Below are 72,089 nucleotides of genomic sequence, written 5' to 3'. Positions count from 1 at the left end.
CTTTCTCATATTCCTTTTGCAATTTTATCACTATGCATTTTTTGTAGCTGCAGAGAGGAAAAAATAGGATTTCACTATCAGATATATTTTTTTTATACTTTGAAGAATTAATCTGAAAAAACTAAATGCAAGACATGCAAAAACTGGAATGCATTGCACACACTCTTATTTATAATAGGATTTAGATATTAGAATAAGATATTCACTTGCCACCCTTTGGAAGAAAGCAAAAGATACTGGTAATAGAATATGCTTCTTCAAAGATGGCACCTAAGGTATTTGAAGACATGGGAGAGTTTGATCCCCAAGCAAACACAAGGGGGAACTTTAAAGAAAGAGTATGTGTTTTGTTTAACGATAACACCTTCATCATTAAGCAGTGTTTGAATGGGGCTTTATTGTTTGCCTGAGAAAGAAAAATATTCACAGGACCTTTAGAGCATGACTATATGAAAATTATATATAAAATAAAGCAATTATTGACAACTCATTAAAAACATAGTTACAATGTGTTGCACTCATAACTCATTAAAAATATAAATATAGTTTAAAATACAATATTTTGGTGGAACATACGAAGAAAACAACTATGGTATAAGTTGGCAACACATAATGATATGTAGTTAAAAAACCTCACTGCAAAATGTAGCATATATTTATCACCTGCACTGGCGCGTTTCACAGAGAAAGTCTTCTTCATCAGGAAAAATGAGCATGTTAAGAAGAAGATTCTATTTGAAATAGAAAAAATAAGCAATTAGCTAAGAATGCATAATCCTCAAATATGCAAAATATATTTGAACAACAAATTGGTTTGTTTATTAGTTACTTACAAAAGGCATGGCCCACCTCAAACCCAAGAGGACTAACACAATACAAGGGACAAGAGGTGGAGTGAGGTGGTGAGAGATCCACCTAACTGCAACTGTTAAAGCATTTAAGAGACCTAAAAAGCCATCATTAAATTATACATTGCTGTCCACAGGTAAAATTAGCACAACCATCTATAAAAATCATTCCAAAATAGATGTATGAGAGAGAAGGGTATTACTTGAAAGAAATACCTATACCCTTTGTTAGGATACACATTCACACCCTGCTTATTCCCTCTGACTGCATCACAGCAGAAAAGGAGATCAAGCAGTTAGACGTCTGTCCTCTGCTCTGCAGTCTGCAGCATCCCGAGTTTCCCTTTAGCCATTAATGTTCTCTCAGCATCCTCTGTGTGCAGCTTTTAGTGTTTGTGCTGCAGCCAATGAGAGCATTAGCTAATGGCTGTGATTTTGCTCTGCCGTTGTCTTCTGGCCCTTTAAAGCTACTCCCATGACACCAGTTGCCCGCTCTAGCGTTTAGCTTGTTTAACCTACTCTGTCTGTTTTCTAGACTTGAGATTGCTCCCTGGACCAATATTTGCTTGAGACCCAGACTCTGCTAATCTTAAACCTGGGATACTTTGTTTGGCAGACCCATACTTGAGTATGACCCATGGCTCTATTTCTGGACTCTCTGCATCTCCTGGACTCTCCTGTTCTGCATATCTGTGGATCACCTGGTAACTGAACCTGGACTGTTTGACTTTTATTGTGTCCCCTGTTCTGCATTTGTGGGTTCCTGGTCCTTTGTTGCACCTCCCCAAACACCTTCTTTTGTGCAGTGAAGTCTTGGGGCAACTGTGTGCTGTGATGGTGCAACTTACCTCCTGAGGCTCAGTAGGGGCTTACTATAAGTGAAGAGTGGGGAGTTAGTTTGGAGGACTGGCGTCTGACAACAATTGGGACCAGATCAAGGCCTTACACCCTTTTTTACACAATTTTACGTACTGCCAGCTTTTACCATAGTTGTTTTCTTTGTATGTTCCACCAACATATTGTGTTTTATACTATATTTATATTTTTATTGAGTTGTCAGTAAATTGATTTCTTAAATACTTTTTATATGGTTAAATCTCGAAAGTCCTGTGAATATTTTTCTATCCCAGCCTGTGTTGTACTAGAGTAGTGTTTTTCAACCAGGGTTCCTCCAGAGGTTGATAGGGGTTCCCTGAGCTATGAGCACTTTGTTACCCTCAGGCTAGTTTTACTGATATCAATGATCTTTTTGGCTATCTGTAGGGGTGACATTCTTCCCAAGAGGAATTCTTCCCATTGACCCCCTTACTAAGTGTAAGCTGTAGATATAATATTTGTAGAAGAGGTTAACTGAAGACCTCAGAGTTATTTTAACCTCCCTGATGGTAATCCCGAATGTGGCTGGGGGTTAATTTTCATTACAAAATGAAACACGGTAACCCCGAGCCACATTCGGGGTTGAATTGGGGGCTTACCTGGTCCCCACGGCCCAGCATCTGTGTCCCCTTGACAATGCCTGGCAAATGTGTCCCCTGGCCTCGCATCCCTAGCATGTGAATATTAGGGACGCGAGGCCATGGGATGCACGGCATGTGACATGTGTGCGTGCAGGTGGTATATGCTGGGGACGGGACCGGCAGTTAGTTTAAAATAGGAAGTATTTTTAAATATCACTTTATTAAAAATATCATTAAAAATATTAAAATAATCATACCGCCAAAGAGGTTAAGGGGTTACCCTATGTTAAAAGTTAAAAAACACTGTACAGGTAGTCCCCTGGTTAAGTACACCCGACATAAGGACGACTCCTAGATACGAAAGGGGCTTCCCTGCTTGTTCTGTGCAGGAAGAGACTTGATAGGGGGGAGGAGGGCGGTTTGCATGACTTGTAGAAGAAATTTTTTGCTAAACACAGCTGAGGTTGTGGGTGATCTTAGGGGGGTGANTGATTAACTCAGTGAGGATTTTATACAGTAACTGACACCATGCTGCCTAATAATATGTTGAGACAAACATCTGTCCTAATTGCATTTATTAAAATAATATACGTGTTCCGACTTACAAATTCAACTTAAGAACAAACCTACAGTCCCTATCTCGTATGTAACTCGGGGACTACCTGTACTAGAGACCTGGAATTTTTCACACATTTGTTTGTTCCACTATGGTTCACAAACCTTCACAAATGAAAGCATTGATCTCCAGGGCAAGTTATTTATTTTTTATATTTTTCTTTCAAATTCTTATAACAGATTCAATATAAGTTCATAATGCATATATTATGATTGTCTGTTATAAATTCCACCTTTATCTCTCATTTCCCTGTTCCACATTTCACATTGTGACATTTTGATTTCCCAGAATCCTAATGGTTTCAGTTTCTATGAGACATGTTCCTATAAATTGCTTGCCCTCTGTGAACTATCAACATTTGTACAAAATCTGAAGCTGTCTGAAACAATTTGCTCATCTCTCATTATTACAATTGAAGATTTTGTCTGCTACTAATACCGGGCAAAAATGCATTTGCAGTTCTTTCACTATAGAAAGTTCAAAGGATTGTAAACTGAAAAGGCCATATAGCATGTAACAAATGTATATCCACAGTCTTCCAGTGTAAGTGTGGATTCACTTGTTATAGATGGCATGTTCTTGACAGTAGTTACAGGTTTATTAGGAAGACATGATAATCCTTTTCATAGATAGGTGCTGAGGTTTTCTTGTCTCTGTTAGTATTCATGTGTTTGTTGCTTAATCTGCATGTATTACATGTTTTCCATTTTAATTCAAGCATTTAGCATAAGATGTTCCTTTTCTCCTAGGGATTATTTTCTTTTGATTATCTCCAATTGGCAGTCACAAAACTGAAATAAAGGCATGGAATTGGGAAATTCACATTTTATATTTCAAAGTAAGACTTTTAGGTAGATTCAAGAGAAATGTATGGAAATGCACAGTCTTTTACATTATTTTAGATATATTTTTTATAGAAAACTGTTTGATGTTAAAAAACAAATTTGTCATTGTGGATTTATGGGAATATATAGTAGTGTTGTATTTATTTTATTATTTTATTTAGAAAGTTGCATTCCTAATCATTTGTATTAGACTTTACCCTAACCAAGTAAAGGTCTATGCTCTTTTTCACGTGTTTTTCAGCTTACACTTACCTCCGGGTTTCTCGCAAAAATTTCCTCAAACTGCAGATGGTTTCATGAAATTTCAGCGAACCGATTTTGTTAAACCTTTGGAAGATCTAGGAAATTTTAGCGGGGGGTTCGCCAGGGATCACACTCTCTTCTCAATGCCTCGGCCTCATTCATTGAGAAGATGTGTGATCCGCAGCACCAGAGGTTAATTAACTTGGTGCCGGGGATATTCTCAATGATCACGGTCGCATTCATTGAGAAGGTGTGTGTGTTTACTTAATTAACCTCTAGTGCAGCGAATCGCGCACAAAAGAAAAATTTTAAATTTGACCTTGATCGACGAATTTACATCGGCCTAAAATTTGGTAAGCGAGAACGGTCGAATTTGCCACGAGATCTAGTTTTAAAAACATGCTCATCCCTACATACCACCTGTTAAAATTGTTTACAGAGCTCAGTAGCTCAGGCTGATACTTGGAAACACAAATGAATGTGTTAGAGTAAAGACTCCTCTCTATCTTTTCCCCTCCATCCTAACTCAGGTCTTAATCAGAGACAAAAATGGGTAAATTACTTTAAAATTTAAACTGTTCACTTACCAATAATTAGCAGATTGAAAGTGATTATTCACTTAGATTAGTGAATGTGGTGATAAATCACCACCATAAAAATATCCAATTATGTGCGGTGAAAAATAAAACAACAAGATTTTTCCCTGTACGTTTGTATAGTTGATGTCAGCATAGCGAAAAATTCTTTGAAAGAAAAAAATTCCCTTTTTAAGTGAACAACCTAGATTCCTTTAGTAAATCAATTCCAGGATGTCCTAAAGGAGACAGCATGTTTTGGTCTTTCTCTCTCTCCCTCTTAACCAGGGCTGGTTGTAATGGCTAACCAACACTGCCGCCAGTGGCTAGTCTACGAATTTCAATAATAAAACAATGGCAAAAATATGGAAATACAGCCGTGTGAAATGTGAAAAGTAAAACAAAATAATCCTAACATTCTTAACAACAATCAATTTTTATTCTTAACATAAACATTCAACTCCATTCAAACTTCTTTTAAACCTTCTGTCATGATTTCTTTGTATAGGAGTGACCAAACAAATTACTTAGTGGATATGGCTAGTTCCTATAAGGCCATTGATCTTTTTTATTGTAATTCATACCACTGCAGTACATGCTATCTTTCCATACTTGTGTTTGCTTTTGTCCTCTTTGAACCAATGGTACTCTGTCGTTTGGTGATGGACCAAAGTCACCTACCTGCCCCAACTTGTGATTTGACAGTAAAGAAGCAGCCACAACTCTTTCCATCTTCATTCTCAGGACATGTAAATGGAGTGAACATGATTGCCCCCATACTCTTTTAGCCTAATGCTGCTTTTCAAAAGTTTATAGAAGAAAAATACTTTACTGTATATATTGGTGTTTGTATATATCTGGCTGGAATTAGTCTTTATTAAAGATGCTAATTTATCACTATTGACATTATTTTATAAACATTTACACCATAATACTAAATTATGGGGAATGATTGCAAAACTAAACTGGCTAGGAATGACAGGCCTTTGTTGCAGCATTTTGATTGATTAAAGTCTGAATTTTTTCATATAAGTAGTTATTGCCACCTGCAGAAATTCCCACTTGCCCATGCTGTGAACCTTCCATTATAAGATATAAGACAGCGGTAGCAGTGTTTGGTTCATTTCACTCTGTCAGAAAATAGACATGTCATTCCACAATCGAAAGAGAAGCCAATGGTAGCTCAATATGTCACAAACTTGTCTTAAAAGGAATTGTGTAACAACTGAGAAAAGGGAGCAGGGGCATGGGGTTAAATCGAAAGCCACGTTTATGGCGCACATAAAGAATGACGTAACTGCTGCAATTAGCTGCTGAGTGTAGATCTTTTTATTCTTAATTACTAATTAAATTTGGAAAATTCATTAGCATCTAGTGAGCTGCACACGCACCAGGCATTTTGTCATTATTACTGTTTTGTTTAAAATCAACACACAGTAAATTTTAATGTCAATTTACTAGCAAGTTTATAATGCTTGCAGTAATAATATTTTGTTACCAGTTCTGATGAACACCAATTATCACAATATTTACTAAAGGGTTCATTAAAAGAAAAGTTGGTATGACTGCACTGTGATGCCCCATAAAGTTCTTTTTCTCGAAAGAATAGAGATATCTCAATGAATGAATCTCCTCCAATTACTTTGTGAACCTACGCTTTCTGCACATTGCTCTCCAAAAGTTTATGAGTTCGGCAGAAGTAGGTTGGCCCTTCCACCGTTGGAGGCAGATGGGGCCTGGTTCTGCAAAAGAAAAGGGGGTACATCTTCTTTGGCAAACCAGAGTCCAGAGCACCTCTTATGGGTGGGGAGGACACACACACTCGCTGCCCCCAAGTGATCAGCTGACACATCTCTAAAGGGATACAAACTCTTGGCCATAGTACAGCTAGTAAATATTTTCTGTACTTTTAACATTTGAAAGTATTTCAACACTATTTCAATTATGCTGACCAAATTTTAGTTTGTGTATGGCTCCATTTCCAACCATATTAAAACATATTTATATAATAAAAAAACTTACCTGGACTTTTCAGGCACAACTTAATCAATTTCTTTAAACCTCATATCACTGATAAAACCTTTTTTTTTATTTGACATTAAAAAACATGAAAAGTACAACACATTTTGTGGAACAATCGGATGGGTACATGAAACTGTAACAAATTAGTCCCACTTACATTTCGACGCGTTTCGAAGATCTCGCTTCCTCAGGAAAACAGGACATAAAAGAATATTGCAGAGAGTCTGCATAGAGCCAGCATTAGGGGGCAGACATACACAGGGGAGGAAGGAATGGAAAGAAATAATGACATGAAGACTAACTGAAATATATGACAAAATAATACAAAACTTTTCACCCATTACAATGCGCCAACTACAAGAGATTCATATTGCTTCTGTGGAGCTAAACATTACTCTGTGACTTTGAATTTAAGTCCTAACCGTGCTGAGTTAAAGGATTGGGTAATTCTAATTGGTTTTATTTGGATGATATACCCAATATTTTTCGATGTCCTACAGTTTTCCTGGGGAAGCGAGGTCTGCGAAATGTGTCAAATGTGATTTTAAAATTTCACCAACATGTTAAAGCCTACTTAAGATTTCAGTAATTTGATTTACATAACTTAGTATTAAAAATACTTTTACAACTGTCTTTACTTCCGCACACATATCAGTACACATACATACATATACACATGTATAGTATATGTGTGTGTATGTAGTTATGTGTGTATGTGTTTGTCCATGATGTAGATGTGTCTTTGTTTTAGGAAACAATTGGGGAAGTAAGATTTAATCTTTGTGAATAAAAGTTCACCCTTAGAAGCACATCTTTCAATGCTATACTTTACTACAGCTGTGTCATTGTCACTTTTGCTGGATAACTTATATATTAATAGGGATAAAATAAATAAAGTCACATAAAATGTTCTTATTCTATACAGCAGTCACAATACAATATTTTTTTTATCGATAATGGTCATTTAATGAGAAATCCAGCCTGTAATTACATTTACTGGAAATAACTCTACAAATGTTACATTCACCAACAACAGCCATGCTTTTACATTCTTCACTCTTAACTAGGTGAACCATTGATTTTTTTTAATGATTTCCTGTAAAGATCTGCACTACTTGATTGTCCACATTTGCCATGCGTTCGTTGGTCATGATGTATCATACTGTACATTCACCGTGCTGTAAATTAAAATCAACTAAGAATCTTTTTGTTCCCTTTCTATCTGCAAGAGCTGAAAAATTGAGAAATTCCATGAATAATGAGAATGGACAGCAGCAAGCATGAGGAGTGTGTGCATGGAATCTCCAATATTTGCTAGTAAAGGAACAGAAGAATGTATTTTCAGTAAATGTATCATTTATGTTAATGTTGCTGTGCTTAACCTAAACCCATTTTTTTTGTGACTTTTACTTTTTTGAACGTTGTTTTTTTCCATATTGATATTGTTTAGATACAGTGATGAATTACCTGCTAGAATGTATAAATACTTTTGCATATGCTCCCTTCCAAATGTGTAACTATGAGCAAAATTCAAAATGGCGCAGTCTGTCAATAGCAGTTCTAAAAGATTTTATGTTTTTTGGGATTCCCCTGTATATAGTTTGTTTACTTGCTGGTCCTACTATTGATCTGTCATCTCTTTACTTTCTTTAACAGACTCAGCTTGAGTTACTGTTAGATAGGTTGGGGAAAAAAATAAGGGTCCGTTTCTATTGGCTTCTGTTTGATTTAAGCATGTTTTGTATTCCCATACAATTGTGAGGAAATGCAAAACTCTCTGGAAGCAGGTCAAATGCAGGTCAGAAGGAGAACAAATGTCAAATACACTTGTCAATCATTTTCAATTTCGATTTCAAAAGCATCTCAAATGTCAGATTCATCAACACAAGCGCAAATTGGAGACAGGCCTGACAACTAACTTTGACAGGGGTGTTTACAAGGGTGAGTTGTTGTTTATACTTTTCTACAAAAAAAAAATCAATATGTTGTTGTGTAGCTATACTGTACAGGTATACTGTCAATACCAATAACAGACTGAAATTATTTATATATTATTATATTATATATATATATATAAACATACCTTTTACTAAGAATGATGTGCAATTCTGTTTTATGTGTATTACCCTTGTTACATAGTAGGTTAGGTTGAAAAAAGACATAAGTCCATCAAGTTCAAAGATGCTGCTGCAATATAAATGTATATTAATCTATATTATAATTAATATTATTAAGCCTTACAAAAAAAACCTTGTTCCAGCACTCTTGAAAGGGGGCAACCCCTATCTCTGACTTGTAATTCTGGGTTACCACCTGGCCATGTGCAACCATGATAGAGATTAGGGGCAAATTACCATTACTCAGTAACCATTCAGTAACATGTGCATGTAGGATTGTATTTTTCCAAGTTTCCTTCTTTGATTGTTGCCGCATGTCCACATTCAGATCCAGGCTTTTGAAAATGTTTGTTGAGTTTATCTTATATGGAAATGCAAACAGTAGTAATGATACAAAGCATAGTAACCTATTGGAGTTATCCGATAGTAAACTGAGTTCAGAACATTATTCACCCTCTTGGAATTGTGTATGTTTTAATTGAATAGAATATTGAATCATGGTGCATTTATTTCAATGTTTTACATTGTGAAAGTGCGAAGTAATTTAAATTATTAACAATGAAAAAAATACAAAAAGACTGTATAGGTATTTCCCTCTTTTGACAAATCTGTTGTAACCAATTCTTTTAAAAGTTGCATAGTAAGGGACAGGAATATCATATAGATATATATATATATATATTTTTTTTTGTGTGTAGCCAAGGGGTTTTAAGTGATTTTTTGATAAGTTTAAATATATCTGGAAGGTTTCCACTCCAATTAGTAATTATATCGCCATTACCTAAATATGGCATAGATGTAAATTTGCTAAGAATTCACTAAACGACTGATTTTAGTTAGTTAGTTAACTTAGTTAGTTAGGTTACCAGGACATCTATGACCATTTTGAAGAAGTTAGTTAGATAAGGTAAGTCTGATAAACTTACCTTCTTGTCATCCAGCTATCAATAAAGCAAAACATATACACATATACAAGAAACATATATAGGAATAATAGCCTTGATTGTTCTTTACATTATGTTACTTATGATTGGTACTAATACCTGTTAGGTTTTGCTTGTCTCATAGGTTTGGTTCCTATCTGGGCCAGGCTCTGTCTTTGCAGGAAATCCAAGTGAAAGCAAAGTTCTCTTTCTGACCTGGGGGGCTTGAAGCTTCCTGTTAGAGCTTTTCAAACTGCTTAAGGCCCAATGTACATCAATATTCTAAAGAACATCTAACTAGCTCTGACCCCTGTACTCTTGTTATCCCTAGTGTCAAGAGCTCTCTTTCATTCAATGGGTAAGTGTTGCTGCTAAAGATAGGTTACGTTAGTTAAGCTGGCAATAGCTTGCCATTCTGCAGATTTAGTTTAACCACTTGCAAGAAACGGTTATCAATAAGTGTTCTTTTTTATATTTTACTTACAAGTAGGTGGTAGTATTTGCAAGCATTTTTTCAGATGCCCAACACAGTGCCCGATTCATCAATAAAATCCGCACTAGCTGGAAGCGCGAAAGTACGCGCGGCCAGCGATCGCGGTTTACCGCGGTCCGGATTCGAGTGTGCGCGTACACTCGCCTCACTGCCAGCCGGATTCCTGCCTTCATAATAATGAGCAATAGGGGGCGCGGCGTACGATTTCGGATCGCGAATACGAATGCGCGAGCGATAATCCGATTCTACTTGATGAATCAGGGACAGTGTCCAAGGGGTTTACCATCCAATGGCCTCTATAGACATGAACTGTTTGCAACTGGTTGTTACTGTGTCCAATAATGAACACAAGGTTGAAGAGCTTTTCATTCTTCTTAACATAGAGGTATAGAGTTGGCTGAAAATATATGTACTTACATGAGAAACCTATATATATAATCCTAAAGCAGATCTTGAATGGAAATTCTTCATTGTTATAACACCTCTACCTATGAATATTAAAGAAAATATAACAGACAAGCTTTCTGAAAAATAATAAATTTACCTTCCACTTGGCTTGTTCCTTTTTCCTGGAAGCACTGGTGACAACACTCGGCCTCACTTATTGAGAAACTGGTGTTAAAAAGGTTAATTAATCTTGGATTTTGGAACACACAGCTTTTCCAGGAGCCAGGAGGCACAGTTTTGCTCACAAAGCTTTCATTACTTTTTTTAAGGGTGGGGATTCAAGCTGTTTGCAAAGCTGACCCTGTATTTTTAAGTAAAGTATGCTCTAACACACAATTTAATTACTTGATATTAAAAACTTCTATAAGATTGGTGAATGATTAATATTTGCTACTTCACACTGTGTACTGCTCTTACCCTATGAAATAATGATCTAAAATGTCAAAGTGTACATTAAGAAGCTTTCTGTGTTTAAACATTCTCTTTATTAGCAATAATAGGGTGTTATAAAGTCTAAAACCACTTTTAGTCTCTGAAGATAAATTGTAAGTGGGTTGATCTTTTTATTTCCATTTCTAGAAGTGAGAATTGTCTTCACAGTCTGCAGAGGAAAAGAGTGATTCACACATCCAGGGAATTCTCTCTGCACACTCTTGATCTGCTTAAATTCCCTGAGCTATTTAAATCAATTGAATTAGTCGCGGATCCATGGATTCATGTATATGTTGATCCCTCAGTTTGTGTCTAGAGACCACAAAGCTAAATTTATAAGCTTATAAATATTACTGAATACAAATAGATGTGGCTTTTAATGAGTAACGTGAGGATCTTTTATCACGATTTTCTAAACAAAGTTGGAGCAAAGCTGTCAAATTTTATATTTAAAAAAGCACATTTCAAAAGCACATTATATTTTGCCAGCAAGAGTATCTACTAATCTTTATATACTTTATTGTTGAAAAACTTTTACATTATTCCTGGTAATGCTTGTTTATTAACCATTGGGTCCATATCCATGCTAATGAACAATAAAAGCCAAAAAAGCAGCAACATGTTATACTCAACACATGACAAACCTGCATTCTTGACAAGTACAATGACACAGGAGGGGAAGAAAACTCTGCCCAATAAAGTTTAAAATCTAAGATATAGGGCTGATTTTATGCTACTGCCACATGAGAAGAAATAGATCTATTGGGTAAATAAGTACTCATACAATAAAGATACTCAATATTTAATGAAGATTTGGTGTTAGGAGATGCTCATCTCAGCTTGGTGACTCCGTGCTGTGCACCATCACAGTATAAAACACTGTCCAATGTCCAGCAATGTCATTTGCAGCAGCTAGGGGAACTATGATAGCAGCAGCCCTTGCTTCCCTTTAGCCGTGCAGCCCGATGCATTTATGGCATCCCCAGCATACATTGTTAGACTGTGCACAGCTGAAGGGGATTCGGAGGCAATTAGCTCCCGACTCAGTCCTGCACTGCTATTGGCTTCTGGGACTTTATAGCCTCTCTGCTCCCAGTCACTAGTGCCTGTTGTACCCTTGGCTAGGCTAATCTGTGCTGGAATGTATTTTGTCTGATTTACTTTTGCTGACCCTGCCTGTTTCTGAGCTTGCGAGTTTATGCTATCTGGATCAACCTTTGCCTGTGACCTCGACTCTGCTTTTGTTTTCCCCCTGTGTACTTATTTTGGTGGATGGATATTCTGTGCATGACCTCTGTTCTGTATACTGGACTTGTCCCTGTTGGAATCTTGGTACTGCTTTATATGTGGGCTTCTGGCTTGCTGCCAGCCTATCCCCAGACACCATGCGCAGTAAGTCCTGGGGGCAACTGAGGCTGAGTGGGGCTTGCTATAGGTGAAGACTGCGGTGTTAGATTGGGGGACTGGTGTCTGGTGAGCACCGGTGCTGACCAGGGCCCTACATTTGGTGCTCAAGATGGAACTCCAGAATATGCCCTTTGCTACATAGAGTTCTGTATCAGATGATTAGAAGGAAACAGTTTTAGAATACATGTGTAAAGCTGGATTTAAACCTTTTACATATGAGTTTTTATGCATTTTATGTGTGTTGTCAACAAATATACTTTTATTGCTCTATTATTGTCATTAGTAAGCACTATACCAAACGTTGATTTATTAAATTCAGACACTGCACGTATATAACAGAATAGAAAATAAAACAATGAATAACCTGTGTGCACACGCTGGTGTGTTTTGCTAGTAGAACCTATAGGTAAAATGTATAATAATGTCAGCTGGAGTCTAGTTGTTGGAGTGGGTTGGTCTCGCCTTTGATGTTAGGAGATATTTGCTATTTAGTCTCCTCCATTTGAGATCAGTATATAGAGATGCATATAGAATGAGACAGCAATTTGGTTGACTGTCCACCCAAGACCAAGTGTAAATACTGGGCCAATGATTATAGTTTAGTCTCCAGATTTTTAATTCCTATTTAAACTCAATAATTAGATAATTGATTTGGACCCTAAAATGTCTTTAAACAACATGGATACTGATGTAAAGTCGGGTCCCAATGTGAAATCTATAACTACACTCCACCAAAGGGTTCCTTTTCTTACACTTTATACACGTCAGTAGATTTTTTGGGGGTACTTCTAAAGAGTATACATACAATTTTTAATTTGTAAAAACTTCATAATAGACACGCCACTGCACTTTACACATGGAACTTCCACAGATTACACCCCTTTAAAAACATCCTGTTCACTATCAATCTAAATTCAACAATTTAAATAAAGTTTGAAAATAAATGCTAATAACACAATATAACCATAAACAATAACATTACATCAACTATATTATAGTAACAACAAAATACTAGGCACAAAATAGCAACAACATAATATCCCAACCACAGATAACCACAGTATTGGCAGATAACCTTTTTCGAGTTGCAAGTCCTCAAAGACAACACTCCTTATGCCGCCCCACTTATGCCACTTTCTTGGATGTCTGAACCCTCTGTAATTGCTCCCAGGGCACCTTACTCCTTGTTGCAGCCCCCTTTTACAATCCATCACCAAGTAAAAAACCCTGTACATTTAAATTGAGGAGTCACACCGGAGATGAATCTCAAACATATTTCCCATCAGACGCAATAGTGCCCCCCCCAGAACCTCAACTGCTAACACCCGTGAACATTTCCTCTTTTCCCCATTCCACCCCCAGCCTCCTTAAAGGTAGGAGGGAGGGCAACTTTTCTCTTTTTAAACTGACCCCCTACTTCATGTCTCTCCTCCTTTTAACCCTTTCCTCACTCCTCCCCAACACTTAGCCTTGACAATTCTTTTCCCTCTTACCCTAACCACCTGACCTCAACCTCACTTATGATTAACCCTATACTCCACCTGGCTTCCTGGCTAGCACCTGGTCATCCTCTATTCTTTCTTTGCCAGCTCCAGGCCATACTATCCGAAATGTTTCAGGGGCACAATGCATACCTGACTACTTAGTACCACATTTTAATGTTGGCAAAGAACAAAATAAAGTCAGGTAATGTAAAAAGTAGTTTATGAACAATTCTAGTTCTGATAAATGTCAGCAGTAATATTGTAATATTCTAACATCCAAGTTATATACTCTGGTCATTACCATGCAAGAAACACTATAAATTCAAGGATGATATTACCAAAGAGAGGAATCAATATTTTGCCATCAGATACTATTTTCTACATATAGGATAATGTTTTGACCTTCTTCCCTCTAACTTTGGTTTAATCAATACATCAGCATCTGCCCTAATATTCCTCAAATCAGAATATATTTCCCTATTCTGCAGGAGAGGCATTAATGGGTAACCATAGATTTGTGTTATTGATCCAATGAAACTGTGTTAAGAAGATAATCGTACAAATTTGTTGCCAACATGGTTGGTTCTGATTTAAACTATTTATACACCAAGGCATATTATAATTTGTTCATTTTTACAATATAAGTCCTTTCTAAATATAAATTCTGCAACACAGAATGAAGTATTGTTAATTTATTACACATATGAAATTTTTATTGTTCACAGCTTTGTAGAAAAAAACATTGATCATGGTTTGTCTGACCATTTGCTTATAAATATAGTATAATATATATCATTTACTACATTAAAAGAAATCTATGTTGAAAGGAATGCACAGCCTATCAGTGTTGATCTAGTAATTTGAAAATGCCAGCTGACTGCCTAACATGCCGATTTGTTGGATAAATAACTATATACCGTAACAACTATACCTAAAAAAGTATGCAAATCATTTCTGACCTCAATTTAACTTGATTGACTCCATGCTTGTCCTTGATCAGGGATTCATAAAGTACTAAGTGCAAAATTAATAGAAGAGAAAAGTAATTGGAACTTTTAGAAGGAGGTCAACAATACAAGCATTATTAGTTCTCTTACATATTTCTTTTTGTATTGGAAGTGGAACTAAACCCTTACAAATTGCTACCAGGCTGATCCTTTATCAGGCAATGTCCCTTTTCCAATAAAATTCCCCTACTTGCCTGCTTATCACCTGTCCCTTCTGCAATAATGGACCTACTTGATGTCAGTATTTTTGTTTTTTCTTTTTACACTTTTTACACTTTAAAGCCTTATTGCTTTGTTTTATCTGCAGAGTTCATTCAACATGCAATTTACATATTTCCCTGTTTTTGTTTGGGTATCCACTTGCAATAAAAGTTTAGCTGTACTGGCTCCAAAGTGACCCTATGATGTGTAGGGACGTGTCTGTTAGTCTTTGGAAGAAATAAAACATTTTGTCAGCAGGTTTGTGGGCCGATGAAAGGTTTTGTAAAAATAAAATTCACAACAATAAGCTAACTGGTAATACCAGTTAACTGAACTGATCGTAATCGCTTTCTGTATTAATCAATATGTCTTTTACATATGGAATATCGGACCACTCTTCCTTTGCCAGCTGCTACAAATCTCTCAGGTTTTAAGGTCTGTGTGTAACACACTGAGCATGAAGAAGAGCAAAGAATTGTCTGAGGATTTGTGAACCAAAATCATAGAAAAGCATGGACAATGCCAAGGCTACAAGTCCATTGCTGGAAATCTTAATGTTCCTGTGTCCACTGTACACAAGAAGAAGCTCACAACCCATGGCTCTGTAGCTAATCCCTCTAGATGTGCACGAAAAAAAAAGATTGATGATATGTTACAGCAAAGAATTGTTGGAATAGTGAATAACTTCAATCAGCTTCCAAACAAATTCAAGCTTACCTGCAGGCACAGGATACAACAGTCTCAGTTCGCACTATCCATCAGATAGAAAAGGGATCTATGGCAGGAGACCCAGGTGGACCCCCTGCTGACAAAGAAACATAAACAAGCTAGATTGGAGTTTGCTAAAACTCACCTGTGGATGCCACAATTCTCCTGGAGAATGTCCTCTGGACAGATAAGACAAAAACACAGCTTTTCGATAATGCACATCATTTGACTGTTTACAGAAAACAAAAGGAAGCCTTCAAAGAAAAGAACATGGTCCTTACAGTCAAACATGGAGGAGGTTCACTGATGTTTTGAGGATGCTTTGCTGTTTGAGACACTATTAGTCTTGACTGTTTGCATGGTATTAAAAAATCTGAAGCCTACCAAAGAAGTCTGGGGCGCAATGTAAGGCCCAGTGTCAAAAAGCTGGGTCTCAGCCAGAGCACAGCAGAACAATAACCCAAAGCATACTTCAGTAAGCACCTAGAAATGGTTTAAGACAAGGTGCTGGAAAGTTCTAAAGTGACCAGAGTCCAGACCTAAATCCCATAGAGCACATGTGAAGAGATATAAAAACAACAGTTGGGAGAAGGAATCCTTCAAATCTGAGAGACCTGGAGCAGCTGGCAAAGGAGCAGTGGTCCAAAATTCTATTAGAGAGATGTAAAAGACTGACTGAACATGAATCGTGTTTCAGAAATACGTTATTGAAAGCTGCAGATTTAAAAATTCTGAAAACTATCTTTAAATTATTTTAACATGCTAAAGCTTATATGATATTTTAGTGAATTGGTTTTGATTTACTTTAGGAACTTAAAACTAAACTCAGGGATAAGGAAATATTTTATTGATGCAAGAAATATATGTATTTTTTTGTGTAGGTATATAGGTATTCTTTGTGTATTTATTCCTGATCTGTGTAGTAATCCAGTGTAAAAATTTGCTCAAGAGTTTCCTGTAATAAAGACTGGTTCCTTCTATTTGCTTTTCTTACAATTACTTGTATCCTCCCCCTCCTGGTTTCCTGCAGCAAAACATATATAATTTATTTTGAAATAAATATATATTTATATGTGTATGTGTGTATTTTCTATCATACCAATTTAAATGTAATGGCTGAGGAATCAATATGATTGCATGTGATTTTATTTGCTTTCAAATGTGTAATACGACTAGATAAAACATAAGAATGTCTCGTATTTTCTTAAAACAAAGCAGATTCTGTGTACATTTAGAAAAGAAACTCACAATTTTCGAATTCCCTTTTATTTAAAAGAAAAACAAATACCTTTTCTTCTCCAAGTCAGCAAATAAATAACAGAAACTCAAAGGGAAGGGAAAAAAATGAAATCAGCTTCTGGCGACAGTTTAGAAAAATATTGATTAAACACAGCGCTCTTAATGGACTTTTCTTTGGTTTGCAGTGCTTCCTTTGAGAAATTGTCACATTTATTCCCTGGTGAGTAATATAAAAAGTTTTTATAATTATTAGCATTGGAACCTTTTGCATTCTAATGTCAAATAGCTGAGAGGGACCCCTGCAGTGCAAACAGGGATTGGCAATTAACATCAGGAAGTGTGAGCACTTTATAGAACAGCGGCCCATTGCTTAGACCAGCAGCATATTAATAAAACTTATGTGCAATATTCCTAAATATTTAACTGTCAGATGTTCTAGACTGAGACATCCTTTCACATTACCCTTCGGAATGTATAATTGACCTTAATCAAAACAGACAACAGTCAAATAAAACTACAGGATATATTGTAGCCCACTTCAACATACAACTATCATTTTTGTGCCACTGAGATTTGTCATTTACACATAAAAGTGTAAAGAGCTTGGTTTACAAAATGAATCATATCCTTTGAAAGTCTTTAAAAATTGGTAATTTGTTAAACTCCAATGGTGTTCCCTGTTAGAGCTCTCATCTGCAATTCTTTACATGCCATTCAGCAGAGAGAGGTTATATCATTGTAAGCACTTTATGAAAGTGTTGCTTTATATAAATCTGTTTGCTTTTCTAAAACTTCCTTTTAGCAAAGTATTTTGCTGCTGTATGCTTTGTAATTACAAGAATTGTTAGCTTAAATGTAAGCTTTATAAAAAGGATTGAATGCATAGTTGGTAAATTTATACATAAGTGTAGTCTCTCTTTTTTAATTTTTATTATTGCTTTCTCTATTGGGGTGCAGAACACAACATTTAGAAGCTGCATTGGGTTATTTAGTGTATATTGCTTCATTGTGTGATAACATACACTATAGTGTGCTTACTGTACTTATTGTACTTGTGTGGATGGATTCCTAACTTGTTAGTGATCTAAAGTAATGCACCTCAATGCAGGTAAGAAGGGACCTGGAGTAAATTTGTACTAGAATGTACTACATTCATATTTTTTGTGTTTTGGGGTTTGGGTGTCATTCAGAATGAATTAAAGTGTAACACACCTTGCATATGCATTACAATGCATTAAATCAATGCAATGCATAGATGTAAAAGCGGCTTCATGTGTATATTGATGTTGGTGGCTCGCCACCAGATGCCTTGCCACCAGATGCCTTGCCATTTCTTTTGCCGATCTCTTGTTCGGCTTTTCAAAGTATAAAAGGTGATCTCTTAAAGAAAACGAGGCAGCGATAAACCCTTCCAAACACTTCAAAATATAAAATTATCATTACTGTGCAACATATGTCTTGTACCTTGTTGGTATTCTATTGCAACTAACTTTCTTTTGAAAAAAAACTGCATATGGACTAATTATTTTAAACCACCTACCTGCTAATCGTATGTCTAGATATCCAATAAAACATAATAATAATTTTGTTTTCTTTACACCTTTACAACAAAACCCATACTGTCTTTCTTTCTTCACCAGTTCTCTATAGTAAATTTTCTATATCAATATAATATAGTTAAAAACACCTACAACCATAAATTAGCAAGGGTTTAAAACCACAAGTCTGAAATGTGCCAGGGTCCTGTCCTGACCCTGCTGGGGGGCGCACCAGCCAGAGCGGGAACCACCAAAATTTTTGGTTCGTGACCACTGGCTTAAACAGTCGCTTCTGATTACTCATATATAACAACTATCTCTTCTTCTGTAATATTAGCACTGTAACAATACTGTGATATTGTATCAGAGACAAGAATGGTATGATTGCAAGTGAAAAATATCCCAACCATCTAAATGATTCAGAAAACATTATAGTGGGGTGTCTCAACAAGTTTCGCTAGATACATTCTTCCTTCTTCATCCTGGTGGACACTAGACATCCTGGTGGACAACTGTGGCTGGACACTGGACATTGCCATCTTCTTTCTGGTTCTGCTTCCTACATTATCCAGTCTCGCACTGAGAGCAGGAATATTAATGGGTGATGCGCTTCTGTAAAACGTGAAAAAAATGCTCATACGTGAGATCGGCACTTTTTTTTTTTTACAGCAGACCCTCTGTGCACTAGGCATGCACAGAAGGAGCAGCCTGCAACTTCTGGAAAGAAAGATGGAATGGGAGGGGTATACTTCAAATAATAAATAAAAAAAAAAAAAAAAGTTTTGCCTTGTATAAAAGGGTTATCTGCATGTACAAAATGTGTTGATTGGTCTGCTTTAAAAACACATCCCACAGAATCTACTGGTGCAGAAAAGAAATTTATTTAGAGTCTTTACTTTTAAAAATAACTTTTGTTTTTGAGATTTAAAGTAATCTGAGCTTGTTTGCATTTTGTTTGATCCACTCCTCAATTTTTTACTTGCACACTGTGAGATGTTTGTGAATCGTGGCTGAAACTTATTGTTTGATATGCATTAGAAGAATATGCCTCCAGTTTAAAAGTGGATATTGAGTTTTCGCTGTGAATAGATCCCCGCAGTGATGTGCTGAAATCAGGCATGAATGTGTCCTCTTTATTAATAGTTTTTATTCAGTATAATGCTAGTGTTTTGTTAATTGTCATATTCCTATTCATGGCATACTATGGAGCGCTCAGACAGCTGAACAAAGGATGAAGACAAGAAATTAGAGAGGCATAAAGCAAACTATAGGCACAATAAAATGATGGATGAAAATTGACATAAAAATAACTGTCATTTCTCTTAACTGAATTGTATATATGAAAATGATTATTTCAACATATTTATTTATTATCGGATAATGTCATAGTATAGACTTTTTTTGAAGCTTATTTTAAAAGAAAAACTGCAATATGCAAAATGTCCTTTTAACCGGTTTTACTAAACTCTATAGAATCTTTTAGATAGGCAAGTCATAGAGAGTTATTTACTTGGCAGAATTAAGGTGTTATTTGGGTAAAATATCATTAAAAGAGATTTTTCAAATAAAATCAAACTACAAACTGATTATAAGCCCATGTTAAGGGCTCTTCCTAACTTAAAGTGCGTATGTGCCTAAACTATGGACTTTAAATTTTAGAAAATTAGAACATATTAACAATGGTTACAAACAGTGAATGAGCTTTGAACAAATGATCACTGACCTCTTTAGCTGGTTGAAATATGAAGTAATTCATTTTTAAAAGATCAACTGTATGTGTTTGCCTTAATAGGCTAATAGGATTCTGTGTTTATGCACTTTAATGATAAATAATAGGAAAATATCGTGAACTTTTCTCCACAATATCCACTACCTTGTGCATACACCAGATTTTCTTTGCTCATGATTGTTCATTATTGTCGTGATTGAAAATCTAGTGTGCAAATCATTGACTAAACCAACCTTTCTTGATTTTTCTATACATGGGAAAACCCTCAAAATAACTTTTTTATTCATAGGGAACTCATGCTATTTTACTATATTCATAGTTCACAGTACAATTGCATGTTGGTCAGTGGAACGAATGCCACCTACATTGGTGGCCAGGGAAAATATTGTCACCATTACAAATCGCTAAAAGATAATTGGTTTCCATCAAACTGACCAGAAAGGCACAAATTGCTCAAGAAACCCCTAGGAGGCTCTGAAGGAGCCCCAGGGTTCCACAGAACCCTGGTTGAGAAACACTGGACCTAAACACGCAAGAGGCATGCAGGACAGTGAACCTGGGCTTACTTCTGACATCCAATCATGGGGATGATTCTGTGTTTAGAGATAATTTTGATTTATTTATTATCTGTGCACTTAACTCACTTGATACTTAACCCCCCTAGTGGTAATCCCGAGTGTTGCCCGGGGTGGATTTTACTTGCAAAAAGCGGTAATCCCGAGTCACACTCGGGGTCGCTTTAAGATAAGAAAAACCCCACTTACCTTCCTCCGTTGTCGTCCCCCATCGTCTTTCTGGTCCCCGCAGGGGACAATTCTTCTCCCTCCGATCTCTAGGCGTGAAGTGAAGAGCTGAGATCTACAGGGTTTCCTGGGACGCCGGTGCGGGCAGAGCTGCAGGAAATTCAAATCATTTTGTATTGGTTTCAATACAAGATAGCTGTATTGAGTCCAATACAAGGAAATCTTCATATATTATATATATAATTATATTATATATGCTAATGTACAGTTATATTACGTTTTTGACTAATTTTTTTAACATTTTTTTTAAAGTTTATTATTAAATGAATTAAATTTAATACCTATTGGACATATTTTGGGGAGTTATGCCTAAGAACTATAGCCTACAATGTAAAATTTGCAATATTGCATAAAATATGCAATGCAAAAAAATTGTAACGCTTTTTGCACGGAAATTTGGACAGAATTAGACCGCTATGGGGGTTAAGTAAATTAAGCCCTGAGCTTCAGATCCAGACGTGGACCATGCAGCACCTGAGAGATTGGGTGACCTATGATCTGGCATCTCAAAGATTCAGACTCATCAAAAATAAAGGTGAAATCTATTTTTTTATTTTTTATTTTTCAGTTTAGTAGTACATATTTGTAGTAATTTATGTCTAAATATTCAGATCCCTGCAGACCAACTATGACCAATTCTTTTTAAGGGTGGATTTAAATAAGGAGTGACTTGTTTGGTAATTCAGAGTTTTCCCCACAGGTGATGTTATTTCAAGTACCCTGTGGTTAGTAAAATCCAACCACAGGACAAGACACATTGCTGTGATGCAAGAGCTGGAAATGTCTCGTTTGCAGAAATGAGCACGATCAACACAACGGTAGCATTCACACACCTCTCGCCTGTCCTTGCACTCACTGCTATATTCATGTCTGGCTACAGAGCAGGTTCCTTCTGTCTTATTTATTAAGACTTTTTTTTACACCGATATTTTCAGTGTTTGTGGCTTAGTTTTATTTTACTACCAGCAGAAGCAAGATCCCAGCAATGCTAGCCACCTGGGAAAATTAAATATAGAAGCATGTATATATTGTGGTCACTGGAAAATATAATTGATGTCTCACCTCAGTTCCAATGTAAAAGGCTCTTACAACATACAGTCTAGCAAATATAGTTTCAGCAAAAATTAAAAATTGACAAATTTATCATATAGAACAGTTTTAAGGCAAGGATAACATTATGACCATATTATTCAGGTAAAATAGCTTATTTGCAGGGCCTCATTATCAATATGGGGAAGGGGGCAACCCATGCAGGTCCAGACAGCTGTCTGGATTTCATCTGGGTTAAGCTGGTGGTTGAATAAAGAAAAAAATTGGGGACCTCTATTTAAAGGATGTAAACACCCCCAATTCTCTAGTCCAGTGACATGTTTTAGGGGAATAAAGGGGAATGATAGAGATTTTCCACCTCCTGTTAATCACCAAATCTAAGTGAGATGATTTTATCCTAATTACAGTCCTGTGCACCTGCAATTCTTAGATAAAATGAGATAACATCACTAGAAGTCTCAATGTTATAGCTGTCTGTGAGCTACTGGGGACATTTCCTTTAATTTCTTGTTCCTGGGATACAATGGAAAGTTAGAAGAAATCTACCAAAGTTAGGAAATAATACCCAGCTTGACAGTTGTCCCAGGAACAGGTGTCCATAAATAGAAAAAATGCCCCCAACTTATTGTTCCAGGGGCAAATCCTGAATTTCCCCATACGTGCCTTTTGATGGTGGTCACTCGTACTAATAGAAAAGTGAATCTCTTCAATAAGGACACAGTTGATGATAAAAATGTGGGGATGGGGATATGGGGATACGGGAAGGGATTAAGTGCTAGGAGGTACATTTATGCAGTTGTCAATTTGCAGATATAGCTGATATAGTTAGATCAGCTGCAGGGCTTGCATTTCTTCTACATGCATAAAGCTACTGAAAAATAATATATTCTTCAATGCATCAAAGATAGTCCTTAGCACTATCAGAAATATTTTACTACTAGTTACCTAGGTTTTGGATGTACCCTAAAGCTACATATTAACAAGTCAGTAATACAGACCATTACTACCGCAATGGCTAGTTTGGGGGTGCAAAGCTTGCTTTAAATCCTAAATACACATCTTATTTATTTACTATGCTGTTCCCATTCAGTTGTCTATTTATTAATATTTATTAATAAAATACAAAAAATATAAAAAAATATTAATGTTGTAGTGGTAAAAACATTCATAATTAATATTTTTATAGGCAAAAATGACTTTTACATTTTAAAAGGTGATAGTTAGACAGACCACAAATATGGTAACACAATACCTCTGCTTACCAAACTAAACCTTACTTTATTCAATATAGTCTGTTAATTATAGAAATCCTAACCTGCTCAAGGATCATGGCCCCTGAAGACAACAGTTATACAGCCCTGGTGTATAAGACAAGTCCTAATTAAGGCCAATCTGGTTATAAAGCACAATGACAGCCCAACACAGCTGTGTTAGGACTAGCCTATTTGATACAATCATTGAAAACCTTAAGGCAAGTAATGTACTAAGCTCATACATATTCCAGTACTGGGATTTATGCTCCCTTGTGAATCGAGCACATCTCCAGCAGTGTTATAAAATAAAATGAGTTAAGTGAGTGTAGCATATAAAACGTAGAATATAAAACGCAATATAAAGCTGTAAGTATGCAAACAATCCATTTTTCCTCTTCTCCTTAGATTAATTCCGAACAAGGAAGACAATTTAACAAGACGTAAAAAGGAGAGCTTGGAATGCTTAAGAAGCACATTCATCTTTATGTGTTACTTAACGGGGATTAGAAAGGTTCCATTTATTTAAGTTGGGGGCTCTGACCTTCTCAAAAGCTGAATATGATTTTGGAGGAAATGCTAATGTATCAGTCTAAAGCATTTCCTTATTATCAACAGCACTCCTTGATTATGTAAATTGGCAATAAATGATTGACACTCAGAAACGTGCCTGGTAGCAGCTTATAGATAATTAGAAAGGAACATAGACACGTATTCATGAAAACACGATTGTGATGGGTCGGCAATATAATGAATCCCTATTAATACTTAATGATGCATGTCAAGAAGGATGTTGTTGGGAATAGCGTGTCCGTTTGCTTAAGAAAAAAAAAAAAAAATAAAATTAAGTCTAGGTTTATTTTGTTCTTTTTCCACTTGAGCTTGGTCAAGCTTAGCTTTTCATAGTTGAGTTGGTCTATCTTGAATCACAGCCAGAAATAAGTAATTGAAATCTAACAGGCTGAATGCCATCAAGTAGTCAGTCATGAAACTAGAGTCCCCGGTCTCAGTTTCTCAGCTTGTGGGAATATTATTACAGCTCTTGCTCAGATGTCAGACCATGTTGAACACTTAAAATTAAAGGAACATGCAGGGAAGACGATGAATTATTTTAAACATTGGTAAAAGTTGATAAATACTTCTAAATTATTTTCCCTTCATGTTATTTTTTTCTTTGGTTTCATCATTGTCTATCTAATTACATTTACTACATATATCTGTAAAATCTATATCCAGGCAAAACATGCTCTTGCTCAGATGAAATCACCCAAATTTCCCATGCCTTGGCTTTCAAGATGGTCTAACCAGGTGAGGTAGAAGGAAGATAACACAGATGTGGGGGAGCCACATTTTTGTAAAAAAGTAACCTTAAAACACTGGCCAGAATGCTAACTAATGCTACATTGACTAACTAAGACATGCATAAGTGTAGTAGCAATAAAAACTTCTTTACCAAAATAGAAGGTGACTGTGTGTGAAAAGGCTTGTGTATGAAATTTTCAAATCAGTTATTAGAATAAGGCAGCCACACAAAGTGAATAAAAGCAAAAATAATTCAGTCAATTTATGGGCTAGTCTTCCTACGAATCGAAGTGATGTTATTTTTACATCATTCCCGTCATAAAAATAGACCAAGCAGATAGTTGTTTATTATTGTCATTCCCATTACGTCTGAGGTAGACATTAATAAGCAATTACAAGTTCTCCCTGGAAGATCTGTTTACATTAGACTGATGAAGTTCAACCCTTGCCAACATTTATAGCTGCCAAGATTGAAATTATGTTTTCAAGAACCTTAAACTACACTGATGTACCTTCTAAATGATATTCCGTTGACAAACTGTACTTTCAGTATGTTAGTTCTTGACATGCTAGCTGTGATGGTAGTTTTTACGAATGAGTAATATTACAAAATTCCACATTACACAGGAAATACTTACAAAAATGTAAGCAAAACACATTGGGGTGATTATATAATCTTTGTAGCAATGAACAAAAAAAAACATAGAACAGAGAAAGGGTCTTTTCTGGGTAACCCTGTAAGTACACAAATCCTATATAAACGATGCTGGAGTAATGCCTTAAAGTTGTATGTAGTTTTCTTTTATTTAAAACAAAGTGTTGGGGTTCCCTTAAATTTTAACCAGACTGTTCAAGAAATATAATCTGCATTGTGTTTTTAACATGGAAAAAGCACATTAATAAACTGTGGGTGTAATTACAATTGTCTGTGGCTGAGGGTAGAGGCAACAAAAATGGTTTGAACAAGTATCATAGAGGATAGTGCAGTATAAATAAAGCTATCCCCGTTCCCATGTGTTACATGAACAAATTAATGAAACTAATTTGAACAAAAAACCAAGAGAAAAAGTGAAAAGGGAGAAGGTATGAAAAAGGGGAAAAGTAGGAGAGAGGGGGTGTGTGGACCCAATCTCATAATGTAATATAGGATAACTATGGAAGAAGAACCAAGCCACGATAATCAAACTCCTCAGCTAGATTGGACCCAGGTGGCATCTATATTTCAGAGACAAATAAAAATGGTTCCAATAGAATCAGAGGTTGAACCTTTTTCTGCCGGTCCCCCGGATCTCCAAAGTGAGGTCCTTCATGCTCTTCATTTCATTCACCTTCTGTGACCACAACAACACTAGGAGGGGCTCCTGTTTCCTCCTGTAGGCCAATATGCATGTATTGGCCACTGTCACCAAATTCCAGGGTACAGAGTTCCTACTTTTTTGGTGAAAAAGAGTTGTGATAGATTAAGAAAAATGCTGGATCATAAGTTATATGACTGTCAGTAAATTGCTGAGAAATAGACTTTACTATCCTCCAAAATGTTCTTAGTTATGAACAGTCTCAAAATAGATGGAAAATGGTACGGTCCTCTGCCTAGGATTTCTAACATGTGTTAGGCACTGATAAGAAGAACCTATGTAGTTTTTCTGGTGTGTGTGTGCCCCCTTTTAATGCCATCCAAATGCCTCCTTAGCTATCCTTCTAAATCTTCTGACCATAGTACAAAGTTCATGAAGCACATTTTGTTTTTGACAAAACCGCCAACCTCAAACATGCAGGATTCAAATAGAAAACAAACGTATTAAAAATAAAAATTACATATAATGCAATCTAGAAATCTCTGCAAATGTGTTACAATTAGACAGTGAACTCAGTTGATGGTATCTTCAATCTTAATACCATAATTACTTGTAGTAGGATTTATCAGGCTTTCCCCATTGGGCCTGTTCTGCAAATATAACAACATGAGATTTCCCTGAGGAAACAATAGAGGAGGACTACTTTTGCTATGATGTCAGCATCAAAGATGAGGGAAATTGCTGCTTGGCAACTTTATTGAATGGTAACACTGTCCAAATATCTACGAGGAAAAATATCTGGATTACAAAACCCAATTTTTAGGTGCAGTGTAATTGACAATATTCTGGTTTTAATCTAGGAGATTGTGACTATGTTACTGTAAATTCAGTAATAACCAAAATGTATTTAAAATAATGTGCTGTAATGGCTCATATAATGTTAGTTAGCCATAAAGAGCAGTTTTCCAAGAACATCCAAAGTACCATTTTCCAATATAACAAATGTTTAGTGACCAAAGTCCAGCACAACAGGCAATCTAAAACAAAGCAGTATTGGTGATGTGTCAATTTAGTGATTGTTGGCTCTTGTACAGTGCCCCATCTGTAGGCTGTTCTTAAAATTGATTCACGCTCTTAACCAAAGACACGGTATGATTCACTATTGTCTCTTCCAATTCCTTACACCTGAGTGCCTGGAAGTAGTGATGTTTTTATGATATGCAACACATTTTGACAAGCATGTTGCATTTAAAGTACATCAATATCTTTTCCAATGGACTACACTGAAAAAAAAAATACTTAAACAGTAGTTTTATCACAGAAAGAATTTTCAGTGCTTAGAAATAAAGCTATATTTAAAAAAGAAAAAACAATGTGGAGACAGGATTAAATAGATAAATGACCGTAATTCTGAGGACAAAAAGCAAATATTGTTTCTGATAACTTCAAGAATTGATTGTTTAGATAAATACCATTTATGTCTCGGTTTACAATTTTGGAATTGACATGATTTGTATTTACATTCTATCCATGTTCTCAGGGCATTAGCCCCATGTGGTTAATATTATTATTATCCCGTATTTATATAGCACTGACATAATACGCAGCACTTTACAAAGTCCATAGTCATGCCATCAACTGTCCCTCAAAGGGACTCACAATTCCCTACAAAGGTCATTATTACAGTCTAAGGCCTTACTTTGAGTAAAAGCCGAAAAACCCACATATATATTTTGGGATACAGTTCTTTTACATTATTTGATTTTTTTTATTAAATAATGATGTGTGTTTTGACTATGACCACCACTTTTATATTGGTGCATGGGGATCAGTGCTTTGATGGATAATACCTGTAATTGCCCAAAAGTGGCATTCCTCAGCTCTATTCAACTGTATAGTGTCAGTACTGACAATTACAATTTTGAATATTTACAAGTAGGTATGTGTTCCTTGCTGCACTATTTCCTATCTCTAAAAAACCCTAAAAAGTGTGGATTAGCTCTGACTTTCACTTATAATTATACCAGCAATAGTAAAGTACCAGTAAATAGCATGATTTAGAGACGAAGCATAAAATGAATGGGGCTTTTACAATATTGTTATGATAGTAAAAAAATAATGGCACTTTCACCAACTTCCTTTATGCAAACATGCCCCCTCCCTCTAGCTTTTTCTAATCTATGAGAAGCTGATTAAAACCAGACTATGGGATCTCTTTTGTAATTACTACAGTAGATACTACTCCAGCAACTTAAAGAACTACATAGTAATTTTAATAGACCATTTGATGTACTTTGTGCTTATCACTAGAGATAATCAAATCAGGAAAGTTACATATGAGACACTTTTTTATTCTCCTAAATACCTGCATGTAGATCTTTGTTGAATGTTACTAGGAAATCAGGCAATGATGATTCATCTTTTTTATAATATCTGAATCTACAAATACTGATGTATGGTAGAATCAAAAACGTGCCATTTTAAAAAGTGATCTAGTTTTTAAGGTAATTTGCACTTACCCATTAATGATGACTTTTGGCCAGAATTAGTGATAGACAACTATTTAACGTACAGCAATGTGTAATATGTTGGCACTATATACATACTGTTTATTATTAATATTATTAAAAACCACTCTGAGTGGGATTTCTTAGGGGCTCAGTGAACATTATTTGAAGTGCACCAAAACCTGTGGACTGAAAACCCTCTGAAGGCAACCTTTAAACACGCTGTATATAGTGGGAACACTGCTTTCATTTGAACGTGTCTCCTGGACAATGGATGAAGTACTTATCATGCAGCATTTCCAGTTGTAAGGAACAGTACTACCATTTAGAAACAAGTTGCTGTAAATCAATCTGATTCTGCTTTTCTCTTTAGGACATGGCTTCCAACCATCCATGATTTGGAGGTACGGTCTGTCTTTTCAGAACAAATCCCTCTTTAGTTCTTCCTCTTTTTGGTCTGATGTGTAGACCACTAAAGGAATATGGAAGTATTATGTTACACTACACAATCTCCAAGATCTTAATTACTACATTTGTTATTTTGAAAGCCACTTCTTTGAAAATTAGTGTCACAAAAAATACATTTTTGTAATTTTTTTGTGGTCTACATGACTGTGGACATGACAAGGGTGTGTTTTAGCTTGCAAATTTTGTAGTGAAAGGTGTCCCTCTTTGTCATCTCATGAAGTTGGAAGGTATGGTTTAACATATGTATTTAAAGAGGAACTAAACTCAAAAGTCACCCAAAACAAAATAAATACAATTCAATCCGGCAGAGCAGTCAATCGGTCCGGAGGTCTCTTCTGTTGGGTCCTGCGTCATCCCGGCATCTGTCTTTGGGCTGGCGCTCCATGCGCGGCCATCTTCTCCTCTTCTTCCAGGTTCTTCTTCCTACGTGACCCGAACCAGGCTCAAGATCAGGTGATGTAGATGGGAAACAAACTTGAAGATCCCACTGCGCGTGTGTGAGATCGACAGTTTTTTTTCCTTTTGACGAAAGGGCTTCTTCTGCACATGCCTGAGATGCTAAGGCATGCGCAGAAGGAGCACCCATGAGCTTCCCGGGATGCGTGACATAGGTATCCTGGGAGGTTCTGCACTCCCATTCATTCATGATCGCCTAAAATTAAGGAGGCTGTGCATTTTTTAGAAGGGTGCACTTAAAAAAAAACAAACAGAATTTTTACCTTACATAAAAAGGTTGTCTACCCTTTAGGTACGCTTTAACTATCCGAGACTAAAATAAAGGCTACTTTAAAAGGGCTTTTTGCAGATAGTTAGTATTGCATGCCTAATGTGTTGCTTTCCATTCTAAGATTACCAAATGCCTGTGTACAGGGCTAACTATTGCTGCTTGTCTGAAGGGCAATGTAAAATGGCAATGTAATCATTATCTGATATTATTATATATATATTATATTCTAAAGTAACTACATCAATTAATTAAAGTTGAAAATAGCATTTTGTGTGACAGGCAGGTGGGGGACATCAAAAAGAAAACACTGCATAGATTTTAAATACATATATTGTTATAAATACCATGGCTTTTATGTTATGTAGCTTAATGAACAGTTTTAGGTGTCACAACCCCTTTACTTCGATATACTCACAAGCCTATAAATCTATTTTTTATACATTAACTGTTGTTTCAGTCACATTCTGCAAATGAAATCTGTAACTTTAGTATCAATGACCTATACATAAAATAGCAAATAATGCTAATTTCCTTTTTACTCATTATTTGCTGGAAACAGCTTGCGGGCACTAAGTTATAGCCTGCTGTGCCTCATATCAACCGCAGCAACTCGTTTTCCTGTTCCTCTTTCATATTAGATATAATTAATCAATGTGCGAGGAATACTCCTCTCCTTAATTATGTGTGCTCTTATATCAAGTAAGGAGAAATATCTCATTTGTTCAAGCTTGCAAGATCAATGATCAATGCTTATGACTTCACTGGTCCATTTGAGAAACAAAGCAGAGAGAGGAATTTATCAAATCCACAATGCTAGCACAATATAAGACTGCATAATAATTTCTAGTGTGCTTGTAGCATACTAATTAACTAATGCAATGATTGCAAGCCGTATTTCATTGAGGTTTATATTGGAGACAGTTTAGGTGTTTTTGGACATACTTCAAGAACTCCGGGCGAACATTTAAAAAACATAATTGAATCCATATAGATATTAATTAAAAATGTGAATTTAAATTTATTTTCACATAGTATTACCTAAATATTAGCCTTCTGTACCCACTGAGTACTAATTTGCTTTACACAGTGCATTTCAGATACAAATTGTAATAAAAGTATAATACAGAAATTGCTTGAAGAAGAAAAACAGAGCTCTTACAGTGTTATTGCATCCCTTCAATAACACTATAAGAGCAGGACACTCTTAATAATAGATAAATTATATATTTATAGAAAATTGATCAGAAATGTTGTTCTTTTGCTGTTCAAGTTTCAGCTTTCCAGTAGGACGATAGGTTCTCAATTGTAATGGTATGGAGGATGCTCAAAACTTTCCACTTTACATGGAAACTATGTAAAACTCCTAATTTATGTGAACTAGTTTTAATAAGATAAATATGTGAAAATGTGTGAGTACAAGCTATTTGAAATGAAGTAATTGGTCTTGGTTCTTGCCTTTGCTCAACATGAATTGTGTGAGCCACCTCTATGTTGCTTATAATGATCAAGATAAGTGGATAGGAGAGAAAGAAAGAGGTTTGAGGCTCCAATTATTGGTGGAAAAATATTGAATTGTGTATTTTTCTATTCACAATTGGTACATATATAATTATACAATATTGGTTTTACACCACATATCCTGTGCCTTGTTACAGTCATAGGGTTTGGATATTTCTTCTAGACATAAACGTTTCTGTATCAACAATAGTTAGTTGCATATAATAAAACTTGTTAAGGTCACGTAATTTCCGACGAGTTTCGCCAACTTGGCTTCTTCAGGGCTGTTAGTTATCACAATTATCTAAATAGACAAGCATACATAGCAAGAAAAGTAGATAAGGAAATAGGTTCTATACAACGGTGATAATATAAGTACACGTATAACCAAGGTGTATGTGTGCAATGTAGATAATCTTCAGTAGTAAGTGAACATATTCTAATAGTACATATGAAGACGGGAACAAAGTATATGATCCGTTACATAATTTCATAAAATACATGAAGTACATAAATACATAAATACATCAATACTTCCATTTTCTCAAACAAATTTGAAGACCTTAAACAACACTTGGATAAGTTCAACACTTCAATTGTAAACAAGAAAGATAAAAAGTTAAACAGAGATAAGTGGTCATTTATTAATCAAAAAAAGCCTATAAATGGGAAAAAAATAATTTTCCACCAACCAAAACTCAAGACCCTAAACCAAAACCTACTACTTCTGAAACCCCTAACAAAAAATATATCCAACAACAAATTGCTGATTTAGGCATCACCCACAATAGAAAAAAGAGAATCCCGAGTGACCTATCAGAGAACACTCAAAACTCTAAACAAGCACCCATTCCAGGATCAACAACTCTGATCAATTTAAACAGCTATTGTTCATCCACACCACCTAATTTAGCAAGTCTACTAGACAACACACAATTATTTAGGGACATTCTTAGCCCCATAGGGGAGCATCAGCTCAACACTCAAAACTCCCAAGCCACCAACCAAAACTTCACACATTACCTTCCAGATATCCCCTCCATCAATAACATCACCTCTTTTGACAGATCCCACCCCACAGCCTCCATGCTTGGGAACAAATCATACAAACTTATCCTTCAATCATACAGGAGCCATTCCAAAAACACAAAAGTTTTTTTTAGAGCCACTTCAGCAACAGATACCCTCACCCGTAATACGCAGGAACACACTGGACCCATACCTCATCAAAACCAACAAGAAATGAGTGATTTGAAAATAGTGAATCTATCTACCTATAAATTATCTGATCAGGAAAAACAAGTTTTATAAATGGGGTTAACCTTCTGTCCATTTCAACAGATGGATACATTTGAGTTTATAAAAGACCTTAATCTTTTTGCCAGAAACCTTACCCTTAAGTTGATGTTTGAAAAACCACCCCGAGTACCTACCCTACAAATCTGAACTATATAAAGACTGCAATACACAGGACTTTAGAATCCTTCAAGACCTCCACCAACTTCTAATGGAAAATGACTCAACACCCACTCCATCTTCAGAATCTCCAGCACTAACCTTGGAACCTGACCCTTCAGAACACCTATCAAAAAAACAAAATCAGAATTCTTTTCCTCAATATCACTGAACCCACATATTCAAACTTTTGTGGATATCATCACTGAACAAACCATAACAATGAATTCGGGCTTAGAATCCCGGAACACCAATTTTACTAAAGAACACCAACAGGCACCATTCAAACTAAAGAGGCAAAAACACATCATAATCAAACATTCAAAGGGGGATATATTGTGATAATGAGCAGAGAACACTATAGACAAATATGCTATGACCTCCTAAACAATAGAGAATGATGTTGTATCATCCCAAAAACTCATTTGTGGGAACACAACCAGGAATATAATGAAATGATATGGCAAGCATATACGGATAACATTATTAATAGTAAGACAATGGAATTTTGGACAAACAAATTTCTCATCATTCATACTTTCTATATCCTACCCAAGATTCACAAAAACCTTTTACATCCAACAGGCAGACCTATCGTATTGGGAATTGGCTCATTGGCAGCAAATGCCAGCGAAATAGTGGACACCTATTTACGGCTATTAGTTATGAGATTACCATCTTTTCTACAAGACACAATTGATGTTCTAAAACTAACCCAAAATATGACAGTCCCTCCAAATACTACGTTGGTCACAATCGACGTAGCATCCCTGTACAACTGTATCCCACATACACTAGGCATACGTACCATACTGAACTGCCTTGAAGATGCCTACACGGAAGCGCAGGAACAAAACCACTTCATCATCAAACTACTTACATATATCCTGAACAGAAACTCCTTTACTTTCAATTTTGAAAAGGTACATTTGCGATGTTCTGATATTCTGGTCAGGGTCATCATCACTGCTCTTAGAATTTTTCAGGCACATACAAGCAAACCAAATCAATCTCAAATTCACCATGGAATCCAATAAGACACGAATTGCATTTCTTGACTTATTTATTAGAATTGATGTAGATTTAAAAGTAACAACATAATTTTTCCGTAAAAAAACAGCAGGAAACACTGTTTTAAAAGCAAGTAGTGCCCACACGAACATCCTGATAGGAAGTATACCCCTTAGCCAATACTTAAGGATCAGAAGAAATTGTACTACAGAAACAGATTTTAAAATGGAAGCAAATCTCCTACAAGATAGACTGACTCTTAAGAGGATATTCAAAAACTCTCCTATAAAAATCATATCAAAAAGCTTTGAGCTTATAACATAAGGATCTATTAGGTAACAAGACAAAATGTCCTTTGCAAAGTCCTCCTAAAACTCAACTGATAACAACATATAATGAAAACTATGACTTCATGTATAAAATGTTAACCAAAAAGTGGCATATACTAACATCGGATCCCCAAATTAGCAAACACATAGGACCTAAACCTGAAATAACTTACAGAAAACCACTATCATTGAAAGACCACCTGGTAAGGAGGGATTTTCAACCAGAAAGCAATTGCAGCTCCACTTCCAAACAAACATCTGGGACATTCAAATGTGGACACTGCACACAATGTCAATGGATCAAAGAAGATGTAACAATGACACTAATGAATGGCATAATTCATAGACCACATCATCACATTAATTGCAATACAGTGGGAGTAATCTACATTATCTTATGCAAGTGTGGGGCATTTTATATTGGTAAGACCAAACGCCCTTTCAAAAAAATTATATACAAGCATATCCATTCAATCCAGATAGGGAAAATTACTACCCCGGTTTGTTACTATGTTGGTACCCAACACCAATATGACAGCAAGGTCTTGTACTTTTTCGGCCTGGAACACATTTACGGAAATGAAAGAGGGGGAGATTTGGACAAAAGCTTCTCCAAAGGGTAACTAGATGGATCATAAACCTCCAAGCTACCACCAAACCAGGTCTCAATGATTTTATTAGCTACAAGTCTTTCCTTTTCTATCAGCCTAAAACACCCAAAACACCTTCTTCTTCATTTCTTTTCTATATTTTACATGAATGCTCGGTTATTATAAATGTTATACTTCATGTAGATAATGACAATAATAATATTTACTACTAAGAATGTAAAAATATTATTATGAATATGTATACAAGACTGTACTTAGACTAGTTATATACTCTGTAACCGTTCATTGTTACCTCTACTTAATTCAATGCACTTTTTTCAAACCTTAAATGGCTCATTGGTCGCCCAAAACGTAGACAGATATATGTTCTTACTATTTTGGGAATGAAGTGATATGAAAATAAAGGGAATAAAGTGACATGAAAGCCGTTATATATCGTGAATATATTTGTTTTTGATACATTGTAGAAATATGGACACATCTCTGTATCCTGTATTTTGGACTCAATACATGAAAAACATGTTATATAATGTGACTATATTTGTTTTTGATACACATCTCTGAATTCTATATTTTGTATTCAAAACATTGCAATGTTTATATGTAATTTATGTTATATGTATACCTATGTTGCACAAATTTCTCCTGGCGTATGACCTATAGACACACCATACACAATCCCACATACTCTCTCTATGACACTCATCACCCAGGCTAACCTTAACACATTTATTAGCACAGTACAACAAGCACCTTCACACCATCACAGCATATGAGGGACTAAGTGCCCATCTTTTTGGGCGCTTAGGCAGTCTGGGGTGTGTTGCTTTTACACTCCCCTGGACCTGCTTGTTATCCCCTCATCTGGCTCTCCCTTTCCCCTATGTGCTTGGAGGGGCCTGGTTTCTGCGGGATCTGCACAGGCCACGCCCACTCCTCTACCCCTGCTCCTGCTCCGTACGGAGCCCGAACAGCATCTGGACACCTCCATGTCCCTGCTGTGTACGGAGTCTGCACGCTATCCGAACTCCGTACAACCCAGCCCCAACACACACACTTCTCCCTCTCCCTTTACACTGGTATCTCTATAGGACTACGTACTCCATTCCTTCCTCCACCCAAGGTAAATCAAACATCTCCCCGTTTTATTTGTTTGCACCATCAGCTATGCCTTTACTTTCAGCAGGATTCACATCCCTCTTTTTGATCTCTACCTTTAGGTATTCCTACACATATCCTCTCTACCCAAGGATAACTACTAAGGTAACTAAACCTTCCCAGTATTTACCATTACATAATTTCACCTATGACCGTCAATGTATTCTGATGGTACCACTCTACCTGTAGGTACTTTTTTCATGATCTAGAATCAATATTAATATAGTTATGAGAACAAGATGTGTTTACCTTGGCAAGTTTAGGTAGGACTTATCTATGCAATTGGAGTTTATACCATATTCGCCCTTCATTAATTTACCGGTATGCTACGACTTATTTTATCTACAAACTTACTTTATAGTTGGAATTTGGTTCATAGAACTGAGTGACCCTCAGTATAATATTCTTATACTCTGCCCATATCCTACAAATAGTAAGTGTATACTATATTATTTTCCTAACTTCCATGTTCCTACCCCTCCCAAGTTATTATTAACCTATTATTACTTACCCTACAGGGTATACAGAGCCGAACCTCTGGGGACAACAGCCCTCTTTACATTCGCCTGGATTTACTTCCACACTTAGCTTAGCGGATTTATCTTCATACCATTTCCATATCTACTGGATTAATTTCCACATCAACTCCTCTACAGTATAGTAAGTGTTAACTTAATACAAAACACACACATATATATATATATATATATATATATATATATATTTATGTTATACACACTTTATACCTAGCTACAGTAATACTATATAAATATAAACCAGTGTGATCATAAAACTAACCATAATTTATGTATTTCATGTATTTTATGAAACTAGGAAATGGTTCATATACTTTGTTCCTGTCTTCATATGTACCATTAGAATATGTTCACTTACTACCTTACTACTAAAGAATATCTACTTTGCACACATACATCTTGGTATTACATGTACTTATATTAAAACCGTTGTATAGAACCTATTTCCTTATCTACTTTTCTTGTTAGGTATGCTTGTTTATTTAAATATTTGTGATAACTAACACCACTGAAGAAGCCAAGTTGGCGAAACACGTCGGAAATTACGTGACCTTAACAGGTCTTGTTATATGCAACTAACTATTGTTGATACAGAAACGTTTATGTCTAGGAGAAATATCCAAACCCCGTGACTGTAACAGAGCACAGGATATATAGTGTAAAACCAATATTGTATATATGTACCAATTGTGAATAGAAAAATACAAAATTCAATATTTTTGCACCAATATTTGGAGCCTCAAACCTCTTTCTTTCTCTCCTATCCACTTATCTTGATTATTTGAAATGAAGAATATAATTTGATGGAACCTATTATTTAACAGATCAACTTAAATTTGTCCATGTTTTTTCGCAAAAACCATCAACAGAAAGCAATCTCCATGATTTTCCCTTGCAGGGAATTAAAGTCATCACCACATGACAGGAAAACACAAATTTAGCCTCCTGGTTCTCTCCCTCTGACTTTCTTCATAGTTAGTGGTCCTGCAGACTTTGGGAGACCTCCTAGGCTCTCCCAGCCCACAGCCTGTCCAACTCAGACTCTAATTTCCTTCGAATCAAAGACCTTTTCCTTTTTTTTACTTCCAAGCTATCCTCAATTTTTGGCCTGGAACTGGGATGGAGTGCCTGGCCCATCCATTCCTTTTAGGAAATTCCAGGCCAGAATCCTAAACAAAATGCCGCAAATCTGCAGTGACACAATTATGTTACCCTATCTAGGCCCTTTAATTCCCATTCCAGGGGAAATTGTACATAATGTCAAATACCTTCTGAATTTGGCATTACATGTTTGTGTCTACTACCCAGTGTAGAGATAAATATCTAGAACCTGTTCTCTGTTATTATGTCTACATCTCCCACGTACACTCGATCAACAAAATAATAGGCAATTCTTAACAATATTCAATCAATTTTTAAATCAATAATCAATCGAAATGCCAACATCTCCTATAGATCTTTGTCATTTACCACTGAATGGCTTATACCTTATGGTCGAATACACCTATGTGACATTCATTGACATGAAATATATATACATTAGATATCGTAGTGTAGATAAAGTAAAGCAGGCTACACGTTGTAAAAAGATATGATATAGTTGTTAACAAATGAAATTGAAAAATACTGCACACAAACTAATAATGTGTATTTCTACATAATCTACGGTTTTCCTATACATTTTTAAATGAAAGCAGGATGTCTAGCGTATCTTTTTCAGCTATCATGAAATGGAAACGTCTGTCAAGTACAGGTTTTGAAACATGGCACTAAAGCCTCTATAAGTGTATTAACTATGCAGCCTGGTGAGCAGTAATGACAACCTCTTTCTCCACTTCTCAGCTCTCGTGCTTGGTGAGTGACAGTCCTGTGTCTCCCAGTCAGGTCATATAATCGTCACTTTCACTCAGGCTGCCTGCAGCAATAGACCTTGGTGATTCAACTCCAAGACTGAGCACAGTAGTATATCAGCTTTACACCTGCCATCACTTTGAGACAATACACATCCATCTTTCTCTCATTTTATGAGGTTCAAGAGCCCTTATGTTTGCGACATTCAGTAGATGTGTTTTTCCTCTGTGTCAACCCTTTTACAGAATGGTTTCAGGGGGGAAAAACAAGCTGTCAGGGACATCAATTACAACCATACTGAAAAGTTACCTTCTCCATACAAACAAGTCTAGGACATTGGAAAGTTTAAATCTGCCACACATCACAAATGCCAAATCAACCCTGTAATGCATTTTGTGGTGACCCAACAAGGGAGGCCTCGGTAATGACCTTCTGATATAGTTGCTACAGGCTTTTAGGAGAAACAAGGAATCTTATTTCAGGCAAAACTGTACTATATTAATCTTTATTGCTGCTTTGTTCCCTGTACTCACCTAAAGTAGCATTTACCAAGTCTTTAATTCTGTTCCCGTGGCTGGAGGACAAAGTTTACTAACCTTAGCAGTAAGCCCACCTATATCCCACACATTCACAGTGATCCTGAAAGTTACTCCTTTCTCCGTCTGGTAATGCAGTATTCAAGTTTAGTCAAAGAAAACGTTTAGTCAAAGAAAATAATTAACAGTATAGTAATTACATAGGTACAGGAAAAAGAGCAAATCACTTTCTGGTTACGGACTAGGACAGAATCAACAAGCAGATAGTGAAAATATATAGCAAATGGGACTTAAAAGAGAATTTTATTAACCAAAGTATATTTTTTAACAAATAATGCCACATCATATTAACAAGACACACATATAATACTGTTTTCAGCCATCAAAATATGTAATAAATAATATGTAATAATATGTAATAAGATATATTAAAATACCAATAAATTGTTTGCACTTTCATATGTTACTCTGTTTACTCCAAATATAAAATATATAATTGCATCCTTAACTTACATTAACTGCCTCCGAAAGTAGTCTACTGATACTTGAATACCCTTATAGTATAAAGTTATACTACTATAGTTTAAATATAAGTTATACAATAAGTTTTTTCACAGTGCTCAACATTTTTGACCATTTTCATTGACCATTTAGAACACCGCAACGCATTTCCCAGATACATAGTCTACTTCTTCAGGAGGAAATGTGTAGAGGTCAATATTTTGGGCCTGATTTATTAAAACTCTCCAAGGCTGGAGAGGATACACTTTCATCAGTGAAGCTGATTCAAAACATTTGCTAGCAAATTACTTTAAAGAAATCCATTCCAGGTTTGCTGATATTGTGTATTCTCTCCAGCTTTGGAGAGCTTTAATAAATCAGGCCCATTGTCTGTAAATTTTGTTGTTGCAAAAAGAAACATTTAATCCAGACTTAGGCAAAAACTATTTTAGAAAGAAATTAAAGAAATGATATAGGATCTAATTTTGGCCTGATGGTCTTGCAGAGATACAGATTGAGATAAATAGACATTCCTTCTTGAACGTTTTATACCCCTGCTTTAAATATACATGTATTTTATATATATATATATATATATATATATATTTGAACATTTGAATGATTTTTACCTTCACTTCAAATTTATCTATAAACAGATATGATTGTGATTGATCTATAATATTTACTATATTTTATATTTTCCACTGCACAGTTTAACTCTCCTGATCTCCCTCCTATCCTTACTATAGACATGGTTATTTTAAAGGAAAGGAAGGAAATTCCAGTACAACAAAAATATCATGTTTGTTTCTCAATACAACCACACAACATCTACCCTGCAGCACCCTAGGTATGGGAATTACAAATGCATTTTCCCTGCAGTGCCCCCATGCTGCTGGGTCTGGTATAGAGATGTGGCACCTTACTATTTAGGTTTACTCTACCTCATCACCCATCAAATATATTAAAGTTTACATTAATTTTTCCTAAAAAATGCTCTGATAATATAAAATAAATCATAATTAATGACACGATACAATCAATAACATCTTAAACAGCAATTTTATGTTACATTTTCCCCAAATTGATTTATCCAATCAGCAGCTAGATATCTATGTGGACAAATGTACATACCGCCAAATACAAAACACAGCACTAAAGTGACAGATCAATTACTTGGCAAAAAGGCAATAACCAGAACTAATGAAGACTCACTTAACAGACTCAGTCAGAGCTGTCATTGTCTTGGCAGACTTTTACAAGTTATTTTTTCCTTGTCTGCTAATTATTTTCTAACAGTATATAAACTGATCTGTTCGTTTTTCTTTGTCAGCACCAGACTTTATATTATAAAGCTGGCCACTCTGGTATTTTAGGGTATTTTGATTGTAAAACTGATGCAATATAGGTATCTGTCAGCATCAATATCATTTACCATAATACTGAGGTCTGCTTATACATCTGTACAGCTCTGCTGTGTTCCGTGGCAGAATCACTCAGAAATATTGTCGCAGTACACTCATATGATAGTCCCAGCTACAAATGATGATTTACTTGTGGAATAGAAAATGTTACTTAGCAAAAGAAATTTTTCTTTTAGCTTAGTAAGTAAGCTGACATTACATCAAATTACATTCAATCATCTGCAAAAAGCCTGTTTTTGTTTGTTTGTTTTTATAATTATCTTACATTGATTGGGTATTAGAAGTGAAAATAGTTTTTTCCGTATTTCGCTTAAAAATTAAATATTCCCTACTCTTTTGGTAAATCAGCCCCATTGCATATGGGATAGGTAGACAAGGAAATATTTAGAGAGCTAGATTTAGCCTGGTCTAGTGGTATGATGAAGTGAGATCTAGAGTGGAAGTGTGCATAGAAAATGTACCGTAATTACTAAGATAAGAAGCCCATTTACTGAAACACACTTGTGTTCACCTAAACACATCTAGTAATTCCCAGACACATAGCATGTTTAAAGTACACACATGTTCCCTTTAGTTTGTGTTTCACATGCAAATATTAGCCTAGAATGTGCTTCACATTTTAGTATTTGGTGCTGAACTTTATTCTGTCCTTATCCTCCTAAGACAGGGGTATCCAAACTTTTTGCAAAGAGGGCCTGATTTGGTGAGTTGAAAAAGTGTAGGGGCCGACCACTAACCAAGGTTAGTGTGGGCGTGGTTTGCGGGGGCCTCACACTGCACATGCCCACTATAATGACGTAGGGGATTCCCTGTGCGCACATGGGGACCCCTGTTCTGTCGATTATGCCCGCCGAGTAGCCGGCCGATAATTGCAAGGTGATTGATCAACTCTAATGAAATATAAAATAGCTTTTTTGTACACGTGTATTTTATAATGAGGGCAACAGTTCTGGCGGGCTGCATATTATTAATTTTATGACAGAGGCAGCGGGCGGGTGGAAATCCGAAAACAGGCCGCAATTGGACCCCAGTCTGGATGTTGGACATGCCTGTCTTGAGGGATGGGGTCTATGTGCAAGATATTCTTCAAGATCTCCTGATGAGCAAAGAAAGGGACCATCTGAGAAGAGGAGACCTTTTGAGTCTTCTGCTGAAGAGTGTCTGGTGGGAAATTAGAGCTGGATTCTTTATGAGTGGTCACTGACTGGTGGTCTGTGAGAAAATTTTGGTGGTCCGTGGTTCTGGTGGGTGCGCCCTCCAGTGGGATCAGGAGAAGGACCCTGCTGGGGGGGCACACTGGCAAGAGCTGTGGACCATATCCCCCGTACAGATCACAGGTTTAGGGCGGTGGGTGGGTTGTGTCTCTGAACACAACCTGCCCACTCTCACATCGCAGGCTCAGGTTCTGGCATCATGATGTCCCTACGGGGGAAGTTTCTTCCCCTTTGAGTGAAGTGACACACGGCTCCGCCCGTAAGTTTAGTGGTCTGTACGTCCTAAAACGTTGATGACCACTATTCTATATTACATTGTCAAAAGACTCCCTGCTCATTTAAAGAGGAGGATTTACATGATGTCTATTGACCAGTATCATCATAGCTCATTTGGGAGTTCCCAGAAGTTTTCTTCTGAATAATGTCAGATGAAAGCTTTCTCCGTGACATTCTTGAAGGGATCTCTACTTCAGGAAAAGATAGAAGATGTGATTCTTAAAGATCAAAGACTTGCTTGTCTCATGTATGTGCCGGTAGGTGACTGCTTCCCATAGGGTCACTTGGTTGGATGACCACTGCTATAAGACCTATAACTGGTTGAAAAAGAAGATTCCTTTGACTAGATTTTTGAAACAACAGAGGGTCTCTCTCTACCCTGTTCTAATTTTTTATTTTTTTGAGTACCCTAGCCTCCTTTCCCAGTTTCTTGAATAAATACCCCTCGACAAGGAAAAGTGTCTGAGCCTGATTGTTGTATTCTTATGCACAAGTGTATATTACATACTTATATGCTTAGATACTTTAATAAACCAAGTTTTTTCAGTAGCTGGATAAAGAAACATTTGTAGTATTTTCTGACTCATGTGAGAAGATGTAAGTTGTTCATTGTAGTGGTTTGTATCCCTCACACAGACATGAAATACTTAATAGGCAAATACAAGACCAGCTGCTGGGATTTTGAATTTCATAGCCATCCACAGAATGTGCTGGAACACGATGAACTATGTTGCTCCCTGTCATACAACAAATACGATATTTAACACTGAGAACCTCATGAATGCATGTAAATACATCTGCCTTGCCAGGCATAATTGTCGTTTGTCGGTAGTTAACTCTTAAATATGAAGGAGAACTCTGGGTGATACCTTTTGGAGTGACAGATTGTAAGGAGCTACACTATAAGTATCCCTGTTGATGTTATTCCTCTGTTTTTTTCTGTTATCTAAATTATATGAAAACACTAGTAATCAGTGTTTGCCACCAGTCTTAATATTTATTAAACTGAATAAAATAAAACTTCACAAAATGCTGCATAGTGTACTTTGAACAGACAGGTACGGTTGTTTTATTGCAGGAAAACATAATATATCTCATCTGCAATAAAGAGCCTTTCTGCTTGTAATTTTATTTTTATTTACTTTAACCAGTTTATTGTATTTGTATAGAGATTTGGGTTTAATGCTGGATGTTAAATTAGCTTGCAGCTTACAAGTAGTTAAATTAGAATTAGAACATGAACTATTTTTTTAATTCAATTTCTTTTTATTTTATTATCTATCAAGTTTGTATGTGTGTTCCCTGAGAAGATGTCAGAACTGCAAAAGACTAACATCGTATAGAGCTAAGCACAACGACCTCCAAAATGTACTTTCTCTCCTTTTTTTTGCTGGGTAAACCTTTGATTAAGTTTCCTCACAATAGCTATTGTAAGACGTTTCCATAAGATGCTCCAGAATAAATGTTATTGCAAAAGTTTAATCCTACAGATAAGCGTCCATGGTAATGTTGTTCCCATATGAGCAGTGAATTTTCAGTGTGTTTGCTCTACCTTCTGTATCCCTCTTTTCATTGTGTCTTTATACATAACTAACATCTTTGGCATTTCCCGCGGTGTGCCTGGCAGCTTCATAATGCCTTCTTTCCAGCAGCAGTGTTGGGATTTGTATCATACTTGCCTCGTAATAGGAGCTCCTCTGTTGTAGGCCTTTATGATTTCTGGGAACAGTCTACAGACATGGTAATAGGGTCACGGTTTGTGAGCCTGACATGCCTGACATTCTAAGAGTTTCTTAGTTCAGGTTATTAAAGGTTTAGTCTTTTTAGCATTTCTTGATATACCTAAAACTAAAAGAAATATGGTTCTATTATCAGCATTAACGACATTGTAGTAGCGTCAAGTCCTAAATACCCTGCAGAGAGGGATTGGCTACACCCTTAAACTGCTTTACAAAAAACTGGGTATATTTATCACTGTATATGAAGTCAGTGGAAAACTCAATTAAATAGGCCTGATTGAAGACTCTCAAAGGCTGGAGTGTACACTTGTGTGTAAAAAATGTGTTAAAAAAGAGGCTTTAATGTTAAAGTAATTTATTGAATGTGTGTGATTTGTGTAACTAACTTTTCATTTTTTACAGGTTATCCCACAATGACAGGATGATTCCCACACCTGTCAGTGTGCTATCCTCGGGCACTAGAAGTTAAATGGGGACAAGTTTCCCCACTCATCTCCTCTAGTGCTCTGTGATTGGCTGAGGAAAGGTAAACCCTGATGACAGCTCAAAGCCTTTCCCCAGCCAATCACAGAGCACTAGAGGTGAATGAATGGGGAGCCATGTCCCCATTTAGCCTCTAGTGCCGGAGATCTCAATGAATGCGGCCGCGGATGCATTCATTGAGAACAGTGTGCGATCCCCGGCACTAGAGGTTAAATGGGGACAAGTCTCCCCATTCAAAACCTCTTGAATTTTAATTTGGTCTAAGGTGAAATATAAGGTCCTGAAAACTCCAGCCATCTTGAAATCAATTATCCATACATTGGTTTATAACATAATACATAGCCAATGTATTTTGGGAGGACTAGGGCTCACCTTTCTGTGGGTATATAGGGTTCTAGGCACTGCAATATGTGTTCTAAAATTTCAAAAGCGTCCTTTGCACTTACAGTGGCAAAGTTTTTGCCTTCACTGGTGAAAGAGACTCTTTAAGACACTAGTGTCTGGAAACATAGAATCATTATTCTCAACCTGCAGAAGATTTCAGGGCTTACTATAGAAAATGTGTTCATTTTGACGAAACCATAATTCTCAAAATCATAGTATTGTATAACTATACAGTGTATATAACAATAATAAGACTATAATTATTTAAAGGTGGTTTCTTATAATTTCTTACTAAATGGCCATATAAATGGCCATGATATGTAAAAAGATCAGTGGTTTCCTGATTCATACTAAAAATCACTGAGTTCAAAAGAAAACTCAAACCCACAATAAGGAAAATTTCCTTAAAAGACGAGCCCAGCTGTGGCAGAAAATTAGTTCTGCACATAATATAAATAATGAAGAGAAAAAAAACTATTTTTAGGCAAAATAGCCTACTGTAAACCAACATATTCCCTGAAACTGCTAATTGTACTACTATATTTAGTTTTTTTGCTCAATCTTTCCTTTAGAATCAACATTAAAGTGAACCTGTCACTTATTAAACTCCCATTGCTGAACCTATTCTAAAGAATATTTATTGCCTGGATGTGGGGCTGATCTTTTGACTTCAGTGGTTTTAGCCATTAGTTAAACACCCAAGCTGTGTACTCATTCAGTGAGTCAGTGATTTAGAGGGGGATAAAAACAAAGAATCACCAATCAGGCTAGCTGTTTTTATTTTTAAATGGCAGTTTACAAAATCTGTCAGTGAAAGGTCCACTTTGATAATAATATTTAATTACAGCAAAATCACTGTGACTTACAAAAATGACAGGGACCCTTGCCTCTCCTTGAGATCTTTTTGCATTGCAGCACATTAAAGAAGTGCAGTGAAACTTTGTTGATATGCATTTAAAAAAAGACACATTTTTTATGTTTTAAAAATATTAATAAAATATTAAAAATTGGAATATCAGAAAAATGTAAAGGATCACCTGCAGAAACATTGCAGAATGAGGTCATATTTTGGTTCTGGGATACTGACCACCTCCAACAATAACTTTATCAACTACCTTATTAATTTATACCATTGTTACATTACATTTTCATCAGTGGTTATTATATGGTTGTCTTTTTTCTCATGCTATTATACAGGAAGTTTCTGGTAGAAAAGTTACCAGTTCCATTAAAGTTTTCGAGACACACTAAATGTAGTGATGCCACCTATATTTAATATCAACTCAGATGCACTAAAATTCTTTGTTGGTCGTCTAACTCTTTTGCATGCAGAATAATAATTGTTATTAATACCAATAATGAGAAAAATTTGTTAGAAATGAGCAAATCTACATTTTGGACACTACTTAGAGAATCTTGTTAAAAGTTTGTTAAAATTCTGCAGCTAAACTTTACTGCAAACCCCACTGAAGTCTATGAAGTATGAATCTTGTTATTCAATTCTGGTTGTAGAGCTATAAGTAAGGCAAATTACTTCTTACACAGAACAGCTCTCCAACACATTGACAACATGGCTGAATTTTAGAAAAAGGAGGTTAAATGGTCTATTGCTTGCAAATTATTGGTTCTTGAAACTCAAGGGGCAAATGCTATGCACTGCATTAGGTGCTGTTCCTCAATTCTGTAGGTGAATGCAATCCAGATTGCAAAGCAGTTTACATGAACCTCACCCCTACTAAGGATAATATTCAAATAATGAATAAAAAGTGCAGTGGAAATGTTTTTAAAAACATTTGCCACATTTGCTGCAAATTTTCTGAATTTCTTGGGGCAACAAAACCCTAATAATGATGGTAGATACATTGAAACAGTTTGCTGTAGTGGACTATATATATAGGTCTTTTATAATATCATTGGTCTTATATGTTGCACATTTAAATACAATTAGCAGATGAAAATTTTGCAGAAAAAAGGTGAAGATTTAAATAAGTGTGATAAAAGCTTTCCAATAAACTCCTTTATGCTTAATAAGTAAAGATTAACATATACATAAACCTATCCTCTAAAATCTCATATAAGTTTAAACATGAAAATTCAATTTCAAAAGTAATTTTCAATAAATTAAAAGCTGCAGTTTTGATTAAAATGCCACTTCCTGTTATAGGGTGAAATGCTCTTTTTATTGCCCCACCTTATTATTCTCCTGTGACACAGGCACCCGATGGAGACTGCATTGCTCATCCAGTGTATAGAATTTCTATTATGCCATTATCAGGAAACTTAACCTGAGATATGCAATACAGGTATTGCATTCATGCATAAAGACAGAAAGTAGATGGAAAGAGTTTGTAAGTAATCAACAACAAAAGGGAAAACAAGGTAAAAAATCAAGTATTTTAATAAAACAAGCAGGTAATTGTAATGCTTGGTGCTTTAGCCAACTAAATGTCATTTAGGGATTACATCTTCTTTAATTTTAATATATACTTTGCAGTTTCTGGCATGGGCTAATAGAACTATTCATAAATTCTCTGGGCACCTTGATATAAATGTTGCTGTATAAGCTACGTAATGTCTTTTGTGAGAATCATTTATCCTTGAGTCTATGGAACACAGAAATACAGCTTATTAGCCTTTGGTGTTTTCTGTACACATTTTCCATGCATGGCCATACTCACTCAGGTTTATGATTTCAGGTGCTGCTTAACACTTCAAGAATATAAATGCTGCTAATACCGAGAGGAAAATCAGGTTTATTTCTTACAAATAAAGTATAAATTTCATGCAATGTGCTTCACATTAAAAAATATTCTTTATTTAGAAATATCCGTGTTCCCATTATTCCAGTTAATAAATCCCAGATCTAAGGTTGTCCTGGTTGAGTAAAATAATATTTATAATAATATACTTAAAGCAAACCTGTGGAGAACCAAGGAGTAGGTTTTCTGTAATACCCCTGTCCAGCAGTTGATAATCATCTTTAGTGCTGGGTCCTAGGTTCGAATCTCAGCCAGGACGCTATCTGCATGGAGTTTGCATGTTCTCCCCGTGTTTGTGTGTGTTGCCTCCGGGAACTCTAGTTTCCGCCCACATCCCAAAAACATGCAGTTAGGTTAATTGGCTTCCCCCCAAAATTGACCTTAGACTGTATTAAAGATATGTGACTGCGGTAGTGACTTTAGATTGTGAGCCCCTTTGAGGGACAGCTAGTGACATGACAATAGACTTTGTATGTCGCTGTGTAATATGATGGCGCTATATAAAGACTGTGTAATATTAATAATAATATGCCCCTTGCTCTTTTTATCTGCTGAGTGCAAAGAAAATACCACATATGTACGTAGTATGGAGGAACGTAGTCTATGCACAGCTCCGGTGCACATGGGATCAGAGAGAGCCCCTACTTTTGGCTTCCTTTCTTTACTTCTAGTAGCTGAACAAATTGATTGGGGAAGGAAAAAAGACTAATATGTGCAGAGGAGGGGTGGACATCAAAGCAAAGACCTATTGCTCTGACTTTTGGAGATTTGAATTACTTTTGAATTTTGGAGATTTTGTAGGCACATTTCTACACCCCTTGATGTTTTGCATTCTTTCTTGCTATGCTCAACAATGTCTATGACAAAGACTAAAACAAATCCTTATTAAAATTCCTTTAAACTTGTAGTTGCACCACCAATATAATCAAAGAAAATTATTGAAATAAATAATGATCATAAATAAATGATTTTATTTTTAAATATTTTTTAGGATATATTAAAAAGGATTAAAAAAAATATAACATAAACAACTGTAAAACATCAGTTATTAAACATTGGTAGTTTTTAGATATTTTTAATTGTGATATTTTATGTTGTTAAGACTAAATATGGAAAAAATAGCAAAATAAGAAAATTGTTTTTTAGAAAAATGTGGCTTTACAGTATACAGGACACAAAAATAACAACAAAAACCTTTGCAAAAAAAGGTTGGATATTACCTGTTTATAGTATATTTTATGACTACCTAAATACTTATATATTCCAGCTGTAATTTCTCTTTAAGGTTGTCTCAAAGTGCAGGAACAGAATTATATTTACCCAGACTAAATGTCTACAAAAAGTTGCTCATGTGTGTCCCTTGGGAGCGTAGCTACTTTGTATCAGACTGACCTCAGAAACGACAGCAGATATATGACTGGCTTAATTAAACTTCAAATTACTTGAAATAAGTCATTGAAGTTTATAATCGCATGATCATTTCCGTTTCACACTTATCATTAAAAATAAATTGAAATCACTAGAAATTCAGAGTAACTATTTTTATATCAAGGAGGAAAAATAATGAATAGCTATATTTTATATTTTGATTACAATGAGCTAAGGATTTTTGTTGGAGGAATCAGCATGGTTTGGCTAATAGATCATGGATTTAATATTCACCTTTCTTATATTGTGTTTAATTTCATTCAAGTATCAGCGTTACATTTTGATATAATACAGTTACTGTATATTTACACTCAAAAATAACAACTTGACAAATGTTTAATTTAAGACCCCAGTACCCAGGGCTAAAATGCCCCAGACCAGTGTTTCCTAAATGATGAGATAACTTTCAGGACTTGTAGAACTGAGGGTGATCTGAGGCAAGAATGACTCTTACATTGCTGGTCAGTGGGACAAATGATAGCTAAAAGGATCATTGATGTCACCTAAATTGACACGAAAGGCACAAATTGCTTATGGCTCAGGAAAGCCTTAGCAACCCTGGTTGAGCAACACTGTCCATGCAAAGTAAACCATGAAATATAAAAAGCTGTCAAGATATGGGTCTGCAAAAAACAAATGAGTATTTCCATAAACTGCACCTATGGTGTCAGTGTACATACCCAAGTGCTGCAGCAAGATGTATTTATAAGTCCAGGAAAGGTAATAGGACCTGTGAACCTATGATACAAAGTGCTATATAATGCTGTCTATTCACTTCAGAGTTCAAGGAGAATTCTTGCAAATAAAACTGCTCCACTACTAAAATTTATTGTTTTTAGTGACACTTTTTATGCAATGGTTGGTCTCCTCCGAATCTTTAGCACCCACATTTCATAGCAACTAGTCATCAAAGGTGAAGTTAGTGGGATGTCCAATAATAAAACCTTACCCTACAATATTAAGCTGAAATGTCATTTGGTGCTGAAAAGGAGATGGGTGGGATATAGCAATGGCTGAACTTTTGTGCATTCTACACTGCACTCTTACCATCTGTTTCAATCACCAGTCTTAGTCACCAGTGCCAATTTATTTGAAAGTGTGGAAAGTGGTGTACATGGCTCCTAGTCTTGGTAAATCAACATCTGCATTGTCATATTTCATGGTGGTTGAATAAGGTGTTTGTGCTCTATGATTATATATGTTGGGGTAGTTTCCTACACTGGTAGAACTGATGAAGCAGCTGCAAAGCTACAATATGGCTTTATCATATCAAGTTTAGTCCAGAATGTGACTAACTACTACTAGATATTAAAAAGCTAACTCCCTTGACTTAACAAGCTTTAGGGAGAAAAGCTCAGAGATGCCTTATCCTTGGCTTTTGGAGTAAAATAGTACATGTTTTTTACCTTTAGTTATCTGTAAATGTGCTCAATGGTCAGCAAAATGGTACTGGCATTGTTGCTGCCCTGCATGCAAGGGACGTTATACGTGGACCTTGCCTTGCCCATGTTCCCAGTCCGGTTGCAGCAAGATTCCCCAAGAGTTATCTTGCTGCAAAGCATAATCCTTGGATCTGATTTATTAAAGCTCTCCAAGACTGGAGAAGATAGACTATCATTGGTGAACCTGGGTGATCCAGTGATTGATCCTAAGAGCCAAGATCCTATGACCCTAAGCGATTTTGTTTTATTTTATGATATTAGCTACTTTATAACAGTAAACCAGGACTTATGGTTGTACTAATATATTTGTATAGAAAATAAAAGAATAGGAATACACTACATTAGTACCTGGCATAGTGTTGTAATTCCCATTGTACCTTTATTTATTTTTCCTAGATCACACTTTATGATCAATACTGGTATAAATATGGTTTTAAATATGGTAAAATTCCTAATAACTTAACCATTTAATCCTTTGTCCTTTAGCACCCACACAACCCCTAAATAATCCCTAATAAATTATATCCATATATGTGATAAATCATACTGATGGCACTTTTTTTTATCTCTTTTACCTTAAAGCTTCATTGCTGATCTCCACCTTCAATTAGTAATTTGGCTTTACTAGAACTCAAAGTCCCATATACAATAAATAATGGGATTTACCATCTTCTTTAAAATGACTGCTCCACATAAAAAAGGACGTTTGATATAGTTCTACTGATATTCACCCATGCTTGACCTTGGTCCAACCAAAGAGGTTATCATTTTATTCTTACTTCTATCTTTTGTCTTACAATTTAGGTTACAATTTAGTCTTACAATCCATTTCATCTATCTTTTCCCAGTTAACGGATACAATACCACCTACATCCCCTGAAGAAGCAAGTATTGCGAAACTCCTTAGGGTTTGGACTTAACTCAAACCTATGTTTCATTGTAAACTCATAGTAAGTATCTGTTTATGGACATATGTTGAAATGAATGAATAACAACAATCATGGTGAAATTGTTGTTCCTCATTTTTTAATGAGACAAAATAGTTGATGCTGTATGTTATGAACCAAAAGACCCCTCTTTTTTGAATAGACTAAACCTAAGTCTATTTACTTCTTCTTTCTTACAATTTATATCAGGGGTTGCTTTTCCATCTCATAAATAGAAGGTGATTTTCTATGTTCCCTTGAAACATTTTTTCTGTTCTTTCTTCTTGGCAAAGCGTCTCATACATTCTTGGGTTGCCTTGCATGAACTGCACATTTGGGATCTCCCTAGAGTAGTTCAATGATAAGGTCAGTAGACTGTGATTGCTTTAGCAACTGAAAGTTGACTTGACCTTATGTTTTGGATCATTGCCATATTGGAAGAATCAAGTGGCTCCCATGTACAGCTTTGGTATGCAAGTTATCCTTGAAGATTTTCTGTTAACATGCCACCTTCATCTTGTCATCAATTGTCATTAGGTTTCCTGTGCCACTATAGCTTATACACCCCCAGAACATTGAAGATCTACCTCCACGCTTTGTATGGTGTACTTTTCGTCATAGGCCTTGTTATGTTCTCTACAAACAAAGTGTTAATGGTAATGACCATTAAGTTTATTTTCTCATCTTATCACTCCAAAGGAATTTTCATTACAGCAAATTTTCCTGGAAATTTTGGCTTAATTATACTTTTTTGCAGGTTTAAACACTACTGCCAGACATTTGTGAAAATTCTTGCCACATTTGGAACCTATGTATGCCAACTTTTTTGTAGATATTATCAGCCACAGCATTCTAGGGTTTTAGGTTGCAATAGACTGTAAGGTTAAAGATAGTGCTCCATCTGCTGACTGCAAATGAAAACATATAGATTTTTATGTTATATTTTATATTTACCTGGTAAAATAATGGTATATTTCATTTATAGTTTTAAACATATTGAAGAAATACACATAAAATAACTATTTATTTTTCTGAATTATTATTATTTTTACAGTCAGCTACATAAACTGGAAGAAAGTATCACAGCAGAGTGGTGCTGGTGTAATGGGAAGGGTTTAGCAAACAATCACCTGTTAAAGTTACATTCCCCCAGCTGCTTGAAATCTGCTGCCAACTCTGCAGCAACATGTGAAGAATTCCTCTAGCCATGTGCATACATCTCAGCTGTGTGGGAAATTCTTGAGTGTAACCATGTTTCTTGGATAGTTTAGCTAAGGGAATAAAGCTTGCGGCATATTATTCTCGATAATCATATTGACATTTCCCAAGATTTCCTTAAGTGCAAAAAGAAGAAATCAGCTTTAGTAATTTAATTTTTAAGACTCGGTTGTGTCTTTTAATACGTTGCTGCTATTGGGGAAATGTTAGAAGAATAGATATAAATTGCCTGAACATTTATCCTTAAAGTATCTAATGAAATAATTTGGGGTTCTATTTCTCATATGACTCTGAGAAACTTAACAGAAGAAGCCATTCTGATTTAATCCCTCCAATAATTTGTATCCCCACATTCATGCATGCCTTAATGCTGAACTTTATTTAAAATAAAAAAATCCTATATACTTTTACATCTCCAGAGCCCTTAATCCCTTTGGATCTGATCTTGAATCGGCTCTGCACCAGAAGCCTCCTGGGATATGTGACGTATGTATCCCAGGAGACTCTGCAATCCCATTCAGTCTTTACTGCCGCAGCGGTAAAAACAGAAGGGAAGAGGTTTAAAGAAAAAAAAGATCATTTTTACTTTACATAAAACGGTTATGAACCCTTTTATATCAATTACAAATGTTGGTGATAGGTCCACTTTAAGTGCAGAATAATTTTGTGCATGACCATATGGGTTCTCTTACTCTTCTTCCAACTTTTCCTCTTTTCTTATGTTGGAGTCTCCAGTTATGTAGAGAACAGGTGTTGGGACCCGTGAGCATCATTTTCTTCAGTTATAGAACTTCAACCCTAAATTGAACGAGTTAATGAATAAACTTAGCAATATCTATGTAATGACACTTGGCAAGATATTTATAATGGCAAGCGACCAATACAACATGGTCCAACATTTGACAAGTCTGTTCATAATCCTGTGTACACCAGGAGCCCAGTGTGTTTCTGTTGTTCAGTCTCAGGGGAAATGTTGACGCATATCAACGAAGAATAAAAATGAGTAAATAGAACTACTTATAGGAAGACATTTCACATATCATTACTAGGTGTCAACGATTAAAGAAAGTGTAATATAAAGTTATTAATATACAGATATTGTAGTTTTAATAAACAAATGTGTCAAGATTTCTAACTATAAATTGCAGTGCTTTGATAATGGTTTTGAAGTGACTATCAAGAGGAAAAGCGCAGGCACTTAGTGCAGACATAAAGTATAAGGTGCAGGCACATAGTTATCCCTACAGCAGCTTTCAGTATCTGGTCGGCCTTATCAGGCAAAACTCTGATCCATACATTCATATTGACCATTGTTGTTAATGGTTGTACGCCTAATGTTTACACCACTTGTCTTTTTTGCATCTGTGTTGCTCATCTTCAGTCTATTTCAACAATCTTTTAACTACTTGACCCATTCCACAGGACCCATTTAATGAGACTGACAAAGGTGGACAATACCAGAGCAATGTGTATCAGCATGGCCACAGTAAATCTCAGCAGCTCATGATGAATATACTGAAGATCAATGAATGATAAAGAAGATTAAATAGATCCACTTTACGGAAGACATTTCAAATATCATTACAACTGCAAGGTAAGGACAGAGGGTTGTTTACCCAATAACAAGACATGCTTGACCAAGATCCCTTTTGACAGTATTATTTCAATAAAGGTGCTTATTTAGAAATCAAAAACTGTAAGAACTTACATTACCATGTCAAAACATATATTGGAATTTAGTGAATATACATTAAGCAGTATAATAAATTAAATATTATTCACTTTCTTTCCTGGCCTAATTTAGGTAATTTCATGAATATATTTTAGTTATTCATGATACTCAATGAATTAAATATTTTGTAGTATTAATATAAGAAGAATGCAGTTATTCAAAATCTGACCTTCAAAATATAATTTGCATGATTATGGCAAGCCACTGTTAGTCTGAACACAATTATACTATGTTTAGTGCATTTAGAAAGCACCATTGCATTAATCAGATACATAAACATGTATGATTAACAAGTTGTGCCCAGTTATTGGAGCAAATCCATGCTAAAATACATTTATTTAAAAATAACAATAAACACAGCTTCCAATTAAACAAAACAACGAAACTTGGATTTTGATAAATGTGCCTACTTGTGAATGAGCTCATTAGGTTTTCAAATGAAGATGTATACTAAAATCCCACCCACTGATAAATCAGACATGGATGTTTCTAAGCATTTTAATTCTTGAAAGAAGGTTTTATAAGAGATGCTAAATTGTAGAATATCTATATTAAGTGCATAAAGCATCCTAAACCCTTTAGGGTTTAAACTTTTGGTACATAGCATTACTTTTCGCTTCCAAAGTCATATAATATCTTTGAGCTGGCTATGAACAACAATCATGATACATATTAGATAATAAGGGACATCTAAAGTCGCAATCATTTTCTATTATCAGACGTCCTTGGGTCCTTAGCTCCAGACCAGGATGCCTCCTAATATAACTCTACTCTAAATTTGTTCAGAATAAAGTTGCTTGTAAGTCTTTTACTCTTCCTACCCAAGATTACCCCAACCACAGTACAACTATTACAGTTACTCATCCAGGTGAACTCAGTGGAGAAATCTAGGCTTAATAGCAACTTCGTTGAATACAAGGCAGAGCTACAAAATTTCATTACAGCAAAAGTGCTTCAATGCATTTATATCATTTTAAGTAGGGGTGTCAAACTCAAATACACAGAGGGCCGAAATTAAAAATTTAGCACAAGTCGCAGGCCAAAATTGAAATTTATTGAAAAAACAATTATCTCCAATGAGAAGAAAGAAGAACACACGAGAATAGCATGCAGTAATATGCAGTGGATTGATGTAAATTATTTAGATCAATCCACTATATATTACTGCATGCTCTTCTCATGTGTTCTTCTTTCTTCCTATTGAGATTAATTGTTTTACTTTGCCAGAGAATGCAATGTGAAACCAAATGAATTGCTGCATTGCATTCTCTGGCACAGTAAAACAAATAAAATAGCAATAGCTCTACGATAATTCCTGATAATAATAATCCTGATAATTCCTGATTATTGAGCTTACCTGTCAGTATAAACTCCGCAAGAGTGATGCCACCACTATAATTCCCGGCATCATTTGCGTCTATAAAATAGGGGGCCATGCATAGGCAGAGAGGCCGCTGGTCTTGAGACGCGAGTGATGCCGGGAATTGTAGTATTGGCATTTTACGGATTGCAGTAGCTGCAGGCCAGCTGCAATTCATATTAAGAGTTCTTTTGGGGGCAAAAAAAAAGGACGTGCAGGGCCAGATTTGACCCCCTGATCTAAAGCATCCAGTCCAGCTGCCTCTTTACCACATTTGATTGCCTCCTCAATCCTACACCCCTTCCCCATACTGTGACTTTTACAGGCCAATACATAGCCAATTACTTTGAATAAAAATATCAGTGCAATCAAGTGCAGTATCTCTGTTCACAGGACCACTCCGACACCAACCACCTGTAAATCTGCCCTGCTTCAGTCTGTTAGTTTACACAAAATTGCCTTTCTTTTCATTTCATTTCTCTCTAATAACTCATTTAACTTAACACTACCACTGATTAACTCTATGCTCATTCCACCTGTCTTTAAAAGAATAGATGTATAATTATTTGTACAACTATGTCCATAGGGTTTTCTATCTGGGATATGTTTATTTCCCTGGTGGTTGAACTTGATGGACCTATGTCCTGTTACCCTGACTTACTATGTAACTATGTAACTTACTATATGAATGGACAATAAGAGAAGGAGACGGGGATGTGAATGCCACACTGAATATATTTGATCCATGCCATTCAGCTTTACTACTTCTTTGAAAGTTTAGCAGGAGCTCTACTATTTCCTGCAAGTAAACATTATGACTATACACATTTAGAAGAAAAAATGAATGAAAAGGTTCTGGTTCAGAAGATAAGGGAGGTGAAACTGATTGAAAACAGACAAATTGTTGGTGTCTGGAGTACAACTTTAAAGCCTGTAGGCCTTTATAATAGCCAGGTAAACAGCATTTCTAACAAACATCAGTAATGGTGGCCCTTATATCTCTTTTATGGTTTATTTTAAGTTTATTTTAGCAAAAGTACTCACTGAACATACACAATAGTTTTCTTTTCTACATTTATGGAATGGAGTATTTTTTATTTAGGAGAGTGCTAGAAATAAGACTTTGATAACTTATGCTGTTAATGCTATAAAGCATAATAATCCAGCATATCAGCAGGCCATCGCTGGCTGTTTTTATATTGTGATAGCGGGCAGCTGTTCTATTCCATTGTGCGCGTTCTCTCTTTTAAAAGACTATGGTGTGCGATGACAGAATGATTGTTGTGAAGTAAAGGAACGGTGAAAAGGTCAGTGCGGCTCTATGACTGCAAGATTTCACATCATTAGGCATCTTCCTCATGGTAGCTGATTTATAATGAATACATAATGACAGAACATTACTGCTCAGTATTCCAGTGACCTGTGCGGTATGGAAAATGTACAATGTTTAAAGGAGGTCAATAGTATTCTTATTTGTGAAAAATACAGATATAGTACATATATTTGAAGTAAACCTTTCATAACTAATTTTGTGTAAGAATCTCAATATTTGGTCTAAAACAATTAATTATTTAGACTTAGTAATGGAAGATTTTGAATTAGCCTCCCTTTTAGCTTTGACTATTTTGTATTTGACTGCTAAGTTTAAGAGTAAGGTAAAGTGCAGTTTAGTTCTTCATAATGCTTAATTTAGGAGGTACTGCATGTTGACCATTACCCAGCTATTGTATTTATCTTAAATTTTTTGTTTTTTAGTGGTTTTATGGCTCCGTTAACATTTGTTCTTGTAGCCCAGTGTATCCTTGAAAACGTATGCTGGTGCCTTAGATGAGATTGGATAACATTTTGCAGTAGGAGACTACAGACCCACCTGGAATATAAAAATATCAGATCCTGGTAAATCAAATGGACTTCATTTTATCATACAGTTTATATGTCCTATACAGCATTAGCAACTGACTGCTAAAACTCACAGGGATATAAAGCGTCCCCTTCAACATAGTAATGACTTTTTTTTTTACTTTTAGGCCCCAATGTGAGAATTCGATGAGCCAGTTCGTATCCAGCATTAAATACTTTGAGTTACAGATTTAGAACAAACATACAACAAAAGTATCAGATACATGTTGGAATTGCTCAGAACAGAGACTCAGAAACTGTTAAATACAAAGCATAAGCATGACAGCAAGGAAACTAGACTTCTCTCGAAGTCATGTCAGTATGTTGACCGAATATCTTCTTTTTTTACCCACACGTTTTATTCAAAAATTTTACAATTCATTGATCCCAAAAATCATCCAAATATTTTGACAGGTATTGTCACAAACAAAATGGCAATTATTGATGGGACAATAGGTACAGTGTAATTTCTAAAGGCTTATGAGTCTTAGAAGACATGTGCCACCCATCCAAAGCCAGGGATCATGGATTAAATAGAGATCCCATTTAACTGATGTTCACTTTATTACAGCATAACTAAATTCATTACATTTTTCAATATTTAGGATTTATTTTTTTTCCAATTCACTAAAGGTTTTATTAGTTGAATTTACTGCATGCATGATATGATTATTGCAGGATTTTTATATGGAAAAGTCAATTTACAAAAATGATCACAGGTTATCATCACTCTTAAAAATATAACTAGCTATTAGCTATTGTAAGTTTACATTGGTGTCTATTAATGATTGCAGAAAACAGAACCTTTTTAGATAGAAATGTAATAATAATTTAGGAGTTACAATTTACATTCACAAGGCTTAAATAAAAGATTTCAATACATAAGTAGTATGCTATAGTGCAGGGGTCCCTAACTCCAACTATTAGGCCGCGGGCGTCTGACGGGTGAGCTGTAGCTCTGGCTGGTGCACCCCTCAGTGGGATCGGGAGAAGGAGGTTTCTTCCCCTTTGAGTGACACATGGCCCATGTGATTAGTGGTCCATGGGCTCCAAAAAATTAGGGACCACTGCTATAGAGGACTTGTCTGTTGTAAAACATCAGTAAACAATCATTATCATAGAAATGGCTGTATTTTTCCAGGTTTACCTTGGCTGTAGCATAAATGGGTGAATATGGGTTGAACATCTTGAATTAGGTGTGGCATAATGTATACTCAATAGTAAGACAGAAGTATCAGGTATTCCAAATCACAGTTCAACATATAATATCCAATAATTAAATTGGAACTCTTATCCTTTTCAGGGGATAAAAGAGATACTTCTTCCTTAGAGTGGGTCTCCTTTCTAATACAACAGACCCATGTTAAGTACCTGTGGGCTTCTGTCATGAATCTTATTCCTAGGGGGTCCCTTCGCCTGACACTTTTGCAGAATGAATCTGTTATTTCACTGTAAGGGATCATGCTTATTTTTCCAGCAGCCCGAAGTTTTGGACTCGGGCCTGGCCAGGCCCTCTGGGGCCATCATGCCCTGTTCACCTGACTTCTAGTGTTCCATGGCATGGATTCACCCCTTATTCTCCTTTTCCAGGCATTTATCTAGTCTAGCGCACCCTCCTAAAAAGGTGCCAGTTATAGGTATAGCTCAACAGACAAATGCACTAAGGTAGCGACTAAAGCAGGATTTCTCCCCTATGACATAAACTGACCAAACATCACCCTCAGAGGAGAATCAAAGTCCCAAAATATTTTGCACATCCCTAAACCTTAACCCCTTACAGCTTGAAGTTGTCATATACTAAAGGGGTGCTACAATAGTATTCAGTAAAATTTACATCAGTAAAATTAGTATTCACATAAAACTAGGTATGTAGCGTTGCCTAACCCCCCTTCAATGGCATTACTAATTTATCACAGGACCTAATTGCACTAGATTAAAAAACTTTGTAATAATTACCATTGATGATATTTCTTTTGAGGGGGGAGGAGGGTTATATATTCAGGATACTTTGGTTTATTACACTTTCGTAATTGCATTTGTGCATTTTCATTTGTGTCTGTGTTTGATCAATATTTGTATACTGTTATTAATTAATTTTTACCTTTATTTTACTTTATATTGTTTTTTTTTTCCTAATAAAATATTTAGACTAATAGGAGATTTTTGCACAAGAACAGGTCTAGGATAAATAAAAGGAGCTTCTAAAATCCCCAGAAACGAATGAAAGCCCAATACAACCTTACAAACCTCCAATTGGTTTTGCCTAACCCATTTATATTATACAAATGATTCTAATTTTCAACAAAAAATCGGAAAAATAGGAATTTTGTTCTAGTTAATAAAAACTTTAAACAAATATGACAGAAGCAGATGGCTGCAACTAGTTGTAAATCTATTTGAATTCACCCAGAAAGGTTGTTAATAAATAAACTTAGAAGACACAGATGTCCCTGTTTGAAAGCATAACCTATGAACGGTTGTTCCACAGACAGCTTTACTGTACTTTATTTACATGCTGAAGAAATGAAATCACTGCAATGTTTAGGAATAAATACTTTCCTAAATTTCTGAAGAATCTTTAGCATTTAGTGTACACTGAAAATGTCATGCATTTTCATGGTTTCCATTGCTGCCTGTTCCAGCTTGTTTCATATTTCTTCCTTGCAACATTTGAAACATGTTGCTACCTTATTACTTTATTTAGTATACACAATGCTGGCCTCAAGGTATTTGCAATTTTAAGACGGCACATGGAGATGGATATCATGTAAATCACTCAGAATTATGAATTTTGAAGCATGGTAGTGCATGACTTTTAATATTATTGATAGGTTGTTACATGTTTTCACTGCCTATGAAAAGGCTTAATGCTCTACTCTCCGGTATATAGGTACTTTGGGCATTGTCTAAAGAAAAACCACCAAGTTACATTACAGCTTTGATGATTTTAATACCCACTTTGAGAATCCTCCTGAAAATACGACTTTCATCTACAGAATGCTGTAAATTGTTTGTAAAATTTAGGTCAAAAATTAGCAAATCTTATTAAACGGAAATGATCTGAAATGAGATTATCCTGACATGTTTCATGGTCGTTAAAATGAGCAACACGAGAGAAGATTTTATGACAATTTATACACTGTAGTCATAGAAAGATCTTGTCACATCTTCAGAGCATAAAGTCCTCTATATAAGTGATTCTTTATGAATCAAGCAGCTCATTCCTAATACTACTATACTCCCTATACTGTTTATTCAATCCTGACAGATATCCACTTGGGCGTCATTCACTAATGAGGGCACTTGTAATATCAGTTCATATATCATGTAATTTGCTTAAAGTAAACAGAAATTAGCATTCTACATGCCTATGATGACTAATGTTATATTTATCCAGTTTTTATGCATCATTTCCTGCTGCCTTCTTCTACCCATTGAAAGGTCAACTCACTAGCAAATGCAATTATTGTAGAAATATTAAAACAGATACTGTGTATACTGTGTATAAAGGGTAGATTTACACAATGTGGTTTAGAAATGACTGCTGGTTTATTATGTGAGTGATTAGCTTAATTTGATATATTTTCTGATTTTACTGTATGACTTGGTTTACAATAGAGATTACACAACCCAGGCACATGAGAACAATCAGGTACTTCTTTATTTGGCTTCTTAACTTAGAAAATGTTTAAATGTACCGTGAAATTTATATTTAAAATTTTGCACATAGATTTAATGTAGTCTTGTATTTATACTGTTAGAAATAATTTGAACTAACTTGTGACCTATTGGTCACCTATATTGCTAAGTGTGAGGCTCCATTTTTAGCAAAGCCTGCTTCACTGCAGATAGATACTAATTTGCTTTCCATATAAACTTAAAAAATGTGCTCTGTAACTAATGTGGCATGGATTTCAGTATATATTTGAGTATAAAACAAGATTATTTACCTAAAAATCAAAACGAATGAAAAAAAAAAGTAATAAAAATAGTCTAAAAGTAATGCGGTATAGGGTCAGTGAAAAAAGTTTTGTACATATTATGATTTTGGGTTATAGGAGTGATATGGTACCTGTGCAATCTATCTGAACCATAGGGGCTTGAGAACATTGGTTCCAGGTCTAAGAGTCCAAAAAATCAGTGGGATTAATTCATTGTACATTTAATAATTCTTGCAATGTACAAGTGGTTTACAAACATACCAATGTTGTTGTGTTTACATTATCATAGTAAACATAGTCAGTTTGACACTGAGATTTTTATCTAAACAATTTTAGTATAGTAATTTTAGATTTCTTTATTTTTCTTTCATAATTTTAGTTCATGCAGGTGTGTTTTGTTTCCGAATAAATATCATGAATTACCACAGGCTTGGAAATTTATTCAGGCAAGTTCACATTCCAGTCCAATTTATTTTGAAGCAAGTACACTTTTTCTAAAACAGATTTGTGCATAATACCAACAATTATTATACATACAATTAAAGATAAAAAAATTATATATGACTGATTATAATTAGAATAATAATTTGCAAAAATGTAATGTAAGTTTATACTTCAGAAAATAAAGATTTTTTTTAAATTTGACTGCAAAACTTGGATCTGTGAATCTGCTAAACTAATAATGTAGGAGGGCAAAGGAATGAAATCCAACCTTGTTCCCCTTCTTGTATGCAATGTCCTATAATAGGCAATTATCCAAGAAGAGTATTGTTAGGTTATACCAAAGAAAAGGACCACAGTGTGCTATCACCACAAAATAGAACATTGTAGTTCCTAAAAATTTGTGAAAAAAAGTGAAAAGACTTTCCAAGCCTTATATGCAAACATAAGCCAATATAGCAAAATTAACAAAGAATAAGTAAATGGCTAGCTCAAGACTCGTAGAGAAAAAAAAGACCTAAAATTTGCCCTTGCTGTGTGTATATATATATATATATATATATATATGTATATTATATACCATGCTGTATAAAAAAAGAGAAAAGTTGAACTTGCCTATATTCTCTCTGTATTCCTTTAAATTTTTCAATTCACATCTGGCACTTTATATTTAGGCTAGAAAAGCTTATTTGTAAGCAATACAGGGGACACAATGGTGCTTTCTCAGAAAGAAAAGCAAATCTCCTCAACACTCACAGATGGGATTGGAATTTTAGGTTTAGGCATTCCTTATAAGCATGACATTTCAAAACAACTGGGGCTACAACTTAAAAAATATATTTTTACCTGATTTGCCTGTCTTCTGTAGCTAGATATGAGACATTGTTAGTATTGGAGAAACTATTTTAGAAACATTTAGGTGATGTGATTAGTGATGTGATGTGACAATGATTTTGTTGTTTTCCCTGCCTTCTTCTTTTGATGCTACTCTAATTTATTGTACAGGTAGTACCCAGGATACATACAAGATAGGGACTGTAGATTTGTTCTTATGTTGAATTTGTATGTAAGTCAGAACAGGTACATTATTTTAATATATGCAATTAGAACAGATGTTTGTCTCAACATATTATTAGGCAGTGTGGTGTCAGTTACTGTATAAAATCCTCACTGTTAGTTAATCACAAACAAAGCAAAAAAAAAAAAAAACTTTCATTAACTTCTGGAGCAAGCTGTGCCTTGATATGCATAAAGAAACAACTGTAGAGTTGTCTTGGTCATTATTGAGTTACAAGATGTTGCAAAAGAGCTCAGTCTCAGCTGTGTTCAGCAAAAGATTTCCTCTGCAAGTCATAAACCAGCCCCTCCCCCCATCAAGCCTCTGTCCTGCACACGAACGAGCAGGGAAGCCCCGTTCGTATCTAGGAGTTGTTCGCATTTCGGATGCTCTTAAATCAGGGATTACCTGTATAGTCATTCCAGAGACTAGCAGCAAAGGGACAGGTCCTTTAAATATTTAATAAGATTGCTTGATCATTACAGTTAGCCTGTAATGCAGTTTATACACTGTGTGCTAATACGTGCCAAATATTTCTATTTATCAGTTAATGATATACATTAACAATATGATAAATATAGAAGTCATTAACATTTTTCTTCAAAATAATACTCTATCTCTTTGGATCCACTGTAGTTTATTAAACAAATACTTTCAAAATGTCCTATGATTTTGTAATTTGGAGCTTTTAATTGTATATGACCCCTATAATACCCCCACTCTTTTGATGTATTGTTGTTAGGGTCATCATATTACAGACTTTTTTGTAAAGCTCAGTGAATGCTTCAGATTTAGTTTTTTTTTTCATTGAAAAAAAGTGCCAACAGTAAAATAATGAGATGGCTCTCTTACAGAAAATTTATGATGGTTTGCATAAACTTTTCTTTATATATTAATATTAACCACAAAAGAAATGTACACATTTTTTTAGTACATTAAATGCAAAATATTTTATGTTACTATTTTGTATCTTTACTATCTATTGTTTATAAAGTTCTGTAGCTTAAGCTTTAATGTACACTTGGAGTAAGACAGAATATCACAACCTGTAGAAGACAGCACTTTCCAAAGTTTCAGATTAGGTCATTCACAAGGCACTTCTAGGACCCTGGCCAACTGCAGTCTATATGCTCTTGCAATAAACCATGGGAATACTGAAGTTGGTTAGAACTGTGCAGCAGTATCTGTTTCATAGGTAAAAATGCATTTGTAGGCAGCTGATATTTGATGGAGAGGATATATGGTATAGACAATGCAAATAGGGAAATATCTTTGAAGAATTCCGCAATCCTTATAAATAAATAAATAAAAAAAAACAGAGGGAAGAAAAGCTGCTATTTTCTTGCCTACCTTTCGGACCCATTCTGTCTTATCCAGAGTCAGACTGAGTCTTAAAGCTTAAATTGATTTATCATCTCTTTAGATAGCCTGTACTATTTATTATATATTGATTTGTTAAACTAAAATTTTATAAATGTTGTAAAATAGGTGTAAAAGATGAGTTTTTAAATATAAGCTAAAAAATAAAATAAACTTAATTCTAAATAATTATTTATCTTTCATATTCCGCCAATACCTATATTAAATATGAGATATCCCTATATAACAACAATCAACAATGCATGCATTCTCATTCTTGATCAGTGATTCATAAAGTAATAAAGGCTGAGAATCATAACACCAACCTGGCCCGTAGTATTTTTTATGTGTACATTTGTTTTCATTGGTATTTAATATCAATGACACAAAGGAGAGAAGTCAGGCTACATTAACAGGCTAATTTTATATTTCAATGTATTTATTAGATTTGTCAAAACATATACAAAAACTATTTACATCCTAAAATTCCATTATTATCTAGCAAAACAAATAGTAACAAAATAATAGTTATTTTTTCCACAAAAGTTCTCAAAAATGAAACCATGTTGATATGATATTTTCCAAAAAAATAATAAACCAGTTTCAGAAAATATTAATATTAACATTGTGAAAGAGAGAGTGCCGTAGTGTATCAAGGTGGTAAACAAAAGAGGTAAGGGATATGTGGAAATGAGGAGAAGGCTGGGGTAGAATAAAATGAGAAAGAAAATGAGAAGTTAAGAAAGATAAAGTAGATAAACCTCTAGTATTGTAACAGTCACCAATATGTTGACTAATTTTGCTTTAACATAGTCAAGGATGTCAGAATTTCTCAAAATTTGTCAATAGTAAAATGAGCAGCGAAAAATACGTATTTATTAGGCATGAGAGATGCTTAGACAAGGTTGAGTCAAGCCTAGTAAATAACACAGCAGCATATTTTCCAGTACTTTGGGAATATTGATGTGTGATAGAGAAAATGAAATTGTAGATTTTAGTTTGGAATCCTCTAACATTGGGGCCTGACCACCAAGTATGGATCATTTTTCCTTTCTATGAGGCTTGAGAATAAAGCAATTATCTCTGGTACACGCATCAACACAACATAATTTTGTAGTAGGCTTCAACCAAAGATGTATTGAGCGAAACCTTAAAGAGATCATAGGGCAATATTTTGCCTTTCTTTCTCATCTTGAAAACTTTCAACAAATACTTTTTGTGATTTGAAGGGTAGAAAAAAAAAAAGACAATATTTTAAATATTTGCCTTTAGTTCTGCTACCAATTTAAAGCTGTTCAGCAGAGTGAAACTCAAAGATGTGACTTTGTAAATAACAATAAACCTGCTGAATCATTTTATCTAAAAATTTTGTATAGTTTTTCCTATGGGATCATTATCCTATATACAAGGGGGTGCTGAGAAGTTCCTGGCTTTGCCCCTTCCTGAAATAGAAAAATGAGTGTGGGGGCATATGGCAGCCTAATATCTTAGTATGTAACTGTGCAAATATCAGGTCTTTGTGATTCTTAAAACTGTTTTTTCTTTTAGTGAGAAGCTGTGATGGCAGAGGCACAAGCAAGTTTCACATTGTTGGAGTTACGGGCTGTCATGAAGTTTTTGTTTTTCCAGCAAAAGTCAGCAAGGGACATTCACACTTAGATGTCACAAACACTGGGGGAGAAGTGTTCTTCCTACAGCACTGTCAAAATCTGGATATCTCGTTTCAAGTCTGGGCACTTCACCGTTGAAGATGAGCCCTGCAGTGGGCGCCCCCAATCTCAACTGACCCGGCAACCTGCAAAGCTGTTCATGAGCTGATTTCTTGGACAATTACGGTATTCTGTTGGTGGACTACCTTCCTCAGGGCTGTAGTGTCACCGGACAGTATTATGCTAACCTCCCGGACCAGCTGAAGTAGGCAATTGAGACGAAACACCGTGGAAAGTTGACCAAGGGCATCCTTTTTTTGCAGGACAATACACCTACGCACACGTCCAACGTTGTGGCTGCCAAATTGAACACCCTGGGTTTCCAATTGGTCCACCATCCCCCCTACTCACCTGACCTGGCCCCTTCGGACTATTATCTGTTCCCGAATTTAAAGAAACACAGGAAGGGGCACTGTTTGAGGACATTTCTGACGTCAAAGATGCTGCTGAGATCTGGTTTGCGGCCCAACCAAAGGACTTTTATTTGAACGGTCTAGAAAAGCTGCAACTACGCTGTACCAAGTGCATCAGTCTCAGGGGGGAATATGTTGAATAAATCTGTTCTTTCATACCTCTGGCTCTTTTCTTTCGGGGCAAAGCCATGAACTTCTTAGCACCCCCTCGTATATATACCTAAAATAGCCAACCCCATTGCATCATTGTTCTTGCCATTGTTCATGGTTTCAGGATAAAAAAGAATAAGAAGAATGCATAGCTGATGTCTAGCTATAGATCTGTATTGGACTATAAACTAGAAAGGGTTTCTGAAAGAAATCGATGAAAGTTTCATAAACATTCCTACCTTCAGGATAAAAACATGCAGAAAAAAATGTGGATTTCAAATTTAAAAAAACAAAAAACAAAAGCAAGCTTTGAATAGCCGTTCAAAAAAAAAAGAAAAAGAAAATGCTTTAAAAGATAAATGAAACTTTTCTTATAATATCTTCATCCATATAGTTGGCTTCATCTACAATGACATTTGAAAATTAGGGAGTAAACAAGCAGATTAAAAGTGTATGTGAGGGAGTCAATAACTAACAACAGGTCTGGAAGATCAATGTATAATCCAAAGCAAGTCAGAGCGAATCAGAAAAACCTAAGGAAAATTGCTTGCCAGCATGAGAAAGAATTAATACCCCACCACTGTGTATACTTGAAAGGGGATATGTCGATGAACTGAACCCTGAGAATTTCTCAGGTGTTGCTGTAACTAGGATCCATTTAGTAATCCCCATTTCACACAGTGACAAGATATCATCAAATTCACAGCAAGTTTGTTCTGTATCCATAAAGACGCCCTGTAAAACAGTTTACTTCTGAACAATAGGTCATAGTGTGCAATTGGACATTAGAAAATCACTTCACACAACTGATTTCTACATAAAGAGAAAAGGCAATGTTGGGTCACTGATAAAAAACAAACCAAGAAAACTCTTTTCAAGTGAATGTTTAAAATCAGTAAACTATTTTATTCTTGGCAAGAAGCTTGCCTTTGTTTCTTTGGACCCAATTTCATGTGGTTATATAATGATTTAGTCAGTACAGTTTTATATAGCATATACATTCCTCCCAAAGGTAAAAAGTCAACCATATGTTAAGGTTCCTAGACCACTTGTGTGGCTGCTGTTTAGATGCCTTTTTTACCATGGGTTAGAAAATCTCATTTGTTTAGTTACAATTGGTTAAGGGGTATTGTAATGATTTTCCTGATTTTACTTAAGCTGGGAGGAGATCTTACTGTAGAAAAATCAGTACGAGATGAAACATTATAGGGAGCTATTATTATTATTAATAAACAGTATTTATATAATCCCAACATATTACGCAGCTCTGTATATTAAAAAGGGACGGCAAATGACAGACAGATGCAGACACTGACAAAGGAGGAGAAGAAGACCCTGCATTGAAGAGAATCTAAGAGGAGGGTGAAGCAGCACACAATAGGAGGAGGTATATGGATAGGTGGGTAAGTAGTGAAGCTTTTTAGAGACAGAAGAAGACGGGTAGGCAAGTTTAAAAATATGGGTTTTGAGTGAACCTTTAAATGAGCAGAAAGTAGGAGCCAGTGGAAAAGGATGAGGAAGACCATTCCAGAGAGTTGGGGCAGCTCTAGAGAAGTCTTGGACCCATGTGCGTGATGAGGTTATGAGTGCTGAAGTCATTAGCAGGTCATTGGAGGAGTATTTTATTACCAGGTCAGAAAGGTAAGTGGGACAAGAACTGTGGAGGGGTTTGAAGGCAAAGCAGGAGCTTCAATTGATTCCAAGGTGAAATGGGAGCCAATATGTCACATTTACCTGTTCCTCACTAAAGCGCAAACGCCTCTCTCCTGTGCATGCGAGCAGTTCTGACTCTGGGCGTGCCTCTGTTTCTAAGCTTTATCAATTCCATCCAATCCCCTGGGAAATCAGAAAATAGCCTCCTGACCAGCCCTGGCTATTTAGCTAGCTCAGACACAGCACTCAGTGTTCGTGCAAGGTGCCTCCATTGTGCCGAGCCCCTAGTTCTGTTGAGCTAGTTCCTGTTCACCTGGTGCCTAATTCAGTTTTTCCTCTGTCCAGCTCCTGCTTGAACCCCTCGTTGACCAGTCTGTTGATTCACAGCCAACTTCCCTGTGCTGTTCCAGTGTTTCTGTCTGTCTTTGGATATCCCTGAGTCACCTGTTGCTTCCAGTGTCTCCTGTGTTCCCTGTGTCCGCAGTGACCCCTGTGTCACTAATGTCTGTCTCCTGGATCCCTGGCAATTGACCCCTGGTGTGTAACTTAACCTCTCTTGCTTGCTGGCTGCCTCGACCCTGATTCTGTACCCTGTAAAAGGAGTTTGGTGGTCTCTTGGGACAGGTAGGGGCGAATTTTGGAGATGTTGCACAGGTGAAAGTGACAGGACCTGGAAATGTTCTGAATATGGGAGTAAATGAGAGGGCAGAATCAAAGGTGATGCCAAGACAAGGTGCCTGAGGGGAGGGACAAATAACAGTGTTATTACAGTTAGACATATGTCAGGGGGAGATTTGGAATGTGAGGGGGGAAAATAATTTCTGTTAAATACAGGTTAAGTTTCAGAAATCTGTCAGCCATCCATAATTTTCAGTCATTGGCTTGTATTGGGTTTTATAAAGATAATTGAACCTCTGTCCGCCTATATATCAACCTGTGGTCCTTTTGGGTCTTCCTGGTAAGGAATCGACAGGGACACAACCTTAAACACATTTTTAATAGCACAAATAATAGAATGAATTCAAAGTTTTTATTGCTGTTAATGTTTTCTGCTCATAGTGACACTTTTAGCTTTATGTTTACTTTGCAATTTATTTTTTATTTCCTTGAATAAATTTGTGATTTGAGATTTTATTTGATATTTCTGTCTCCCCTTTTGATATATTGCTGCTACTATCACCATATTACAGACTCCCAAACTAATCTCAGCTAACTTTTCAGGACTGTTTTGTATCTCATATGCCTTTTTTACTTCCCACTTGCCATTTTTATGCACCCAGCTACACATCAATGCTTTGTATCTTTTTCATAATGAAACCCACCAGGTGACACCTTTACAGCCCATGCATGTGTAATGTGTGGGGATGCAGCTGTTGGGTAACAATGAAGGAGAATAATTGAGAGACATTGAGCCTGATTTAATTTTTTTTTTTTTTTTATTTAGGTTCTTTAAGACTGGTGAAGAGGGACAATCATGATTTCAGCCATGACACTGGACATCTTCTCTAGTCTGGGAGAACTTTGCTCAATCAGTCTCACCGTCACCCACAATGGGAATCTGAACTATCATGTCATGGTCAAGAGGTAATATTTTGATTAAAGTTGCAAATTTAGTATAATTTTAACAATTTTTAAATGACTGTTAGAATATTTGGTATTCATTTATTGTATGCAATAAAAATTACACCAATTCACGCACAGATCTATTTAAAGTTTATACAGTGCCCCACTACAAGACATTAGGAAATGTGTTAAGAAAGCTTACTCCATATTTAAAACAAAATAATAACTTTGATTGCATTGGTGTTGTATTCATAACATGTATTTATTTGTATTATTCAATGTCTCAGACATTCCATACATCCTCACCTGAGATTCGAATGGTTTTCCTATAGAATGCTTTGGTTGTTTACTGCAGTCTATGGTGAGCTTTGTTCATAATAGTAATATCAAACTTGATTTGGTAATTCTCAACAAATAAGCAGATTTTTGAGTTTAAACCAATTTGGCTCAGTATCAGCACAAACACATGTAACAGCTTTTCATTATGAAATTTAAATGGAGAAATGGATCCTATTTAGCAAAGAATCATTCGTGTTTAACATATGGACATACTTTGCTGCTTGCATAGACAATGCCTACTTTTTTATGCTTGAATTTATAAATATGACTAGGAACAGGCATACAGACATCAAAATGATCGTGATGATCATCCAACAATAACAAAACAACAAGCTGATTAAAAATAGTCAGGGAATATATAACAAGACAAAGGAATTTTAACACAGGGACAGATTTTGGAATGTTCTTTTTTAAAGTAGTTTCAAGGTTTTTGTGTTTAGAGCCTAAAGCTGAGCAAACAACTACACAGATAAATAGGCTACATATATGGATCAGTTTTACATACCAAAAAATTTGTATTTAAATCCATTCTATTCTATTGAGTCTTGAGGTTTACTAACACCATGTATTTATATAGAGTGAACCTAATAGTGCTTTACGGAGCCCAAATTCATACCACTAAGAGGAGCTCCTAATCTAATGTCCCTTGCAGAGTGTAAGGATACTTTTATGGGATGTCAATTAATTATTAATTGTTAATTAATAGTGTTGTTTTGGAATATGGAAGGAACCCACACAAACACTGGGAGAACACACAAACTCCAGATGGATAGTGCCTGGCCAAGGGTTAAGCTTAGGACATTGTGCTAGAGCGCTGCGTAATATGTTGGCGCTATATAAATCCTGTTTAATAATAATAATAATAATAATAATAATAATAATAATAGAGCCACCGCACCACAGTGATTTTGTGATTTACACAGCAAAAGCAAAGCCATGGAAAGAACACTACATTCTAAAAAATAAGGGACATACTACAGACACCAACTTTTCCCCAGTCATCTAAATGGAGGTGGAGAAGCAGCAAATGTCACCTATCTGCTGACTTTCCTCTCAAATTGTTCCTTGGCAGTATTTTTGGATGCAGCACTTCTCCATTTTTTTTAACCTTTAAAAACCTAACATTAAATATTGAGCTACATCTTTTTTTATATATGCCTGGAGTTCGGCTTTACATTGAGAATTGATGCAAATCTACACAGCAGAGCTGCAAAGATCAACTCTATTTATAAAACACGGAATATGCCATTGAAACACGGCGACATGGATGGGAATGTTTGATTCCCTGTTTTATAATTAGATCCCTATTTGTTTCCCAAATAGAATGGGCCATTGCACTTTTTTAACATTACTTAGTTTTCTAGTTTCCTCCCCATAACCTTGCCATTATGAGCTTTGTCTGTTCCATACAAAAGAATGGGTTATTTTCTGGGTAATATCCAGCTGAATTGCATTATGTGGTAACAAATAAACAAGAGATGTAGGGGTAGTAACTTTTGGTGCACAGTCCTAGCTCATATTTCTTCCATATACCAAAATCATGTAATCATGAAGTGTTAAAAAAAAGAGAGCTACTTCTTAGATCCAACAACCTTTTTCACATTTAGTACACCTTTTAGTTTATAGAAAATCCAACACAATATTGATAATATTGAAATAATATATTTGAAAAGTCTAGTTCAGCCAAAAAAAGCAATGGATGTATTACTTGTGCACATACAGGTTCATTATTGAAAAAGGGACATGTGATGTCTCTTCTGCAATAAATTCAACTTACCTGTCTGTTCTCAATCTTTTGGCTTACCAGGGTAAGGTGTACCATCCCAGCAAACAAATTCTGTGCATAGAAGTTACATCATTCTGGTTTGACCATTGTCAATGGCTAAAGATCTTGATCTCTGTTAAGGTCCAGGTAAATATATCAGTTTTGGAGCAAGGAGTGGTGATTTGTTTTCAAATAAA

The 72,089-nt window shown here is 35.7% G+C and overlaps 1 long non-coding RNA gene across 1 annotated transcript; it reads left to right on the top strand.

Annotated features, from left to right (window-relative positions):
• Positions 1-35,627: 35,627 nt before the first annotated feature.
• Positions 35,628-66,471, top strand: LOC140344455 (uncharacterized). Its single transcript, XR_011923566.1, has 5 exons — positions 35,628-35,759; positions 35,857-35,899; positions 36,313-36,454; positions 53,934-54,105; positions 65,849-66,471. It is a non-coding gene; the product is annotated as an uncharacterized lncRNA (long non-coding RNA).
• Positions 66,472-72,089: the final 5,618 nt, after the last annotated feature.

The sequence above is a fragment of the Pyxicephalus adspersus genome, chromosome Z (genome assembly GCF_032062135.1).
Source record: "Pyxicephalus adspersus chromosome Z, UCB_Pads_2.0, whole genome shotgun sequence".
Classification (NCBI taxonomy): Eukaryota; Metazoa; Chordata; class Amphibia; order Anura; family Pyxicephalidae; genus Pyxicephalus; species Pyxicephalus adspersus.
Note: the sequence above shows the minus strand (reverse complement) of the source record. Positions and strands in the feature narration are given on the sequence as shown.